General features: G+C 46.0%; 1 protein-coding gene, 2 long non-coding RNA genes and 1 pseudogene across 7 annotated transcripts; 2 read left to right on the top strand and 2 right to left on the bottom strand.

Moving 5' to 3' along the window:
• Window positions 1-25,249: 25,249 nt before the first annotated feature.
• Window positions 25,250-28,065, bottom strand: LOC109784539 (G-type lectin S-receptor-like serine/threonine-protein kinase B120; annotated as a pseudogene).
• A 13,033-nt stretch (window positions 28,066-41,098) lies between these two features.
• Window positions 41,099-46,598, top strand: LOC109738942 (uncharacterized). Of its 5 annotated transcripts, none has more exons than XR_012203489.1 (8): window positions 41,099-41,574; window positions 42,046-42,830; window positions 42,984-43,070; window positions 43,269-43,516; window positions 44,423-44,827; window positions 45,371-45,498; window positions 45,618-45,763; window positions 45,898-46,550. It is a non-coding gene; the product is annotated as an uncharacterized lncRNA (long non-coding RNA). The 5 variants fall into 5 exon arrangements; XR_012203488.1 differs by having other exon boundaries at window positions 43,254-43,516; XR_012203490.1 differs by having other exon boundaries at window positions 42,984-43,516; window positions 45,629-45,763; window positions 45,898-46,598.
• Window positions 46,599-55,413: 8,815 nt separating this feature from the next.
• On the bottom strand, window positions 55,414-61,297 carry LOC109738940 (uncharacterized). Its single transcript, XM_020298031.4, has 4 exons — window positions 57,003-61,297; window positions 56,771-56,899; window positions 55,881-56,177; window positions 55,414-55,734 (listed from the first exon to the last, which is right to left on the bottom strand). Exons 1-4 carry the CDS (start codon window positions 58,824-58,826, stop codon window positions 55,717-55,719), a joined length of 2,268 nt encoding a protein of 755 aa, XP_020153620.2. The 5' UTR covers window positions 58,827-61,297; the 3' UTR covers window positions 55,414-55,716.
• Window positions 61,298-61,638: 341 nt separating this feature from the next.
• LOC120974739 (uncharacterized) lies at window positions 61,639-62,538 on the top strand. The gene is made up of 2 exons (XR_005770084.3): window positions 61,639-61,993; window positions 62,205-62,538. It is a non-coding gene; the product is annotated as an uncharacterized lncRNA (long non-coding RNA).
• Window positions 62,539-72,089: the final 9,551 nt, after the last annotated feature.

Genomic DNA, 72,089 nt, shown 5'->3' with positions numbered 1-72,089 from the left:
TTTCGTTGTCCTACCGGTGATTGATGAATTGCTATGATTGGTTTAATTTGCTTCTGGTTATGTTGCTGTCCTATTGTGCCCTCCGTGTCGCGCAAGCGTGAGGGATTCCCGCTGTAGGGTGTTGCAATATGTTCATGATTCGCTTATAGTGGGTTGCTTGAGTGATAGAAGTATAAACCCGAGTAAGGGGGTTGTGGCGTATGGGATAAAGGGGACTTGATGCTTTAATGCTATGGTTGGGTATTACCTCAATGATCTTTAGTAGTTGCGGATGCTTGCTAGAGTTCCAATCATAAGTTCATATGATCCAAGAAGAGAAAGTATGTTAGCTTATGCCTCTTCCACATAAAACTTGCTATCGGTCTAGTAAAGTAGTCAATTGCTTGGGGACAATTTCACAACTCCTACCACCACTTTTCCACACTCGCTATATTTACTATATTTCTTATTTATCTAAACAGCCCCTAGTTTATATTTACGTGCTCTTTATTATCTTGCAAACCTATCCAACAACACCTACAAAGCACTTCTAGTTTCATACTTGTTCTAGGTAAAGCGAACGTCAAGCGTGCGTAGAGTTGTATTGGTGGTCGATAGAACTTGAGGGAATATTTGTTCTACCTTTAGCTCCTCGTTGGGTTCGACACTCTTACTTATCGAAAGAGGCTACAATTGATCCCCTACACTTGTGGGTTATCACTCCCCTGACCGACCTCCTTCGCCTCTATATACTTGCATGCCCTGAAAACACCGAGGAGCACCACGAAACCCTATTTCCACCGCCGCAACCTTCTGTACCCGTGAGATCCCATCTTGGAGCCTTTTCCGGCGCTCCACCTGAGGGGGAATCGATCACGGAGGGCTTCTACATCATCGCCAAGGCCTCTCCAATGAGTTGTGAGTAGTTTACCACAGACCTTCGGGTCCATAGTTATTAGCTAGATGGCTTCTTCTCTCTCTTTGAATCTCAATACAAAGTACTCCTCGATCTTCTTGGAGATCTATTTGATGTAACTCTTTTTGCGGTGTGTTTCTCGAGATCCGATGAATTGTGGGTTTATGATCAAGTTTATCTATGAGAAATATTTGAATCTCCTCTGAATTCTTTTGTGTATGATTGGTTATCTTTGCAAGTGTCTTCGAATTATCAGTTTTATTTGGCCTACTAGATTGATCTTCCTTGCAATGGGAGAAGTGCTTAGCTTTGGGTTCAATATTGCGGTGTCCTTTCCCAGTGACAACAGGGGCAGCAAGGCACGTATTGTATTGTTGCCATCGAGGATAAAAAGATGGGGTTTATATCATATTGCTTGAGTTTATCCCTCTACATCATGTCATCTTGCCTAATGTGTTACTCTGTTCTTATGAACTTAATACTCTAGATGGATGCTGGATAGCGGTCGATGTGTGGAGTAATAGTAGTATATGATTTCGGTCTACTTGTCGCGGACGTGATGCCTATATACATGATCATGCCTAGATATTCTCATAACTATGCACTTTTCTATCAATTGCTCGATAGTAATTTGTTCACCCACCGTAATACTTATGCTATCTTGAGAGAAGCCACTAGTGAAACCTATGGCCCCCGGGTCTATTCTCCATCATATAAGTTTCCCATCTACTTTATTTTGCAATATTTACTTTCCAATCTATATCATAAAAATACCAAAAAATATTTATCTGATCTTATTATCTCTATCAGATCTCACTTTCGCAAGTGGCCATGAAGGGATTGACAACCCCTTTATCGCGTTGGTTGCGAGGTTCTTGTTTTGTTTGTGTAGGTACGAGGGACTTGCGTGAAGTCTCCTACTGGATTGATACCTTGGTTCTCAAAACTGAGGGAAATACTTACGCTACTTTGCTGCATCACCCTTTCCTCTTCAAGGGAAAACCAACGCAGTGCTCAAGAGGTAGCAAGAAGGATTCTGGCATCGTTGCCGGGGAGGTCTTTGCTCAAGTCAAGACATACTACCATCACAAACTCTTCTCCCTCGCATTACATTATTTGCCATTTGTCTCTCATTTTCCTCTCCCCCACTTCACCCTTGCCATTTTATTCGCCCTCTCTTTCCCGTTCGCCTCTTTTTTGCTTGCTTCTTGTGGTACTTGCTGCCACTATGTCTGAAACTGGGGAGGTTATCGTTGATAAGGACAATAGTAATAATATGGGAAACTTTGATGCTTTTGATGATCCTGCTGAAGAACCCACTATCTTACATACTAAAAAGTTTCGAATCGATAGTGGTAATATTATTGGAAAAGGGGTTGTTCAAGATTTCTTTACTTGTGCATGCACTTTGCCTGCTATGGGTGGATCTATTCTTCATAGAACTAGTAGTCTTGCGGATGCTATATCCTTGCTTATAGTTGAACTTGAAAGACAGTTTATGCATATGCATCCTTGCATACAAAGGATTTTCCTAGAATTTTCCAATATTGAGCATTCTTCTGTTAAGTGTGCAGCTACTATGTTTTTGGCACATGAGTTAAGATTCATAATAAAAGAAGCCAAAGAAATTTTTGCGCACTATAGGGTAGACACTGGCCGTCCTCCCATAGAGGCAATCCTCTTCAATCAAGAGGACATAATGCGTTTACAGTCTCTAGATTATGTTGCTTTTAATGAAAACCTTAGAAAAAAGGTTCCTACCAATGTTCTAGTTGATAGAATTTCCGAACTTAATAATGATTTTGCAATTCGAAACAATGATTTAGGATTTTCTCTTGAGTATAGGCTCATGACTTTCTGCCAAAATAATGCTTATAATGATGAATTGGTTGTGCAATATGAAGGGCCAAAGGAGGAACCCATACCTCTCGAGCTTGATCTTGGGGACTTATGTCCCATTAAATTTAGCCCTTTTGATTAATTTTCCTTGCCACAAAGAAAACTTGCTGCTGAACGTAGGGGATATGAGATGAGTTTTCGTGATTTATCTTATTATTACGGCAATACTTAGATCTATTCTCGCTTTTATGCCTAGCTAGGGGCGTTAAATGATAGCGCTTGTTGGGAGGAAACCCAATTTTATTTTTGTTCCTTGCTTTTTGCTTCTGTTTGGTAATAAATAATTCATCTAGCTTCTGTTTGGATGTGGTTTTATGTTTTAATTAGTGTTTGTGCCAAGTAGAACCTATAGGATAACCTACGGTGATAGTTAATTTGATCTTGCTGAAAAACAGAAACTTTTGCACGCACGAGAATAATTTTAATAAATCACAGAAACGTGATTTTTAGTTGATTATTCTTGCAGTAGATCAATAGACAAATTTCCTAGGACTTCCTATTTTTGTAGGATTTTTAGAGTTCCGGAAGTATTCGAAAGTTACAGATTGCTACAGACTGTTCTGTTTTTGACAGATTCTGTTTTGCGGGTGTTGTTTGCTTATTTTGATGAATCTATGGCTAGTATCGGGGGGTATGAACCATAGAGAAGTTGGAATACAGTAGGTTTAACACCAATATAAATAAAGAATGAGTTCATTACAGTACCTTAAGTGGTGGTTTTTCTTTCTTGAACTAACGGAGCTCATGAGATTTTCTGTTGAGTTTTGTGTTGTGAAGTTTTCAAGTTTTGGGTAAAGATTTGATGGACTATGGAATAAGGAGTGGCAAGAGCCTAAGCTTGGGGATGCCCATGGCACCCCAAGATAATTCAAGGATAACCAAAAGCCTAATCTTGGGGATGCTCCGGAAGGCATCCCCTCTTTCGTCTTCGTCTATCGGTAACTTTACTTGGAGCTATATTTTTATTCACCACATGATATGTGTTTTGCTTGGAGCGTCTTGTATGATATGAGTCTTTGATTTTTATTTACCACAATCATCCTTGCTGTACACACCTTTTGGGAGAGACACAACATGATTTGCAATTTATTAGAATACTCTATGTGCTTCACTTATATCTTTTGAGCTATACAATTTTGCTCTAGTGCTTGACTTATCTCTTTTTAGAGCACAGCGGTGGTTTTATTTTGTAGAAATTATTGATCTCTCATGATTCACTTATATTATTTTGAGAGTCTTTTAGAACAGCATGGTATTTTCTATGGTTATAAAATTGGTCCTAATATGATGGGCATCCAAGTTGGGTATAATAAAAACTATCATAGAAAGTGCACAGGATGCTATGATCAATTTGATACTTGATAATTGTTTTGAGATATGAGGATGGTAATATTAGAGTCATGCTAGTGGGGTAATTGTGAATTTGAGAATACTTGTGCTGAAGTTTGTGATTCCCGTAGCATGCACGTATGGTGAACCGTTATGTGATGAAGTTGGAGCATGATTTATTTATTAATTGTCTTCCTTATGAGTGGCGGTCGAGGACGAGCGATGGTCTTTTCCTATCAATCTATCCCCCTAGGAGCATGAGCGTAGTACTTTGTTTCAATAACTTGTAGATTTTTCCAATAATTATATGAGTTCTTTATGACTAATGTTGAGTCCATGGATTATACGCACTCTAATCCTTCCACCATTGCTAGCCTCTCTTGTGCCGCGCAACTTTCGCCAGTACCATACACCCACCATATACCTTCGTCAAAACAGCCACCATACCTACCTATTATGGCATTTTCATAGCCATTCTGAGATATATTTCCATGCAACTTTCCACCGTTCCATTTATTATGACACACTCCATCATTGTCATATTGCTTTTGCATGATCATGTAGTTGACATCGTATTTGTGGCAAAGCCACCTTGATAATTCTTCCATACATGTCACTCCTGATTCATTGCATATCCCGGGTACACCGCCGAAGGCATCCACATAGAGTCATATTTTGTTCTAAGTATTGAGTTGTAATTCTTGAGTTGTAAGTAAATAAAAGTGTGATGATCTTCATTATTAGAGCATTGTCCCAAGTGAGGAAAGGATGATGGAGACTATGATTCCCCCACAAGTCGGGATGAGACTCCAGACTTTATGAAAAATAGAAGAGGCCAAAGAAGCCCAAATAAAAAAAGAGGCCAAAGAAGCCCACCAAAATAAAAAAATGAGACAAAATGAGAGAAGGGACAATGTTACTATCCTTTTCCACACTTGTGCTTCAAAGTAGCACCATGATCTTCATGATAGAGAGTCTCCTATGTTGTCACTTTCATATACTAGTGGGAATTTTTCATTATAGAACTTGGATTGTATATTCCAATGATGGGCTTCCTCAAAATGCCCTAGGGCTTCGTGAGTAGGCAAGTTGGATGCACACCCACTTAGTTTCTTTTGTTGAGCTTTCATACACTTATAGCTCTAGTGCATCTGTTGCATGGCAATCCCTACTCACTCACATTGATATCTATTAATGGGCATCTCCATAGCCCGTTGATACACCTAGCTGATGTGAGACTATATTCTCCTTTTGGTCTTCTCCACAACCACTATTCTATTCCACATATAGTGCTATGTCCATGGCTCACGCTCATGTATTGCGTGAAAGTTGAAAAAGTTTGAGAATACTAAAGTATGAAACAATTGCTTGGCTTGTCATCGGGGTTGTGCATGATTAAATATTTTGTGTGATGAAGATAGAGCATAGCCAGACTATATGATTTTGTAGGGATAGCTTTCTTTAACCATGTTATTTTGAGAAGACTTGATTACTTTGTTAGTATGCTTGAAGTATTATTACTCTTATGTCAATATGAACTTTTATCTTGAATCATTTGGATCTGAACATTCATGCCACAATAAAGAAAATTACATTGAGAAATATGCTAGGTAGCATTCCACATCAAAAATTCTGTTTTTATCATTCACCTACTCGAGGACGAGCAAGAATTAAGCTTAGGGATGCTTGATACGTCTCCAACGTATCTATAATTTTTGATTGTTCCATGCTATTATATTACCGATTTTAGATGTTTATGGGCTTTACTATACACTTCTATATCATTTTTGGGACTAACCTATTAACCAGAGGCCCAGCCCAAATTGTTGTTTTTTTTGCCTATTTCAGTGTTTCGAAGAAAAGGAATATCAAACGGAGTCCAAACGGAATGAAACCTTCGGGACCGATCTTTTTGGAACAAACGCAAACCAGGAGACTTGGAGTGGACGTCAAGAAGCAGCCGAGGCGGCCACGAGGCAGGAGGGCGTGCCCTAGGGGGGTGGGCACGCCCCCCACCCTCGTGGGCCCCTCGTGGCTCCCCTGACCGACCTCCTTCGCCTATATATATTTGCAAACCCTGAAAACACCGAGGAGCACCACGAAACCCTATTTCCACAGCCGCAACCTTCTGTACCCGTGAGATCCCATCTTGGAGCCTTTTCCGGCGCTCCGCCGGAGGGGGAATCGATCACGAAGGGCTTCTACATCATCACCAAGGCCTCTTCGATGAGTTGTGAGTAGTTTACCACAGACCTTCGGGTCCATAGTTATTAGCTAGATGGCTTCTTCTCTCTTTGAATCTCAATACAAAGTTCTCCTCGATCTTCTTGGAGATCTATTCGATGTAACTTTTTTTGCGGTGTGTTTGTCGAGATCCGATGAATTGTGGGTTTATGATCAAGTTTATCTATGAGAAATATTTGAATCTCCTCTGAATTATTTTGTGTATGATTGGTTATCTTTGCAAGTCTCTTCGAATTATCAGTTTGGTTTGGCCTACTAGATTGATCTTTCTTGCAATGGGAGAAGTGCTTAGCTTTGGGTTCAATCTTGCGGTGTCCTTTCCCAGTGATAGCAGGGGCAGCAAGGCACGTATTGTATTGTTGCCATCGAGGGTAAAAAGATGGGGTTTATATCATATTGCTTGAGCTTATCCCTCTACGTCATGTCATCTTGTCTAATGTGTTACTCTGTTCTTATGAACGTAGTACTCTAGATGCATGCTGGATAGCGATCGATGTGTGGAGTAATAGTAGTAGATGCAGAATCGTTTCAGTCTACTTGTCGCGGACGTGATGCCTATATACATGATCATTCCTAGATATTCTCATAACTATGCACTTTTCTATCAATTTCTCGACAGTAATTTGTTCACCCACCATAATACTTATGCTATCTTGAGAGAAGCCACTAGTGAAACCTATGGCCCCCGGGTCTATTCTCCATCATATAAGTTTCCCATCTACTTTATTTTGCAATCTTTACTTTCCAATCTATATCATAAAAATACAAAAAATATTTATCTTATCTTATTATCTCTATCAAATCTCACTTTTGCAAGTGGCCATGAAGGGATTGACAACCCCTTTATCGCATTGGTTGCGAGGTTCTTGTTTTGTTTGTGTAGGTACGAGGGACTTGCGTGAAGCCTCCTACTAGATAGATACCTTGGTTCTCAGAACTGAGGGAAATACTTACGCTACTTTGTTGCATCCCCCTTTCCTCTTCAAGGGGAAACCAACGCAGTGCTCAAGAGGTAGCAGGGATGGCCTTACCCCTTGTCGGGCTCTCCTGCTCGGCAAGGGAGGCCTCTCTCTTGATAATATCTGGTCCTTTTGCTTCAGTATTTGTTCCTTCTGATCTGCTAGTTGGTTCTTCTAGTCTCTTGGTCTCTTACTCTGGTGCTCCAATCTTGATATTGTGCCTGTGCAGAGTCAGCTCAACAGGCCCTAGGTCTGTTGCACTAATAGAAGCCCCTGGGCCTGCCCCAAACGCGCTGTCGAGTGTCGTCGGGGTAGGGCCTAACAAGTGCACTGGCAGCGCTGTCGAAGAGGTTGGTCTCTTGAGATCTTCTTTGCTTCTTCATTAGTCTTGATTCTGGGCCAGTTTCCGCTTTCCCCGCGCGTCGATCAAGGCCAATGGTGGTGGGGCCGCTCCAGTGACGGCCCGTGAATGTCTTTAACGCACGGGGTAGAAACTGCCAATTCACTCTTCCCACCACGCCCTTATCTTCAGCCACGTACGCCGCATGCACCGTGCGGGGTAGGTAACGGACGCGCGTGGTGTGGGAGAGTATGATGGCGAGGGCCCGTCTTCCTTGAAATGGTGGAGAAGGGCGGTGGTCACCCTCCGTGGATCCAGCCCCCATTCCCCTGTCTGCCTATAAAGGGAAGATCGAGGGAGGAACGGAGACATCCAACAGCATCCTCCTCTTCTTCTGTCTTGCTCTATCTTGAATATTTTGGAAAGGGGAGCCTCGGGATGGCCTCCAGGCTTTAGTTCTGAATCCTTTGCGGTCATGAGGATGCTCGGGCGGCGCGGTGGTAACGCCGGAGGTGGCGACTCTGGCGCACTCATCGTCACGCCGCCGTAGCCTTGATTTCAGTAGGAGGGGATGCGAACGACACCATGCCGAGGCCCGAGGCGAGTGCGGGGTGTGGTAGCCGGTTGCTCCTTGTTCTTTGTCCCATCATGACGCAGAGGAGGAGCCTTGGGAGAGGCCTGCCGTCGGCGAAGGCAGGACCGGCTCCTCCAGGCGTCACCCTCTGTTTGCGTAAGAGGGCTTCTCGTCTCCGTACACATCTTTGGGACGTGCGGTGATTCCCGACGTCAGGGCCCCTGGGGACGACCATGCTCTCTGTGTGAGGAGCCAGAGAACATGGTGCTCGGTGTGCCTGACGATCTGGGGTCTTAGGGTGGTAGTGATGTGGGCGACGGCGGCAACCCACGACGCGTCAAGAACGGGGGCGACCATTCCGACGAGTCGTGTTTGCCGGTGACTTCATAGCCTTCCACCCGTGCCTCTGGCAGCGTCACCATCCGCGCCCATCCTCTGGGTCCTCCTTCTGTGCTGGAGAACGGCACCGTCCTAATCCTAGGGAGGCACTGGACTCCAGTCGTGCCCGCTTTCTGCCTCTCCGACCTCGTCCTGTAAGAGATGGACAAGGGCAAAGGCATCATGGGGCACTTATCTTTTTTCAATCTTAAATCTGTAGGCATTTGCCAAATTTTAATTCAAATAATATAATCCCTCAAGTCCATGTTTGTGTTATGTAATGCTTCTACTTGTATCAGCATGTTAACGAAAAAGATGAACCTTGCCGAGAACTCGTGCATGTATATGTCCATGCAGAGGTGAGATGCCTCTTTAGTGTAACTAAACGAGTTTGCCCCGGCAGGCTATCCTGCCGGCCCTCTTTTTGTTTGCCGGAGAACCTTACCTGTTGGGTTATAGAAAGAAGGACCAGCCCCCCACCAACTTCTCTTCATCAAAGGCAACTACAACCATCCTGACTGAAGCAGCGTTCAGGTCAGGAGTGGGAGCACCTAAGTCTAAAAGGAGCGGCGAGGCTTTCTAATGCACATGTTATAGCTTACAGAACACGGATGGACAAAAGGTGGACTGATCTGTTTGGCTTGCCGGGTTCGCAGTGCCGGGCAATCTTCCCACTCCCTTGTCAAAGCCAAGTCCATAGCGAGAACCTGTAACTTCATGCAGATGAGAATGAATGCAGGATGCAATCCTATCTATATGCATATGCAGATGCTCATGAAATGCTTATGCAGTAATCTCAAATGCTCATGCATGCATGCAATCTAGGTTGGGGGCCCCCCTACATCGCATCTTTATTTTCTCTTGACGGGGTCATCGCCCCAGCTTTGTACAAGGGGTTACATGCAACTGAGGCAAGGCCTGTACAAATGGGTGGCTGCCGGGCCCTGCCCGGCAGCCTCGCGCCTTATGGGTAGAACTTACAAAGATGCTCAATATTCCATGAGTTTTGCAACAGAGTGCCATCTCCGGTCTCCAGACGGACTGTGACAGGTCTGGTGACTCGTACTACCTGGTAAGGGCCTTCCCACTTTGGTGACAGCTTGTGGGTACCCTTGGTGGACTGAACACGCCTATGGACAAGGTCACCTTCCTCAAAACTCCGGGCGTGAACCCTGCGGCTATGATAGTGACGCGGAGCTTGCTGATAGAGTGCAGCACGCGTAGCAGCCTGGAGACGGTTCTCCTCGAGTAGCACAGCATCGTCACGCCGGTGCTGATCTTGCACAATCTCGTCATAAGCAAGTGCTCGAGGCGACCCGTAAATGAGTTTCGTGGGGATAACTGCTTCTGCCCCGTAGACCAAGGAGAAGGGAGTCTGCCCGGTAGCTCGGTTTTGTGTCATTTTGAGGGACCATAGAACTACCAGCAGCTCCTCGATCCACCGCTTGCCGTGCTTCTGCAGCGTATCAAAGGTTCTCGTCTTGAGTCCACGTAGCACTTCAGCGTTCGCCCTCTTAGCTTGTCCATCGTTCCAGGGGTGTGCCACAGAGGCGAATGATATCTTGCATCCGAGGGCATGAACATATTGAATGAAGGCGCGGCTCGTGAACTGGGTGTCGTTGTCGGTGATGATCCTTGCCGGAACTCCAAAACGACAGAGCAGATCTTTCAAGAACTTGATAGCAGACTAAGCAGTCACCTTTCTCACGACAGTCACTTCCGGCCACTTTGTAAACTAATTGTCGATGGCGACGAACAATAATTCAAAGCCCCCGATTACTTGGGGGAAAGGGCTGAGGATATCGAGCCCCCAGACCGAAAATGGCCATGATAGAGATATTGTTTAAAGTGCTTGGGAAGGCAGGTGGATTTTCTTGGAAGGGAACTGGCAGGCTTCACACTTAGTGACTAGCTCGACCGCATCTTGGAGGGCCCTGGGCCAATAGAATCCTTGTCGGAATGCTTTCCCAATTAATGCCCTTGATCCAATGTGGGAGCCGCACATTCCTTTGTGTATCTCAGCCAGCAGTACCTTTCCTTCTGCCCGGCAGACACACTTCAATTTCACACCGTTGGGCCTCGTTCTGTACAAAGTGTTATCGACAAACTGATACATACTGGCCCTCCGGGCTACTCTTTCAGCTTCGTCTTGATCGCCGGGAAGCTCTCCGGTTTGGAGGAAGCGGACAATGTGCCTTGCCCAAGTTGGAGCCCGTGGCTCAGCAACGAGGACTAGCGGCACCTCCTCTGGTGCGGGAGCACTAGCCTCATGTGTGGAGTCCATTTACCTGGCAGGAGGAGGGGGTCCGGCATGCTGCGAGGAGTTGTTTCCGGCAGGGTCTCTGCCGGGAGCGGACGGCTCTACGGGAGAGGCTTTCCGGTGTCCAACTTTCTACTCTTCCGGGCCATTGTTGATGGGGATACGGAGGGCTGAGTAGGATGCAGAACAAAAGTCCCTGCTTCCAGAGGAAGCTTCTGCGCAGCACACTTTGACAGATGATCAGCTCTGTTGTTTTTCGCATGGGGTACGTGCTATGTTCGCAATCCCTCAAAGTGCTCCTCTAATCTTCTCACTTCCTTGACGTATGCCTCCATTAATGGACTTTGATAATATTTGTTAGCTTGCCTCACCACCAATTGTGAGTCTCCTCAAATGATTAGCTTCTTAATTCCCAATTCAGCTGCTATCCTGAGCACGGGAAGGAGCCCTTCATATTCTGATGTATTGTTGGTAGCTTCTTCCCGTGCAAAATGCATCTGGATGACGTACTTCAAGTGCTCCCCGGAGGGGGCAACAAGAAGCACGACAGCCCCCGCACCTTGCATGGAAAAGACACCATCAAAATACATAATCCATTCTTGGGGTGTCTCCTTGCCGGGGACAACTGTCTCTGTCACTTCCTCATCAGGGGTTGGCGTCCCTTCTACGATAAACTCTGCCAACGCCCTGCTCTGGACAGTTGATGTACTCTCAAACCTCAAACCAAAGCTAGATAGCTCCAAAGCCCACTCCACTATTCTGCCAGTAGCCTCTGGGTTTGGGAGTATCCGCTGCAACGAAAAACGAGTAACAACTGTGATCTCATGGGCTTGGAAGTAGTGGCGCAGTTTCCTTGAGGCCATGATGAGGCCAAAGATCAACTTTTGCATGCCAGAGTACCTCGACCTAGCCCCATGTAATAAAGAGCTGACGAAGTACACTGGGCGCTGCACCACTTTCTTCCTCGCCACGTCCTTGGGGTTGCCATCATTGTCGTGCTCGCTGCTGTTCTGATCCTCTTCTGGCCCTGCCGGCCTCTGCTCACTCTCTTTCTCATCTACTTCTCGTTGTGCTACCAAGGCTACACTGACCACTTGGTTTGTTGCCGCCAAGTATAGCAATAACGGCTCCTGAGGCTTGGGTGCAACCAGGGTAGGCACAGAGGACAAGTACGGCTTCAACTCTTGCAAAGCTGCATCTGCTTCTGGGGTCCACTTCATGGGACCTGTCTTCTTCAAAATCTTGAAGAACGGTAGGGCGCACTCGGTGGACTTGGAGATGATTCTGCTTACCGCGGCAACACATCCCGTCAGGCGCCTCACATCTTTGACTGTCCTTGGCGCTTGGATCTGCTCGATGGCCTTGATCTTGTTGGGATTGGCCTCGATTCCCATGCGGGCACAAAGTATCCAAGCAGCTTGCCGGAGGGGACGACAAACACAAATTTCTCTGGATTTAGCTTCAGGTTGATCTTGCGTAGATTTTTGAACGTCTCCTCCAAATCCTGAATGAGAGTTGCTCTGTCCTTGGTTTGACCACAATGTCATCCATATAAGCCTCAAAATATCTATGCAGCTGAGGTTCAAAACCAATCTGGACTGCCCTTGCAAAGGTGGACCCGATATTCTTTAATCCGAACAGCATGCAGACAAAGCAATACGTACCGCATGGAGTGATGAATGATGTCTTCTCCTCGTCCTCCTTTGACATGAAGATCTGGTGGTACCCAGAATAGGCGTCCAGAAATGAGAGCAAATCACAACCTGAGGTGGAATCCACTATCTGATCAATACACGGCTCCCTGATTTGGTCCTTTGGGCAAGCTTTCTTGAGGTTTGCGAAGTCAATGCACAACCTCCATTTCCCGTTTGCCTTCCGGAGTACCACTGGGTTTGCTAGCCAAGTGGGATGTAGCACTCATGTGACCAAACCAGCTGCTTCAAGCTTCTTGATCTCTTCTGCAATAAACTGCTGCCTCTCCAAGGCCTGCTTCCGGACTTTCTGCTTAACAGGTCTGGCATGTGGGCAGACATCAAGGTGGTGCTCGATTACCTCCCTGGGAACACTAGGGATATTAGATGGTTGCCAAGCTAACACATCGATATTCGCCTGTAGGAAGGCAACGAGCGCGCTTTCCTATTTGTTATCGAGGGTGGTGCTGATGGTGAAAGTACCATCAACGCCAGCCAACCCTGCCGAGACCTTTTTCACTTGCGGAGCAGCAACCTTGGATCTCTTGTTGTTGGAACACTCTGGCACGTCGTCAACGGGTGCCATGCACTCAGATGGGGCACGCTTCCTGGACTCTTTGCCAGAGGTCCTACAATCCTGTTTCTTTCTTTTGCTCTCCTTGGTGTGAACCGCTGCTGTCGCTGCCTCAGCCGCGACCCCGTCCCTGTACAACTTGTCCACACAATTGATGGCATCTTTCTCATCCGAGGGGATGGTGAGGACTCCCAGTTGCCCAGGCATCTTCAGGGTATTGTAGGCATTGTGGGATGCCTCCATGAACTTAGCCAAGGCTGGGCGTCCAAGGATCCCATTGTACGGCAGGGGGAGATCAACTACGTCAAACACAATCTTCTCAGTCCTGTAGTTAAGCTCTCCCCCAAATGTTACAGGCAACATAATCTTCCCTTGAGGATGACTCCTGCCGGGGTTGACTCCTTGAAATGTGCCTGTAACCTCTAGCTCTTCCTGTGCTATCTGAAGCTTGCTGATAACTACCGGGGAAATCAGATTCAGTCTGGCCCCGCCGTCCACCAACATCTTTGTGACCTTGAGGTTGCGGATTGTTGGAGAAACCAACAAAGGCAGGCATCCTACCGCAGTGGTGCGGCTAGGATGGTCCTCCTCATCGAACATGATGGGTTATGGGACCATTTGAGCGGCTTCCGGGCCTCCGGCACTGGTTCCACGACATTGACTTCCCGCACCCACCGCTTTAGTTGGCGATGGGAGGTGTGCAAAGATGCACCCCCGTCAACGCACAGGGCGTCCGTGGCCTTCTGAAACGCCTGCTCACTGGTTTCCTCTTCATCCCCTTTATTACTCTCATCATCACAGACTGCTTGCCGGGACAATTTGCTCCATCACCTCGGCCCTTATCGCCAGCAACATTCTGACCCTTTTCCTTATCACGCTTCTCATATCCTGCTCTCTGTCTCTTGAGCAACTGCTCAACCTGATAGCACTCCTGAAGTTCGTGGCCCTTGGTCCGGTGGATCTTGCAGTACAGGCCATGGCCCTTCCCTACCTTCTCGGCAACTGCAGCTTCCCGGAAATCAGCGCACATGGCAACCTCCTTATCGGGGGCCTCAGTCTTGGCGATCTTGCCGGTACTAGGGGTGCCTGACCCCTCAACAGTCAATACAATTTTATCCCTTTGCTTCTTACTGCGCTTCTTAGCCTTCTTCTGACGGGTGGATTCATCATCATCCTCTGAATCAACATCAATGCAATCTTCCTCTCCAGGCAACTTCCTCCCTTCATCCATCCGGGCACACTTATCCACTAGGTTGTATAGCTCCTTCACGGTCTTGGGCAACCGCACGTTCATCTTGGCACGGATTCGGCGGTTGCGCACATTGGACTGGAAGGCAGCTATCACGACTGCTGGATGGATATTGGAAACCCTACGAACTTTACTAAACCTCTGCAAATACTTACAGAGGATTTCTCCTTCCTTCTGCTGGAGGAGCTGTAGATCGCCAGGGCGGCCTGGCTCCTGGTGGCCAATGATGAAAGCGCCGATGAACTCATGGCACAGGTCTGCCCACGACGAAATGGAGTTCTGCGGCAGGTGCATCAACCAAGACCTCACGTTGGACTTGAGGGCCAACGGGAAGTAGTTGGTGAACGCCTTCCTATCTTTGCCCCCGGGAGCCTGAACAGCGATGTGTAGATGCTCAGGAACTCTGCCAGGTTCAGCCTCCCGTTGTACTTCTCAGGTATCTCCGGCTTGAACATGCGAACGGACGGCCAACAGACTTGCCGCAGCTCATGGGTGTAGGTAGGGTAGCCAACCTTGAAGGGCAGGAGCCCGTCAGCTCCAAGAGTGGGCTCATCGATGATGGGGCCGTCGCGCCCATCAGCTCAGAGGAGGTTGCCGCGGCGTTGCTTGACGACGCACACGTCTCCTCTCCGCCTATCTTCCGGGGTTCGCCGTTTTGGCCTGGACGTGCTTGAGGATCGGAAGAGGCCATCGAGGCGTCATCGAGGTCTTGATTTGGTCGCGCCCGCGCCGGCCGCCGTGGCGGGGATTGCACCGTGTGGACAGCCCCCTCCGTGCGGGCAGCGGCATTGGCTGTTGCCGTTGCTTGGGGAGGCCGCGGCGGGGCGGATCGTCGTGAGCCCTCGGCTTCGGCGAAACCGAGCAGACTTTGGATGGTGGCACACCATTCGTCCATCTGCTCAGCCGCTGGTGGAAACCTTAGCAGCAGCTGAGCCCGCGCCATGGCCTCCGAGGTTGTGCTTGGCATGGATGATGATGAAGTCGATCGCGTCGTCGCTCGGCTCCTGGTGGAGCCAGCAACGGTAGCACTACACCCCGGCTGTTGCGGTGCAACCACCTGGGCGGCAGGATGGTGAGGCGGAGGCGCCCGAGGACCATCAGCTCCGTTGGGTGCATCAGCTCGGTCGACTCGCCCTGGGGAGAGCGCACGCGCAGCAGTCGTACCTGCAGCAGGGACGGCTATAGGGCGGTGGCTCGCCCTAGACCGAGCGCCATCGCTGTGGCTGCGCCCGTCAACGGGTGGAGCGTGGCCGTCGAGGTGTTGCTGATGTCACTCTCCTCTGGCATCTTCAGCTCCCACGTCGGCCGCAAGGGGGATGGTGGTGGTGCCGCCTGCTCCGACCACATCCCTTGCAGCGTTTGCTCCCTCGTGCGTCTCCGCGCCCCCTGCAGCGTTGGAGGCCGCGGGTAGCGGAGCCTTCGAGGTAGACGAATGAGCTGAAGGAGCTGATTTCTTCTTGGGCGCCATGGTCGATGGCACCGTCGACGATGCAGATGGCGATGAAGATGACGCGCTGCTTACGTCTTCAGGTTCGCGCAAGGGACCCCCCTACCTGGCGCGCCAAAGATGTCGCGGGAAACCACGACCACCTTCGCGCAAGCGACCCCCCTACCTGACCAGGACGGCCCCTTGCTAGTTCGGTAGGGGGAGTCATGTTGCTCAACGAGCAGACCAACACAAGGCAGCACGGCAGAGATCACACAGGTAGTTTTGCCCAGGTTCGGGCCGCCGCGAGGCATAAAACCCTACTCCTGCTTTGGTGGATTGATGGGAAAAGGTGGTGGTGGTGCGTAGTACACTTGCCCGGCAAGGGTTGCTTCGGGGCAGCAGCGACTACGCGCGTATAGGGGTGTGAGTGGTCTAAACTTCTAACCTCTTGCATCGTTGCCATGGGCCTCCTTTTATAGATCAAGGGTTTACCATAGTGGCAAATTAGTCATTAGACACTGATATGATAGCAAATAGTGATATCATACCTAGCTCTGCAAGCTGACAGCGTGCATTAAATGTGCCGCTTAGTGTCATGTCTTTGGTCGCCCGGCAAGGCCTGCCGGGCTAATTCGCCAGGTTTAGCCTGCTCTCTTGACATGTCACTGGACGGGTGTCATCTGTGGGTTCTCTTCGTAGGAAGTGGCCTCCATGTGGCGAATGGCTGCCACTTAATCATCCTGCGTCTTGACACCGCACTGATTGACGACGTGGGTTGCAGTGGAGTAGTCGATGAGGTGATCTGGCCTTTGTGAGCCCTGGCAGGCCCTGTCGGGGCGTTTGGGTCTTCTTCTTCTGGGGGTGGCCTTGCATCTTGCCGGGCTCGCCTGCTCGGCAAGGGAGGCCTCTCTCTTGATAATATTTGGCCCTTCTGCTTCAGTCTTGGTTCCTTCTGATCTGCTAGTTGGTTCTTCAAGTCTCTTGGTCTCTTGCTCTGGTGCTCCAATCTTGATCTTGTGCCTGTGCACAGTCAGGTCAATAGGCCCTGGATCTGTTGCACCGACATCACCTATGTGCAGTACTGCTATGGGCACCAGCTAAAATATCTACTGCTAAGTTCCACTACCTATAGCGTGGGCTGGAAAAACACGCTACTGATAAAAGTGTACGCATAGAAGAAATAGTAGTAGCACGTTTCTTTCAACAGGCGCTATAGATCGTAATCTCACAGTAACGCTGGGTAGACAACCGGCGTTGCTAAGTTTTATTGATCAGGTGGTGTTGTGTGGCACACTTACTAGTACCATGTCCAAGGAAACCAGCGCTGCTGCTAATGTATACCAGTAGCACTCTTTCTACCCAGCGCTACTACTAACTACTAGTAGCGTGGGGTCATAAACAAACGCTAGTGGTAAACTTCTATACGCATTTTCCTAGTAGTGTTTACTTTATGCAAATTTTATTTTTGTTTGAGTCTCCATCTGCTCTTATAAAGCACCAACTAAGGGGCACTATGATCATACTTGAGCATTGGGTGTAGTTAATATGCGAGTGTGTTTCATGAATGGATCAATGATTGAGCATAATGGGCTAGGGATAACTTGCTTTAGTGTTGATATTTTGAAAGACATGGTTGCTTGTTGATATGCTTGAGTATTGAAATCTTCATGTCAAAACTAGACTATTGCTTTGAATCATATAAAAGCCCAAATGTCCATGCTACAAAGAACAGAATATGTGATGAACATGTTAGGCACCATTCCACATCAAAAATTCTATTTTTATCATTTACCTACTCAAGGACGAGCAAGAATTAAGCTTGGGGATGCTGATACGTCTCCAACGTACCTATAAATTTTTTATTGTTCCATGCTATTATATTATCATTCTTGGATGTTTTACAATCATTTTATAGAAAATTTATATCATTTTATGGGACTACCCTATTGACATAGTGCCCAGTGCCAGTTGTTGTTTTTTGCTTGTTTTTTTACTTCGTAGAAAATCAATACCAAACGGAGTCCAAACGCAGCAAAACTTTTTGGAGAAATTTTTTGGGCCAGAAGACACTGGATGGGCCAAAGAAGTACCAGAGGGGTGCCCCAAGGGGGGCACAATCTACCTGGGCACGCCTAGGGGGGCAGGCGCACCCTGGTGGGTTGTGCCCACCTCGATGGCCTCCCGCGCCGCCTCATTGCTCTATAAATACCCCAATATTCCAAAAACCCTAGGAGAGTCGACGAAAAACAATTCCAGCCACCGCAAGTTCGAGAACCACCAGATCCAATCTAGACACCATCACGGAGGGGTTCATCATCCTCATTGGTGCCTCTCTGATGATGCGTGCGTAGTTCATTGTAGACCTACGGGTCCGTAGTTAGCAGCTAGATGGCTTCCTCTCTCTCTTTTGATTCTCAATACAATGGTCTCTTGGAGATCTATTTGATGTAACTTTTTTGCGGTGTGTTTGTTGGGATCCGATGAACTTTGAGTTTATGATCAGATCTATGTTTTTATCCATGAAAGTTATTTGAGTCTTTCGATCTCTTATATGCATGATTACTTATAGCCTCGTATTTCTTCTTCGAATCTTTGGTTTAGTTAGGCCGACTAGATCGATTTTTCTTGCCATGGGAAGAGGTGCTTTGTGATGGGTTCGATCTTACGGTGCTCGATCCCAATGACAGAAGGGGAAACGACGCATATGTATCGTTGCTCTTAAGGATAACAAGATGGGATCTAATTCCTACGTGAATAGATCTTGTCTACATCATGTCATCATTCTTATTGCATTACTCCGTTTCTCCATGAACCTAATACACTAGATGCATGCTGGATAGCGGTCGATGTGTGGAGTAATAGTAGTAGATGCAGGTAGGAGTCGGTCTACTAATCTTGGACGTGATGCCTATATAATAATCATTGCATGGATATGGTCATGATTATTTGAAGTTCTATCAATTGCCCAATAGTAATTTGTTTACCCATTGTATGCTATTTTTCTCGAGAGAAGACACTAGTAAAATCTATGGCCCCCGGGTCTCTTCTTTATCATATTTGCCTTTGAGATCTATTTTCATTCGCTTTTATTTTCAGATCTATATTTCCAAAAACCCAAAAATACCTTGTTGCACTTTATTTTATTTTGCGTTTATTCGAGATCTATTTATCCAATCTATCATATTTCTCCCATCAACTCGACAATTTCTGGCACCATTACCTGAAAGGGATAGACAACCCCTTTAATACGTCGGGTTGCAAGTATTTGTTCTTTGTGTGCAGGTACTGTTTACATAGTGTTGCGTGGTTCTCCTACTAGTTCGATAACCTTGGTCTCATCACTGAGGGAAATACCTACCGTCGCTGTGCTGCATCATCCCATCCTCTTTGGAGAAATACCGACGTAGTTCAAGCTGCATCAAGAGCCTTCCGAGGTTTCACTAGCGCTACCTTGGGCTGTTTTGCTGACTTCTCAGTCGGGTCTGGCGTTGCAGTGAGTGCGTTTTGGATTCCTGACACTCGACACAACGGCCTTGCCCTGGCTGGTCGCCGGGTCGTGGGTCTGTTTGGATCGACGCTTGGTGCGTGGAGGGGACTCGGCTTCCTCACTCTCCTCTGAGTCATCACTGTTGTCCTCGTTGTCGTCGGCATAGTCAATATCAGCACTGCCACCTTCACTTTCCATTCCTTCAATGAGATGTTCTCCATTTGGCACAGGCAAATACATCACCATGAATGCCTGCAAAGCACAAATATCAGAGTTAGTCGGTCCTCAATGCAGTTGCATATTGAAAACAAAAGTTAGTACACTCGACAAGCTATGCCTCACCTCTCCTGGAGGATGCTCGGCGTCGAATGGCAGAATTCGTTTGGATCCACGCGGGTTGTCACGGGCTCCGGTGATTCTCCTGAGCCACTGTGTCACGGTCTCTTCCTTGACTTCCTCTGGATGGGTCCGAGCAGTGTCGTTTGCACCTGAATACAACCACATGGGATGGTCGTGTGCTTGCAGAGGCTGGATGCATCGACTGAGGAACACCTCCAACAGAACCAAGCCTGTCACCCCACCCCGGATCAACTCAACTACAGCTTCTACCAAGATCCCCAACTCAGTTTTCTCCTCCTCGTCCACAGTAATCAAGCGAGGAGCATTGAGTCTCACCAACGAGAGAGGAGGAAGGCCAGCCGATGAACCAGGGGTCGGAACATCGTTGCAGTAAAACTAGGTCGACTGCCAACCCCTAACCGACTCGGGAAAGGTCATGGAAGGGAAGGCACTTCTAGCCCCCACATAGTTGGATCATGTGGGTCTTCGCACCACTCGAATTCGCTTTCTTAACCGATTAAGAGCGGCATGTGAAGATGTGTTTGAACAACCCCCAGTGGGGGCGACAACCCAAGAAATTTTCACACATTGAGACGAAGGTAGCGAGGTATGATATGGCATTCAGAGGGAGGTGGTGGATTTGCTCATCGAAGAAATTCAGGAAACCACGGAAAAATAGACGAGGGGGCAAGGAAAAACCTCTCTCCACGCGAGTAAGGAGGAGGACTCGTTCTTCAGGGCGTGGTGCAGGCTCGACCTCCCCCTCCGACAGCCTCCAAAAACCGGGGACCAGCAGGCCATCAGCAGTGAGCCCCTCGAGGTCCTCCGCCGTGACCGTCTCGCCCTGGATCCAGCCTGGCGGCACAGTGTGCTGGGAGCTCGGCGCCTTCTTCCTGTTGGTTGCCTTCTTGGCGCGCTCCCGCTTCATCGTCTTATCCTTCGCCATCTTCATGGTGGTCATCAGAGCCGAGCGGGGCAGCGCTGAGGGGCGGAAGAGGGTAAGAGACAAGGTGGAGAGGGGAAAAGAGGAGAGAACTGGTGCACGCCTCGGCAACGTCGTCCTTTAAACCCACACTCCCGAGTCACTGACCTGTGGGCCAGCGAGATCCCAACGCATCCCACAACCGGCGCCTGCTTGATACGTGGCGATAAAGGGGGAGCGAAAATTGAGGAGTCCCTCCCCACTTACCCAACTTACAGTGTTGCAGCCGGCCCGCGCGCTTCTCCAAATTTTTGAATCCCACAAAATCCGGGATATGACAGAGCAATCGATCACACCAGAGATATCCACATTCATTCAGGTCGGATCCAGCACTCTACGACTTGCAGCTTGTCTCACTCGGACACTTAACGAGTCAGAATCGATCGAGGCGATTGACAAAGGATCTAGCAGCACATGTACCTATACACCTTTAAGAAATGTCTCCGAGGCATTAAGGCTGGTCTGAATCATCTTTAGTCCTTTATGACTCGAACCCCGATCCATTCGGGGGCTAATGACGATGACATGTACCTAGGGTAGGGTCCTAGGCCTGACCTACACGACCTACCCAAGGACACTACATATGAGGATCCAAGATTTACATAGTTAGAAAGGAGGCGTCGACTGGAATGACCGCTGCATGCAAGTCACTCGACACAAGATCCACTCGGTTACTCCTCCACCACTCGACCATCCTGATTCACTTGGAGAACCTTATTCCACTCGAAGAATACAAGACCTAGAGCAACTCCCGGATGGCAACGGTCAGGCGATCAGTTCGTCTCTGTAATGATCATTCATTGTAGGGGTTATCAGTTACGCCCCCACCTTTACTATCGCATTGAACCCTTGCGTAACGAAGGTCGATGAGGGGTCAGCGGACTCTATATAAGCCATCCCTCCGCTCCTGCACAAGGACCGCACCCCCTGTAACTCAACACACCATACAACAGAGCTCCCGCAGCACCGAGACGTAGGGTCTTTACCTCTTCCTAGAGGGGCCTGAACTCGTAAATCCGAGTGTACAACTTCGTCCTAGCTAGGCTCTGCCCTCTCCTACGTACCCCTAACCTCTATTGTCAGATCTGTTCCCACGACACCTATCCAGATTGATCACTCTTCTCCCTTTGATTGAGCCCTTGAAGTTGAGAATATGCTCCACCTGCCGGTCCTTTTCCTCTTGCATGCCCATGAGCATGATCATGTCCACTTCTTCGTCCGAATCTGAGGAATCGAAGAACTCATCTTGAATCATTTGATCAAGCTCCATCGGTCCATACTCCTCATCTAATGAAGCATCAGAATTCATCGCTTTCCCTAAAAAACACAAAAAAAACAGGTCGGACAATGTGTCGAACACATAGAGCGCAAGGTGGAGCCAGAGAGTTGTCGGTCGTACCGCAGAGGCGTTTGGGCCGGCGATGACGTCCACGGTGGTGAGGACGGGAGAGAGGACTACTGTGCCGGTGCCGGCGGCACAGAGGCTCGGACGGATGCAGAGCGTGAGCGGCAGCGGAGCTGCGAGTCGGATGTTGTGGAGGAGGAAGAAGGGAGGAGAAAGCAAATGGATCCGGTAGGTCGGGGGTGGATTTGGTGCATTTTCAAGTGGGGTAGGGCTGTCGGGTCCGACGTGGCAAACACGCCGGGCGCCCCCATATCCGCCCCATATTTGGGCTCGATATGAGGGGTGCCAGTCAGTCCGAGCGTTTGAGGCCCGTTTGAGGCCCCTGTCTGGTTCAAATTTTCGTTACCAGTCAGTGACCAGGCCATCCGCCTGTGCGTTTGAGGCGGGTTTGGGGCGGCCGACTGTAGCTCTAAGTCTTTTGACTACAACTTCATTGCCTCCTTGCAGCATTCCTTGCATGATTGAATCATCCTAATTTGTGAAGCAATAAAAGGAAAAAAGTCCATACAAAATTATTTTTAAAAAGGAGATGCAAAACTTTCTCTTACCTTGTAATGGCCAAAACCTCCATTTCCAATTTGTTTAGAGGCAGAGAAATTATCCATTGTAGTGGTAATATCTTCAAAGCTAACAAATGGAAACTCCACATGTTCACCTCCAATTTCATTGGATGGGTTAAGGTATTCGAGCATCGATTCCTTGTGGATTTCCTTCTTCTTCCGTTTTCTTATTGAATATGAGTACTTTGTTTTTAACACTCACAAACTGATGTGGAATTTTGAAAACCTAGGGCAATTTCTATTCTACCTTTGTATTTGAATACCCTAGCAAGGGCTATGCTTTCAAGTATCACCACCCGGCATGGTTTGGAGTACAATCCTTATCAATGTGCTAGTTGTTCGAACTGTAAAATGAATCATATATAAATCGAGCACAACACTTTTTTTGAACAAAAATATTTTACATGAATGATCGGTGGACTGGATAAATGTGTTACCGGTAATCCCTCTAGAGTTACCGAGGTTTAATGTTGCATTATGCTTGCATAGAATAGTTATAGATCTAATATTTACACTTGCACGAAAGTAATTTAATGCAAAAATGTACTTGGCGGTTACTTCTATACCATTAAGTTCATATATTTAGTAGATGCCCCATGATTAAATGTTGGTGTTGATTCTATGTAACAATAAAGCGCCATGATAGCAAAATGTTAGAATCAAGCGGTTCTGGTGCATACCAGGAGAGTTGGCGAGCCGGAGATAAAGGTCTTCGGTCCGGATACAGTGCGGCCCACCAGTCCGGCCCATGTGAGATAGGCCGGCAACCCGAGGTCCCCCTAGTCCAGGACTCCCTTAATAGGTGCTGCCCAATAACGGTGGCCCTGAGCGCACAAAGTGGTCCACCCATCATGGACACTCCAACCAGGTCGCCTGGGTCCGAGCCGCCCAGGAAGATTATATTGGACGGCCCGGAGCGGCCAAAAGAGGCTCCTGCAGCACGCCACTGTGTGACGGATGGCCGGGAATCTCCCTCGGCCACGAGGAGCCCAGGGAAGCAGGTACGCTAGCATCCTTTATAGGATTAATGGGTCGAGGATGTAGTACAAGTCATTCACGTGGATAATAAGGCTTGCATTGCTTCGTACGATGCATCAGTGGACTGGAATCATCCCAATGTTACTTGCTTAGCAGCGCATTACCTCTCAGAATTTGATTTCCTTAGTGCCGCAATGAACGGATTCGTGCCCATCTCTTTAAAGTCCAATGGTGGTAATCAGCTTCAAGATATGATGTAAACTAAAATTTAATAGCAATAGCCAATACATACTTATTGTCCTAAACATATAAAATGGTCGATCGAGTGTTGGCATCGTCCTTAGAACAAGCATTGTGCAAGTTATTTTTGGGAACACTAGCTTTGTCAAAAAATAGGGAGGCATGGGTTGACGCTCAAAAGTGGCGCAATCGTCAAAAGTAGCTTAAGCTATATCAAGATTAATTCAAACTTATGATTGAAAGTCGTCATTGGATGGCCTCTTAGAGAAGATCAAGATGGATATGAAGATGATCCAACCATTGGATGACCCTCTTCGAGAAGATCAAGATGGATATGAAGATGGTCCAAAATGGAGCTCGGACACAAAAGTTATGACAAATCCAGCAAAGTGTATGTTGACACCAGATTATGGCAAGGTAGAAAAACCCAATTAATATGGCATCAAATGGTAAAGTGTTCCACATGGGAAAGTTCGATCATCAAAATGAACGATTTTGATATTTTGATAATCTCAATCCAAGATCATATGCAACTTGTGAAGTCGAAACAAGGTTAGAGACAGAAGTTGAAGAGTCACTTCGGACATACCGAGTGCATTTGACTCGGTGAGACCGAGAGGATGTCAGAAAAATTGTCGCGAAGCATCCGATTCACTCGGAAATTGCGAACCAAAGCACTCGGAAATTGCGAATGGAATACATATGGTTGGCCAGGTTCACCTAGTGAGACCGAACGAAACCACTCAGAGGCTCGGAAAAATTGCCGAAGATTCCTGTCCAAGTTAGGTTAGGGTTGTTGATACTTTGGACGGAATTTTGAGTCTTTTTCTTGTACGGTAAGCACATCCACCTCATAAATAGATGAGAGGTGATGGCTGATTGAAGAACACGCAATCAATAAATTAACCTACTATTTTTACCCTAGTTTTTACATCTCTTCCTCGTTATTTCTCTCTCGCTCTTCGTTCATTCACAGTGTTAGAAAGTAGCGATCCTCGAGGCTTTAGAGGTGAGTGAATTTACCAAGGGCATCCCACCTCCACCGCACGTCCAGGGAGAATCCCTCCCATGAATGTCGGGTTCCGGGTCTACAAAATCACCCGCCAGATTCCTTGTGTACCACGCTTCCGGCTGGGTCTTCTTTGATGTGAGTTGTGGTGCATCACCCCCCCCCCCCCGCCACCCCATTGAGGGTGCACGGTGATGTGTTCGCGTGTGAACACTGGCATGTGTGAAACTGGAGATAACAACGACATCACATAGTGAAGGAAATCTTTGCTTCATATATAACATTCTCAAACAGTTCTCAATTCGCAACCGTTTCCAGTGCATGACAAAAACATACTAAAAAAATTACATTTCACATTGTGTAGATCATAAATTAAAGAACCGCCTATACTCGAGCTTTCGTACGTTATAAAATTTGATCTTAAACATCTAACGACCCTCTAGTGTTGTGATGCTTATGGCATTCATAGAATTTCTCCTGTTTTCCCTTGATTGTTCAGTTTCAAAATCCTGTAAAGCAAAATATGCAGGATGCTTTGGGGTAGGAAGCAATGCACTTTCATTCTATAACATGAATATCACTGTTGACATAGATGTCCTATCATCCGGGTGATTTTGAACGCATAGGAGACAAACATGAATACACCATAGAACTTCTTAAAGTGGACAACTCTCGATAGCCGAAGATTGCACAAGTTCTGTTGCTTTTCCATCTCCCATAATCTCCATGCCTGAGCCAATAGAAAATTACAATCAAGTTACTTTGTTTTGCTTTAGCCATAAAATGTTTGGACCTTTCACTATACTCACATAAGTAGTAAGAATGGCACAGTTCATTACGAGTTGCGGTGAGGTAATCTTCAAGCCACTGACAATCTCCATGAGAACAGTTAACATCAAAGCTATAGGTGTGGATTTTACAGAAAAAGTACCTCCCATCACATATTCAGGCGACATGTAACCACTGTTTAAATAATTCAACAGTAAGAAATGCACAAAATTGAGTTAAATTGGAAAGTAGAAACTATACTTCTTGACAAGTGTTGGTGCATTAGCTACTTACTATGTCCCAACAACCCGGGTAGTATTTTCTTGTTGTTGGTTTCCTCCAAAGATCCTTGCCATACCAAAACCAGATATTTTAGGAGTCATTTCCAAATCCAACAAGATGTTGCTTGATTTCAGATCTCTGTGAATTATAGTTAATCTCGAATCTTGGTGAAGGTAAAGAAGTCCTCCCGCTACCCCTTTAATTATCTTGAAGCGTATGACCCAATCAAGTAAATTTTGTCTTGTAGCATCTTCAAATATGAGTAGTAAAACGAAGTAACTGATTAGTCATCAGGAATATCCTTTAGTTTGGAAATTTGTAATATGTATAGAGGTTATAACACAACAAAAAGAAAGGAGTCCAAGCTCTTGTTAGGTAGGTATTCGTAAATAAGTAACCTCTCATCTCCATGCATGCAGCAACCAAGAAGTCTAACTAGGCTTCTGTGCTGCAATTTCGCTATTAAAACTACTTCATTTTTAAACTCCTCCATCCCTTGCTGAGAACCCACGCTAAGCCTTTTGATAGCAACTTCCTTGAAACCTTCCAGTATCCCCTACATGATTGAATCATTCTGAATCGTGAAATGATGAAAGAAATTATTTTGCACCAATACAGTTGATCATACAAAAGAAAACAGTGCTACTGTGACTACCGACACCACGCTTATTCTTACCTTGTAAACTTTGCCAAAGCCCCCTTTTCCAATTTGTTTGAGTCAGAAAAATTATCTGTTGCCACGAGGATATCTTCAAAGCTAACAAATGGAAACTTTGCATTTTCGTCTCCAATTTCATTGGAAGAGCCCATGTATCCTAGCATCAGTCTCTTTTGGTTTCCCTTGTTGTGTCTCTTGGTTGCTAAAGATCAAAACTTTGTCAATAAAACTAGATAATAAATTTGAAGTTTAAAAACAAGGACCCTCATTTATTCTACGTTTACATTTCCACATCTTGATAAGGGCTATGCATATAAGTATCAGCAGAATTGCTACAATGGGCAGTATAGTCTTTACCAATTTGCTATTCTCTTGAACTGCAAAAGGTATCATGTAACAATTTAATGCATCTTAAGAAAAGAAAAATAGTTCAGCAAGCATTACTTGCTAGAGTATGAAATTTACGTGCACCTGATACCAATACTGATCCATGGACCGAACAACCGGACTACCAATAACCCCTCCAAAGTAATTGCTACGTGCATTACAGATCTATAGATTGTACATATGCTAGACAATTTGAATGCAAACTACACATTAAGCTCAGTGATAGCATAAAGGCTAGAACAAAGGGGTGCATATACCTGGAGAGCCGGCAAGCCGGAGATACAGGTTCTCGCCAGTCATCCTATATTTCATCGCGTCGACAAGATTCCCTGTCCAAACCAAGCACCTTGACTGGTCGGCCATAGTAGCATTATTGGTAAAGTTGGTGTAAGCGTAAGCCGTGCATGAGCAGTTGCTGCTGCACTCGACCCTGCACTCATCAAAGCTTTTATTCGGGACAACTAAAAACTTGTCGGGAACCTTCATCCAAGGTATGGTGACAAAATGACTTTGCTCGCTGCACTTGAGCGCCTTTGTTCTCCTGCATCCTGTTGAAAAGTTAAAACCAACGGGCTCAAACCCATCGAAGCAACGGCATGTCGGGACAGCCCCCGTGTGGCCATAATAGCCAAACGGACCACACGTGGCGTAGACCTCGTAGCTGCTAGCGGGGGGCTCAGAGAGGACTGTCCATGATGAGCGGTTGTTCCAGCTAAGAGTCTTGAGCGCGCCCGTGTACTCAAGGGTAACACGTATGTATGGTGAACCATCAGGGACTGTATATTCGTAATAGAACCGATCACCTATGCTGATGATAGCTTCAAAGACGATGGTGTTCTGGTATATGCTACTGACCACTGACACACCTTTGAGCATACTGATTCGGCAGTAGGGCTTAGCCGCGTGCCAAATGACAAACTGAAGGTTTGAGCTAGGGTCAAGGCTCAGAGAGAAGTCTCCAGCGGATGGGTCATTCGGGCCCTTCCAAGCAACAAGGTACCCGACAACATCGGACTTCTTGCTCAGCAAGATTTTCATACCTGGAAGGGTGGTGTCTGTCGGGTGATCAAAACTTTGCCATATGATCGTGTCATTTGTAAACCAGAGAGTTAGAGAGATAGGTTTAGGGTTTTGCGTCAGGCGATACATCCACCTCACGTCTCACTATATATAGATGGTCAGGTTACATACATGTACACGTATAAATACAATATATGCAAACTAGACCCTATTTTACATGCCCCCTCAATTTGAACTACATACAAGATTCAGATTGGTCCTGAAGCGGTCTAGCATCTGACGGGTAGCGGGTTTAGTAAATACATCCACTAGCTGATCATCTGTTGAGATAAACCTGACCACCAATGCACCTGCTGCTACTCGTTCCCTCAAAAAGTGAAAGTCGATCTCAATGTGTTTGATCCGAGCATGAAACACTGGGTTTGCCATCAGGTAAGTTGCCCCTAAATTGTCGCACCACAAATAGGTGTGCGCTGCTGTGTAAGTCCAAGTTCTGTGAGAACCGAGTCTAACCAAATAGCTTCAGCCGCGCCATTTGCCAATGCCTTGTACTCTGCCTCGGTGCTAGATCTCGAGACTATAGGCTGCTTCTTTGAACTCCAAGATATAAGATTGGGTCCAACAAACACAGCAAATCCACCTGTGGAACGCCTGTCATCAACACAGCCTGTCCAGTCTGCATCGGAGAACATGCTGACTCCAGTAAAACGGGACTTACGAATGCGTAGTCCTGTGTCTAGCGTACCTTTGACATATATCAGGATACGCTTAACTGCTTCCCAATGAAACTGACACACTTTGTTCACAGCAAAGGAGATATCGGGACGGGTGAGTGTCAAATACTGGAGTGCTCCAACTACACTGCGGTACCTGAAAGAGTCATCAGTACTCAGCAATGCACCACTGTGGCATGAGAGGCTCTCGGATGTAGCTAGTGGAGTGGAAGTGGGCTTGCAGTTCTCCATGTTGATGCGATGAAGCAGATCAAGTGCATACTTCTTCTGCGTCAATGTCATGCCCCCTGAATGAAAGGACGCTCCCAATGCAAGGAAGTACTCCAGCCTACCCAAGTCCTTGAGGGGAAAACTCGCATACAAGGACTGCACAAGGCGGTCAACCACAGCAGGTGTAGAACCAGCAATCACAATATCATCAACATACACCAGCATGTATATCTAAATAGCACCATGGGAGAAGATGAACAAAGAAGCATCAGCCTTGGAGGCAATCAAACCAAGCTGTGAGAGACGCTTACTCAGCCGAGCATACAAGGCACGCGGTGACTGTTTGAGCCCGTAGATGGACCACTGGAGTTTGCACACATGGGAGGGATAACGAGCATCCTCAAAACCAGGGGGCTGCTGAATGTAGACATCTTCGGCCAGAAAACCGTGGAGAAAGGCATTACTCACGTCAACCTGTCGAAGGCTCCACCCGCGGGATACTGCAAGAGAGAGAACCAGGCGAACCGTAGCAGGCTTCACCACGGGGCTGAAAGTATCTCCATAATCGATCCCTTGCTATTGAGACAGAACCATCAGGACGATGCTTGGTCTTAAAAATCCACTTGTAGCCTACAACATTAACACCAGGAGGCCGAGGCACCAACACCCATGTGTTAGTATGACGAAGAGCAGCGAATTCCTCGGACATGGCAGCACGCCAAGCTGGTTCACCAAGAGCATCACGATGAGAGGTCGATGCAACAAAGAAAGCACGCTGACGAGTGTCGTACCGAACAGTGCCATCCATGTATGTCTTGGCCTTGCGCGTATGATCACGATGACGCGTGACCATAGTGTGCACGGGAGCTGCATCGCTGATAGATGGTGATGGCGGCGACGGAGACCCGACCAAAGGTGTCACGGCTGAAGTCTCTTCAGCGACAGGCGACATGGGCCGGGGGGACGCGTCGGGCTGGGCCGATCCAGGCGACGTGGGAGAGCCGGGCGGAGACGCGGCTGGCGACCCGATGATGACCGAAGCAGGCGACGCGGGCTGGGCCGAACTAGGCGCGAGGGATGCAGCGGGCGACCGGCCAGGCCCGCGGACGCGACAGCGGGCGAGGCAGACGGGGCCGCTGACGGACCAGCGGGTGAGACAGCCGAGGCAGCCTCGGGAGGCGTGGCATGCATGTCGGGGCCATGCACGTCGATCACATCGGCAGGTGCAGGTGCGGCGGCAGGTTCCTGGGAATAGGGGTGGGCATTCGGTAGAAACCGAAAATTCGGTTTTCACCGTTCGGTTTATTTTGAAATTCGGTTAGCAAAATTAAAAACCGAAATTAGCAAGCAAAAAATGCTAACCGAAAATTCGGTTAACCGATTATTTCGGTTCAGTTTTCGGTTTATACCGAACACTGCTTAGGAGCTGGTGCTTCTACTGTCAGGACTGTACATCCCAGTGTTATATAACCCAGCGTCTTATCGCATTGCGCTTCGCAAGCGATGTGGGACTAAACTCGTATGCCGATGGCCGCTGTGCACTCCACCCAGTCAACATATGCACTAGTTGTTGTGTGGGCCTTGTAGTTAGTGGAGGGGCCAGGCCTATACACCGAGCTCTAGCTAGTAGCTACCGGGCTTAGCATGCATGCATGCATGCATTAGGCCAGAACATAGGACAGAGCTGCGTGGCTGGACACGCAAGATGTGTGCCTCCAAAACAATTAAAATATTTGGCCGCTCGTACGCTGCGTGGCCGGACGCGCGCACGCGGTCGACGGTCACATCGCAGCGTTTGGCGATACGCGGGAGCCTCGTTCGGTTTTCTTCTTCGGTTATCAGTTTAATACCAAACCGACCGATTTAAATTCGGTTATTGAATCTAAAAACCGAATTTAATTGTGGCAGTATAAAAAACTGAAAATTCGGTTTATTCGGTTTCGGTACCGGTTCGGCATTCGGTTGGTCGGTTTTTACGCCCACCCCTACCTGGGAAGACAAAAAAGCAGCATCTGCAGGGAACAAGTCAAATGACAAATATGACAGGTCGTATTTCCGCACATGGACATCCAAAACCGGTTCATTAAATGGAAACATGAGGGCATGCTCAAGAGAAGCAATGTCGACCGAGACACCGGGGGTGGAGTACGGAAAAACTGTCTCGTCGAAAACAACATCACGAGAAATATAGATCCTACCCGAGGTGCGATCAAGACACTTATAACCCTTATGCAGAGGACTATAGCCAAGGAAAATGCACATCTTGGAACGAAACTCCAGCTTGCGAGCTTTGTACTTATGGAGACTAGGCCAGCAAGCACACCCAAAAATCCGCAGAGAGGAATAATTGGGCTGAACATGAAACAAGCGAAACAAGGGCGTGTCCTTATTGAGAACCGGAGTGGGCATACGGTTGATGAGATAACATGCCGTAAGAAAGGCCTCATCCCAAAACCGAAGTGGGAGAGACGAGTGCGCAAGTAAGGCAAGGCCGGTCTCGACCAAATGACGGTGTTTCCGCTCGGCACTACCGTTCTACTGGGATGTATGTGGACACGACACACAGTGGGAGATGCCCGTGCGTTGAAAGTAGCGATGGAGTTTGTGGTATTCACCACCCCAATCAGACTGAACGGCCTTGATTTTGCAATCCAAAAGGTGTTCGACATGAGCCTGAAAATTATAGAAGACTTGCTCAACATCAGACTTGTGTTTAAGCAAATAAATCCAAGTGAAACGCGTGTAGTCATCAACAAAACTAACATAGTGAAGGAAATATGCCCTAGAGGCAATAATAAAGTTATTATTTATTTCCTTATTTCATGATAAATGTTTATTGTTCATGCTAGAATTGTATTAACCGGAAACATACTACATGTGTGAATACATAGACAAACATAGTGTCACTAGTATGCCTCTACTTGACTAGCTCGTTAATCGAAGATGGTTGAGTTTCCTAGCCATGGACATGGGTTGTGATTTGATTAACGGGATCACATCATTAGGAGAATGATGTGATTGACTTGACCCATTCCGTTAGCTTAGCACTCGATCGTTTAGTATGTTGTTGTTGCTTTCTTCATGACTTATACATGTTCCTATGACTATGAGATTATGCAACTCCCGTTTACTGGAGGAACACTTTGTGTGCTACCAAACGTCACAACGTAACTGGGTGATTATAAAGGTGCTCTACAGGTGTCCCTGAAGTTACATGTTGGGTTGGCGTATTTCGAGATTAGGATTTGTCACTCCGATTGTCGGAGAGGTATCTCTGGGCCCACTCGGTAATGCACATCACTATAAGCCTTGCAAGCATTGTAACTAATGAGTTAGTTGCGGGATGATGTATTACGGAACGAGTAAAGAGACTTGCCGGTAACGAGATTGAACTAGGTATTGAGATACCGACGATCGAATCTCGGGCAAGTAACATACCGATGACAAAGGGAACAACGTATGTTGTTATGCGGTCTGACCGATAAAGATCTTCGTAGAATATGTGGGAGCCAATATGAGCATCCAGGTTCCGCTATTGGTTATTGACCGGAGACGTGTCTCGGTCATGTCTACATAGTTCTCGAACCCGTAGGGTCCGCACGCTTAAAGTTACGATGACAGTTATATTATGAGTTTATATGTTTTGATGTACCGAAGGAGTTCGGAGTCCCGGATGAGATCGGGGATATGACGAGGAGTCTCGAAATGGCGGAGACGTAAAGATCGATATATTGGACGACTATATTCGGACTTTGGAAAGGTTCCGAGTGATTCGGGTATTTATCGGAGTACCGGAGAGTTACGGGAATTCGCCGGGGAGTATATGGGCCTTATTGGGCCATACGGGAATAGAGGAGAGAGGCCAAAAGGAAGGAGGCGCGCGGCCCCCCTCTGGTCCGAATTGGACAAGGGGTGCAGCCCCCTTTTCCTTCTTCCTCTCCCCCTCTTTCCTTCTCTCCTACTCCAACAAGGGAAGGAGGAGTCCTACTCCCACCGGGAGTAGGACTCCCCCCTTGGCGCGCCCTCCTCCTAGGCCGGCCGCCTCCCCCCTTGCTCCTTTATATACGGGGGCAGGGGGGCACCCCATAGACACAAGAATTGATCGTTTGATTTTTTAGCCGTGTGCGGTGCCCCCCTCCACCATAGTCCACCTCGATAATATTGTAGCGGTGCTTAGGCGAAGCCCTGCGTCGGTAGAACATCATCATCGTCACCACGCCGTCGTGCTGACGAAACTCTCCCTCAACACTCGGCTGGATCGGAGTTCGAGGGACGTCATCGGGCTGAACGTGTGCTGAACTCGAAGGTGCCGTGCGTTCGGTACTTGATCGGTCGGATCATGAAGACGTACGACTACATCAACCGCGTTGTGCTAACGCTTCCGCTTTCGGTCTACGAGGGTACGTAGACACACTCTCCCCTCTCGTTGCTATGCATCACCATGATCTTGCGTGTGCGTAGGAAATTTTTTGAAATTTCTACGTTCCCCAGCAGTGGCATCCGAGCCAGGTTTTATGCGTAGATGTCATATGCACGACTAGAACACAAGTGAGTTGTGGGCGATATAAGTCATACTGCTTACCAGCATGTCATACTTTGGTTCGGCGGTATTGTGAGATGAAGCGGCCCGGACCGACATTACGCGTACGCTTACGCGAGACTGGTTTCACCGCCACGAGCACTCGTTGCTTAAAGGTGACCGGCGGGTGTCTGTCTCTCTCACTTTAGTTGAACCGAGTGTGGCTACGCCCGGTCCTTGCGAAGGTTAAAACAGCACCAACTTGACAAACTATCGTTGTGGTTTTGATGCGTAGGTAAGAACGGTTCTTGCTAAGCCCAGTAGCAGCCACGTAAAACTTGCAACAACAAAGTAGAGGACGTCTAACTTGTTTTTGCAGGGCATGTTGTGATGTGATATGGTCAAGACGTGATGCTATATGGTTGTCGCTTTATTGTATGCAATGCAATCGCCCTGTAATGCTTTACTTTATCACTAAGCGGTAGCGATAGTCGTAGAAGCATAAGATTGGCGAGACGACAATGATGCTACGATGGAGATCAAGGTGTCGCGCCGGTGACGATGGTGATCATGACGGTGCTTCGGAGATGGAGATCACAAGCACAAGATGATGATGGCCATATCATATCACTTATTGATTGCATGTGATGTTTATCTTTTATGCATCTTATCTTGCTTTGATTGATGGTAGCATTATAAGATGATCTCTCACTAAATTTCAAGATAAAAGTGTTCTCCCTGAGTATGCACCGTTGCCAAAGCTCGTCGTGCCCAGACACCACGTGATGATCGGGTGTGATAAGCTCTACGTCCATCTACAACGGGTGCAAGCCAGTTTTGCACACGCAGAATACTCAGGTTAAACTTGACGAGCCTAGCATATGCAGATATGGCCTCGGAACACTGAGACCGAAAGGTCGAGCGTGAATTATATAGTAGATATGATCAACATAGTGATGTTCACCATTGAAAACTACTCCATTTCACGTGATGATCGGTTATGGTTTAGTTGATTTGGATCGCGTGATCACTTAGATGATTAGAGGGATGTCTATCTAAGTGGGAGTTCTTAAGTAATATGATTAATTGAACTTCAATTTATCATGAACTTGGTCCTGGTAGTATTAGCATATCTATGTTGTAGATCAATAGCTCGCGTTTAGCTCCCCTGTTTTATTTTTGATATGTTCCTAGAGAAAACTGAATTGAAAGATGTTAGTAGCAATGATGCGGATTGGATCCGTGATCTGAGGATTTTCCACATTGCTGCACAGAAGAATTATGTCCTTGATGCACCGCTAGGTGACAGAACTGTTGCAGGAGCAGATGCATACGTTATGAACGTTTGGCAAGCTCAATATGATGACTACTTGATAGTTTAGTGCACCATGCTTAGCGGCTTAGAATCGGGACTTCAAAGACGTTTTGAACGTCATGGACCATATGAGATGTTCCAGGAGTTGAAGTTAATATTTCAAGCAAATACCCGAGTTGAGAGATATGAAGTCTCCAACAAGTTCTATAGCTAAAAGATGGAGGAGAATAGCTCAAGAAGTGAGCATGTGCTCAGATTATCTGAGTACTACAATCGCTTGAATCAAGTGGGAGTTAATCTTCCAGATAAAATAGTGATTGACAGAATTCTCTAAGTCACCATCACCAAGTTAGTAGAACTTTGTGATGAACTATAATATGCAAGGGATAACGGAAACGATTCCCAAGCTCTTCGTGATGCTGAAATCGACGAAGGTAGAAATCAAGAAAAGCATCAAGTGTTGATGGTTGACAAGACCACTAGTTTCAAGAAAAGGGCAAAGGGAAGAAGGGGAACTTCAAGAAGAACGGCAAGCAAGTTGCTGCTCATGTGAAGAAGCCCAAGTCTAGACCTAAGCCTGAGACTAAGTGCTTCTACTGCAAAGGGACTGGTCGCTGGAAGCGGAACTACCCCAAGTATTTGGCGGATAAGAAGGATGGCAAAGTAAACAAAGGTATATTTGATATACATGTTATTGATGTGTACTTTACTAGTGTTTATAGCAACCCCTCAGTATTTGATACTAGTTCAGTTGCTAAGATTAGTAACTCGAAACGGGAGTTGCAGAATAAACAGAGACTAGTTAAGGGTGAAGTGACGATGTATGTTGGAAGTGGTTCCAAGATTGATATGATCATCATCGCACACTCCCTATACTTTCGGGATTAGTGTGGAACCTAAATAAGTGTTATTTGGTGTTTGCGTTGAGCATGAATATGATTTGATCATGTTTATTGCAATACGGCTATTCATTTAAGTTAGAGAACAATTATTGTTCTGTTTACATGAATAAAACCTTTTATGGTCATACACACCAATGAAAATGATTTGTTGGATCTTGATCGTAGTGATACACATATTCATAATATTAAAGCCAAAAGATGCAAAGTTAATAATGATAGTACAAATTATTTGTGGCACTGCCGTTTAGGTCATATTGGTGTAAAGCGTATGAAGAAAATCCATGCTGATGGGCTTTTGGAATCACTTGATTATGAATCATTTGATGCTTGCGAACCATGCCTCATGGGCAAGATGACTAAGACTCCGTTCTTCGGAACAATGGAGCGAGCAACAGACTTGTTGGAACTAATACATACTGATGTATGCAGTCCGATGAGTGTTGAGGCTCACGACGGGTATCATTATTTTCCGACCTTCACAGATGATTTAAGAAGATATGGGTATATCTACTTGATGAAACATAAGTCTGAAACGTTTGAAAATTTCAAAGAATTTCAGAGTGAAGTTGAAAATCATCGTAACAAGAAAATAAAGTTTCTACGATCTAATCGTGGAGGAGAATATTTGAGTTACGAGTTTGGTCTTCATTTGAAACAATGCGGAATAGTTTCGCAACTCACGCCACCCAGAACACCACAGCGTAATGGTGTGTCCGAACATCGTAATCGTACTTTACTAGATATGGTGCGATCTATGATGTCTCTTACTGATTTACCGCTATCGTTTTGGGGTTATGCTCTAGAGACAGCTGCATTCACGTTAAATAGGGCACCATCTAAATCCGTTGAGACGACGCCTTATGAACTATGGTTTGGCAAGAAACCAAAGTTGTCGTTTCTTAAAGTTTGGGGCTGCGATGCTTATGTGAAAAAGCTTCAACCTGATAAGCTCGAACCCAAATCGGAGAAATGTGTCTTCATAGGATACCCAAAAGAGACCGTTGGGTACACCTTCTATCACAGATCCGAAGGCAAGACTTTTGTTGCTAAATTTGGATCCTTTCTAGAGAAGGAGTTTCTCTCGAAAGAAGTGAGTGGGAGGAAAGTAGAACTTGATGAGGTAACTGTACCTGCTCCCTTATTGGAACCCTAATCTAACTCAGAGAGGAATCTTGTGTAACTTTCTGCATCCATTCGGAGCTTCCGAGTGGTTTCGTTCGGTCTCTCCGAGTGAATGCTACCATCCTTTTGTACTTTTCATATTCCGTTTTGATTTTCGAGTAGTTTCGTTCGGTCTCATCAAGTGAATTGGGTGCTTCTTGACAAATTTGCTGACATCCGCTCAGACTCACCGAAACAAATTCATTCGGTATGTCCGAAGTAATTTTGCAGCTTCTGTCCATGACCATGTTTCAGCTCCATAGGTTGCGTACAATATCAGATTGAGAGGATCCAAATATAAAATTCGTCCCTTTCAATGATAGGGAGATTTTTCATGTTGAAACATTTTTCATTTGAGGTGATCTTAATTCGTTTTCTGCCATTACATAATCTGATGTCAACACGAGGTTCTTTGAAATTGTCATAACTTTTGCATCTGAGTTCCGTTTTGAACCATCTTTATATCTACTTTGATCTTCGCCGAAAGGGTCATCCAGTAGTGACTTCCAATCATAGTTTTGAATTTATATTGCTATAACTTCAAGCACGAGTGTGCCACTTTTGAGCGTCAACATAATCCAGTTCCTAGCTAATGCATCAATCAGGACTCACATGTGGTTCACTATGGCACTTAACTAGGGATTACGAAACCTGGTCGTCGTATGTGTCCTGGGCATATGAATATGTGATGCTGAGATTCAACATTGCCTCGTAAGCCATCCTCGATCGCGTTGGTAATGGGCGCACAACTGCCGGACGGGATAACACTGTTAGAGCAAATATAATAAGATACAATCAGCAGGCTATAATGATTAAACTATTATATTTCTTCTGAGTTGGATGAGAGAGAAAAGGAGAGAAGGGAAATGGGTTGTAGATTAACAGCCGGCTGCATCACGGACTCCAAAAAACATTATGAGGTGTAAGGTGGGTCATGCATTTATAAAATAGTATTACTTAGGAACTAGCTAAAACGATCTTATATTATAAAACAAAAGGAATACTATACATGTTAGTTATTAGGTTGACTATATGTAAGGTTGCAATTTCATATAGCCAGTTGTTGGCTATACTATTAACCATGCTATTACTGATATATCTCTTTGCACCACAAGAATAGAGTAGCTGTAATTTTTCGTCCGCAAAAAAATGTTGTTGTAGTTTTTCTTCAGTTAACTGCAGCTTTTCTTCAGTTACCAGTTTGCTTTGTGCACGTGAGAATATAATCACGTTTCGCTGCCCGAGGCGTGCTTAGAGCATCTCCAATAGACGGCCCATATATAAAAATAACCAGCTTTTGAATCTTCTGAGGCAAAAAACAACTCTCCAACCGATGGTCCATATGTAAAAAAAATTACATCTCCACCTCCCGGCTGCCACTTTAAAAAACTCAAAACATGAGAAGTGTCAACATTTTAAAATACTCCAATCAACAAGAGAGTGAACACGATGATAATCACCAGGAGTTAAATAGAGGGCGGAGTAAAATACCTATATCTTACTGCAATGCACGTGCACAATGGTAGATCCTAAAAAAATTATCAAAAAAATGGCAGGTCCTAAAACTCATCCTACGTGTCTTGAGATAGGGAAGCGGTGTGGACAACCTCATCTGCATGGAGGATTTCAACATGTTTTACTGGAATTCCCACTTATGAATCTCTCCACCTTCTAACACAAGGTGAGCTTCTTCACTGCATTGAAAAATGTAGCTAATTTAGAAAAAAAAAATTGAATTTAACAAAGAAAGCTTTCTGAAAAAAAAAAGACAAAAGAGAAGCACCACTTGAATTATTATGTAAATGCTTGTTCATTCATGACAAGAAATCTTCCCTCACTCTGAATGAGTAAATAAAGGTCCATGCTTTGAATACACAAGACAATCGAAATGGTTTTAGATGCAAGGTTCAGAACTTACACACGTAGAGCTCTTAACATCATAAGACAATGCTAACAGTAGAAAAGAAGTGGTTTATATTTAGAGAAGATGTATATGAACAAATGTGTGTAAAGGGCAGGGACATTACATCAATAGCCAGGTATTTTACGATGCCCTAGTTGACAATAACTTTAGTATGTAGCACATTCGGTTTGCATTTTACCGGACCTATTCACATGGAGAAATAACTGAGCATATGTATTTTTCATGTCAGAATATTTGCATTGCATCCTGCTTCTTCAAGAAATGTTGTTTTTACCATAAGGTTAATAATACTCCAACAGTATATATTACACATAGGATATGTAGCTATTGTTGTAACTGCAGCCATGCATTCAGATACTCAGTGTAGCGTCTTGGATAGATTAGCACCAAAATGCACATGTTGTTCATTAGCACAAGAATGACATACACGAACAGCCGAACGACGGATGGACGGCGACTGTAGTTTAGCGATATAGGTGCCCCATCATGGCGGGCAACATCGTATATATGTCCAAATCCAACTGCACTCGGCGGTCAGCGAGCACATGTCCAGCACGGCCTTAAGGTCACAATTTCAGCATGAAGCCATCGCAGGGAAGCATACCCAGATCAATGAACTTACTACACGGCGGGCGAGGAGAGGAGTCTCCGCCTACTGCGGTGCAAGGAGGAATCGTTGGCAATCAAGATGGACTGGAACGCAACCACTGGAGAGGTGCCGCCGCAAGGCTGGCAAGAGGAAAATCGCACTGTATCGGATTGGATGGATAGGGAGGAAAGAAGAAAGATTCCTGTGATCCTAGATGTAAGATAAGATTATGGACCGTGATTGACAATAAAAGATTATTACCAAATAAGAGATTCATGGTAGGGTTAACAAAGGAATGTAAATTATGGTGATTGAATGGTAGTGTGGAAAAAGATATGAAAATTAAGGTGAATGAATCATTACTTTCCTAAAAGGTGGGACAACTTATCTTATAGGAGGGTGTGGACCCAAAAAAACGACGGCTCGGCGAAAAATAATCGGGCATGGGAGGAGGGACGAAGGTAGATGAGTGAAAGGTTTTTTACGGAAGAGGAAACCTTATTTTTTTTAGGTAGTAGAGATAGAGATTAATGTGGAAGAGAAACTGACGAGACGTTATGCCGACGGATATCGGACGCATATCTCAGCCATGAGATTATTATTGTTACATGCTTTTTGGAGTATTTAACAAAAAACTACCACATTACACGTCACCGTTCCACTGAACTACCACATTCAAAAAATTGACCGAAAACTCCAATTTAGTACTTATTTTGTGACAAAAAACTACCACTTTCATAAAATGACCATTTTAGACGATTTAAACACGTTTATGACAGGAGGGGCCCATTTGTCAGGGCTGACGTGGCGGAAATTGTCGAACTCCGTTTATTTTGACTGTCATGTTGACCGTTATGACGGGTGGGGCCCACATATCATTCTTCCTCTTCATCCTCTTTCCCTGTCTGACATTTTAACAAACACTTCATGTGCATCATTCGAGCACGCATGTCAGGTGCGGCCATGGGCGCGGCCGTGAGCGCCACCACGGCTATTGGCCGGGTGCTCCCCTACACCACCATCTGGAGCAGCATCCCATGGTCGGGCAGGGCGTCGCCGCTCCTCCGCCGTCGCATCCAGCCAGCCCGTCGCCGGAGTGGTCCGTCCATGGCAAAGACCTCCTCCTCCGCGCGAAGGAAGCCGGCTCCGGCGCCCTCAGGCTAGTGCTTGCCCGCACCGCCCATGGGCACCTCCTCTCCTATGCTCCGCGCTCTCCTCCTCCTCGTCCTCTTCTCAGCGGCCGCCGTCCACGACGCATCCAGCTCCGGCGCCGCGCCCTGTTCGTTGCTGGACCGGCTGTGTGGCAGCCTGGGCAGCTCCGCGCGCACGACTAGTCTCCTCCTGCCACTCCACGCGTGGCGCGTCGGAGCTCACGGCGGCCAACGCCGCGGCGCTCGCGAAGCTTGCAGACAAGGCCACCGGCGACGCGGTAGGCCGAGCTCCGGCGGGTACGAACACCAGCTGTTCGTTGAAATGCCTAAGAGAGAAAGAGGATGAGGAAGAAGAAGGTAGATGCTGACATGTGGGACCCATCTGTAATAACGGTCAATCTAACTGTCGAAATAAACGGAGTTGACTTTTCCGCCACATCAGCTCTGACATGCGGGTCCCGCATGTCATAAACAGGTTTAAAATCATAAAAACGGTCATCAACTCAATTTGGTAGTTTTTTGTCAATCTCTACTCCTAATGGACGAGTTGGTTGAATAGTACCCCCACTTTCGTCCGGTTTTTTTTTCGACTGGTTTTTTTTCGCTGGTTTTTTTTCGTCACCTCCCCACCCCACCTCACCCCACCCCACGCACGCACCCAAGAAAACCATCCCGCATGAGGAACGCCGTTCCTCTCGATCCCCTTCCGTCGCCGCCGCCGTCCTCTCGATCCCATCTATCGTTGCCGCCGCCGCCGCCTCTGCAAGGCAGGGCGGTTTGAATCCCGCAGCCGCCGAACTCCGGGAGATGCCGTCGCCGCCTCTCCAGGGCAGGGCGGTTTCAGTCCCTGCCGCCGAACTCCGGAAGACGCCGCCGCCACCGAACTCCATGACCCATGGCTGCCACACATCTTCCTCCACGCACGGCCGCACCCCCACCCCTTTTTCTTCCCTCCCTCCGGCCTTCATCTCTACCCGTCCCACTCCTCGGCCTTCAATGGTGATCCGCTGCCTCCCGCTCCTCGTGCTCCGATCTGACAACTGATTCACCGCCGCGCCTCGGATACGTCGCGGCGACTCGGATACAGGCGACCGGCGGTGATCTGAGACCAACGAGTCGGCACCACATCCCTGGTACTTCCCTTCCCCATCCGCCAACCCTCTACCCTCCCCCTCTACAAAGGCCCGTGCGGCCCTGTCCGTCCGACCTCGACGGACACGACCATCCGGGCAGACGCGGCCATCATGGATCACGAGAACGTCGGCGCCACCGGCGCCTTGGATGCATCGCCCGTCACCACCACGATGGCACCTCGCTGCTGCCGCTCGGCATGGATGGCCGCCCCAAGACATGGATAAGCTCTCGTGATCCCCACCCCACCCCTCTCATCCCCTGAATCCGTATCCTCTGCTCGTGCTCTCCTGTTCCTCCTGAAACGACGAGGGGTAGTGCCGGCCGTGGCTCAGCAGGATAGCATAATTAAGCTTGCCCTTTTTCTTTTGTGTTTGAATCAGATTTGCTGGCTCTCAGTTTTACATGCACGTATCAATCTTTCTTCTGTATGCAGGTTACACACCTGATGATTTTTACAACCTCTTCTGCAGATCTTCAGAACACCGAGCGAAATATTGGCTTGGAACGATCTTGGGTTGGCAGGGCGGCCAGACCAGGTGGCAAATGTGGTGCACGAGTCAACCTCACATCATACTGTGGTGTCTAGGATGGGCGTGGTGTAACATGACGCTTTCTAGAAGCATGTTATCGAACATCTCCACAGAATCACGAGCTTGCCTAATTCCCAAAGCATGTTATCATAAGGATGAGTACGGAGGACAACTCTCTCAATTCCCAAAGCACTAATCTTGTCCTAATCGCTCATATATTGAATCACTTTTCGCTGCAAATATGTTTTCTGTTTGATGAGCTAGAAGATGCTTGGAGGCTAAGGACAAAGAGGATCTGACATTCACGTTTTTGGGAGGCAATAAGTACTTTGTGCACTTTGGCTGTGGATATGGGTACACATTCTTGATGTCTCGATGAATTGGAGAACAGATGTAATGGTACGTGCTCTATGTAAGGACATGGGAACAATCCTCCAAATTGAACTACGTGATGGGAGAGTAGGTAGGAAACTTTGTTCGTGTACGGGTTGCTTTTCCTGTATATAGCGGGCGCTGGAAATTTCAGTTGCGATGATAGCAAGGATCAAGGAAAAGAGAACAAGGGTGGGGCTTAAACTTCAGTACGGGTGCTTGTCGTGGTTCTGCTATGCATCTGGCTACATCGGGCATCAGGTCATGTCTTGTGCGCGTAAGTTCAGGTGGTGAACCTGTATGCTGACGACTGCGATGCTTACCACCGAGGAAGTTCGTGCAGCAAGCAGGAAGTAAGACCTGAATTTAACTAGATGACCCACAATATCTAGCAACTCAAACCATTGTCTCACATTAGAGTAATTTTTAATACAGTCATATAGCTATCCATGCTGACATGTTGTATTATTATTTTCATTGGAGGTTAATTAAGTATTTTTTTTCAGGCACCTTGGACAAATTTTGGAAAGAGGAGCACGACTCGGAGGTATGAGCCCCAGCAAGGGCCATCACAGCTGCGCTGACAAGCAAGTGTAAGTTGGTGATGGTGCCACCGTGTCAGAGTTCAGAGACTACCCTTGGAAGCACAAATTGGACAAAGTGCTTTGTGCCACTGGTGTTTCAACACCAGGGATGTGATTTTGCTCTATAGTTTGCAGTACATTAGACAATTTTGTATGCTATTCAGTAATTAATGCTAAAGTTTATTCCTACAGCTTGTACTTGAACAGGTCCCTGTTTACCGATGGCGAAAACTCATCCTTGATCCAGCTTACTTCTGCAAATGTTGACCAACAGACAATTCTCTTCATGCCTTATTCATAACATCAAATTTCTCAACCTGATGGCATCTATCAAGGATCTCTAAAGCCGATGGATTAAACTTGTGTTTTTCTCGTGTGTTCAGTATACATGGTTATCTTCGTAGGCTAATTTCACTTTTGATGAACTGATGATAAAGCGACAATGGAATCAGAAGGTGAGCTAAAAATAATCTTGTTATCTATTGTTGTTGCAAATTTTCCAGTATGCGTGTATCTATATCATAAAAAAGGAAGCAAGTTTATACCATGATTATAATGTCCTACTGATGTGCTTATTGTATCGATGAAACATCTCGAATGTATTTCTTTTTACAAATCTAATTACTTGGATTCTTTTTTTCTTTCGTTTTATATTTAACATTAAAGTTTGCTTTTCTATCTTTTCTGATTCACAAATTACGGTCATGCCAATGGAAATGATGAATACACTTCTATAGTTGGTCGTAAAACCAGTCGAGCATCTGGCCAAACCCATTTGCGATGCAGGCCCAAAAAACTTCATCATTCATTCTGCAAGCTGCCTAAAGAAAAAACAGCACCACTGAAACATACAATATGACTTAAAGGTAGCAATAAAAAACCATCTCTGGTTCATTAATTGGTTCGGATAATCAAATTATTCAATTGAAACATGTGAGAAATTATTATAAAAAGAATCTGGATGCATCATATTAAAAGTGGAATAGGGGCAGCGGCATCGATCCTTCGTAATGACCATCTGCTGGAAGGCGATGCGGTTGGCGAGAATTTGCTTAGCTCTTTCGATGACGCCACACGGGCATTCGTGAATTCCGAGTAAGCCGCGACCCGGTTTGACAGGGTGAGGGATGCGGGAGTGGTTGACAATGAGGTGGCCCTGTCTAAGGGCACCCAGTAGACTGAGAAAGGAACATTGTTTCTATAACACAATGATATTTAGACTTTCAGAGCACCCCCTGCACTACGTGAGATTTAGAAGGTATTCAGATTAGTGTTTGCTGATATCTGTAAATTCCGTTTGTGTGAGTTTTATATTTTTCTATCCCTGTCGACGTAGTAATCCACTGTTCATTGATGTGCAGGTGGTACGGCCGGCGGATGCATCCATGTGCTAATCATCTGGCACCAAGCGGACGGAGCCGTACGAGTTGGGGCCACCAGCTGGCTGACAGCGCACACATGGGCGAGCATGAGCAACATGGAGCTAGGGAGTAAGCTGGGTGGGGAGCGGGCAGACCGTGGACAGAAGAGAACAACACCGGGTTTGTTAATTACTTTATGCATGATCACAGATTTATCTCTTTATTTATGTGGCTTATCAGGCTTGCTGCACGATCACAGATTTATCTCTTTATTTATGTGGGTGGACAGAAACATCCTTTCTAAAGTTTTCTTGGGGCTGTACTGACGAACAACTTATTCAGTGATACCAACCCCTTTGAGCTCCCTCAACCCTTCGACAACACTTATTCAGTTTCTCACCACAAGTGAGTACTATTTGCACCAACATTCGTGTTAATCATTGTACGTGCTGGTAATCAGAGTTTAGATAAATGCTACTAATGTTAGCGCTCGCCCTATATGGACAGAGTGGTGGCCGAACGATATGGTTAAATAATAAACTGACTTGGAAGAAGCAACAGAACTTATTATGGACAAAGAGAGATGCACAATTTTTCTAATCTGTTTATTATTGGTCGTTTCATGCATCGTTTAGGGTAAAAAATTCCTAGAACATGAGTTTGTCCTTGCATAATTATCCATGCTTGATGGCACTACATCGTATTAGCATACTTTAAGTTTGTCCTTGTATTATCATGTATTCAGGGGCAAAAATGCCCAGAACAAAGAAATGATGAATTGTATTGTAGTCATTCTTGTAGTTAAATATTATGTTTAAAATTGATCATCACTTGGGATGTTGCCAACTGCAGGGTCGATGAGACATTGAATTGCCATATTGCTTTTCCCTCTTATTGACATGTTAAGAATATATCTTTAACAATAGAATTTAATATTTGTGCTTTCAGGTAGTAAGAGACATGATCAGATCGCTAACCAGTGATGAAGGCGTTATGTGGTCGTTGACGTCATGCTAAATGTTGGTGTAGTGCCAAATAAGAAGATACGGAACAAAATCCCTAAGCTAGACATTATGGTATAATGAAAATTTGAGGATTCTTGCCTATCATACCCATTTGTAGTCTATATCATACTGCAAAATTCCATGAACATTTGGTCCACAATATATTTTTTGTTATATGGTTCCTGCCAAAGCGTGGATGTAGGTGGATGTGGGCGCTGTGGCCGCCACCAAGGATGTAGGGGTCGCGCCCCAAGCTGCAAGTACGTGGTAGGGCGTCAAAACTGACGAGGACACGGGAGCCGCACTGCAGCATGAGTGTTTTTCATAATTTATTTAGGTATGTGAAGTCTTTTTAATGTTCACATATATGCTGAAATTTTGACATTGAAGAACCAGCAATGAAGTTGTATGTAATTTCTTGCGAGAGCTATACCATTCTTTTTAGTACTAACTAATTCCCATGAGTGCCAGTGGTGAAATTTTCAGGCCTATGAACTGGATGATATTTTCATTGATGGCAATCTTCATCAACCTATCTACGAGGACATTGATATACTAATTGCTGCACAAGTGTTCTCAGCACCGGCTAGCAAGAAGAGAGTATGATTGTTCAATGCTCACTGTTGTAAGCTTGTTTCACGAGGAGCTTCTCAGTGTTGTACATGTAGGGTGTGGATAATATAAATAAAATCTATTTGTTCATTCTTCTACTGTACCTCCGATTCGTCCCCCACGGTTCAGTAGAGTACAGTTATGTGCTAAAGTATTAGGAAGTCATCATCTTCTAAAACATATTGTTACCTACTCAACCCAGTAAGCAAATAAAGAGTGTGGTGAACTTAACACCTTTCTATCTTTATTTTTTGTTTCTCTTATTCATAGCATCTTTTCCCCATTTATAAATCTAACGGTGGTGAACTTAGACTTTGTGTAAGGAGAGCCATTCTGTTTTCTTGAACTTAACAACTCCATATATCCTTATTTATCCAGAAAGCTTTCAGACGATACTCACACCATCTGACTCTTTGAAACATATAAATGTTTTTTCAGATCTATTACAATCCAAGATTTGTTAATTAATCATATTATTTATACTCATAAGTAGTATAAAGTTACCCCAAAATTGTTAATATGATTTTGGATTATATATTATGATGCTGAAAAGGACGTTATTGGTGCCCATTAAAATAACAGTATGAAATAACCCTGCATATATTTGTTGGTTTTTAATTTAAGTCTTTCAACTCAACTGAAATTATTATTTGTACTCCCTCCGTTCCTAAATATAAGTCTTCCTAGAGACTCCAATGTGAACTACATACGGAGCAAAATGAATGAATCTACACTTTAAAATATGTCTATATATATCTGTATGTAGTCCTTATTGAACTTTCAAAAAAGACTTATATTTAGGAACAGAGGGAGTACAACATTTACTAACTTTTATCTCCTATTGGCTATCTGGAACGATTGTGGGTATTAATGAAGAAGTCCTCGTTAGGTGGACTAGCTCAAAATGGAGAAGTATGTTGGTATTTTCGGTTGATTGTTTTAAGCATTTAAGCTCGTAGCAACTTGTAACGTCAATATCTTCGGGATGCCTTGCAATATTTTAGAAAACTATATTTTTTTTCCAGCATGATGTGATCCGGCCTGATCTAGCGTGCTGCCCTGAGACGTCCTGACCCCATTACTTCTCACATATGGCGGTTTTCAGATAGCGTAGACACATGGAGACAATTTGGTGATCCGATTCTCTCTCCCTCCCTCCCTCCCTCCCCCCCCCCCCCCTCTCTCTCTCTTAGTTGCTAATAGAATAATGAACAATCGATAAGACTAATATTATAGACCTCCTCCTCCTCAATCCTACCATGTATTATTCGACTTTTGTGCTAATACAGAAAAAAGTATGTTGTAAACTTGTGAGTCGTGAGCAATATTCTCTGGGCAAGTTTTAACCTGCTTATTCACAATTGATGCTGCATGTCAATCGCCCTTTCACCCTTATTTTTTATTTTAATGTCTTAGTGTATGTATAATTAGGGTTTTTCTCCGGTTGGTATTTGAATAGGAGTTGGTCGCTTCCCTTTACATCATAGTTCATAGTACAACACACACATTTCCTTTTGAGTCTTATGTGAATTTCATTTTGAGCCGATACACCAAATCTGAAGTTACATAATTCTAACAAAACTAAAAATTACTATAAAAATATAAATAAATGCCAATAAATTTTTAATCAACAAATGTTATCAAAGATTGATGTATCTACCTCTCCCAAGATAGCTGGGAGTAGCATGTTCTAGAAGATGTGTTTTGCTGCTGCAGTTTCTAAATGGTAAATTGTATGGTTTCAAGTGCCTAAGTTCATATGCAATAGTTTGCCAGCCAATTGCACATTGCAATTAAGTTTCTGGTTGTAACTTCTTGGAACATTTTTTAAAAGGGAACAAAATCATCCATGTGTTAATTTTAATTAAAGGAGAATAGCAATGCACACGCTTTCACGAGACAATCGATCTTAAGCATAAAAAAACATTCAAGTGTTATTATCATTTGTACTGCAATGCACAATAAAGAGGTCAATATTTGTGTACCACCTTTATTTTGTGCATCAGATATGATAACCCTTTTGTGTATAGGGTAGAGTTACATTTTATTATCGAAATACATTGCAAGCGAAGTACATTACAATTACTTTGGCTATATTTTCTATCTATATGAAATTTACATGCAACCAATACAAATTATGAAAAGCCCGTGGCAACGCACGGGCAGTCTACTAGTAAAATTAGTACTAATCTGTAGTTTTCGATCACTTTTTAAAATGTGGTAGTTCTGTGGAACGGTGATGTAAAATGTGGTAGTTTTTTGTCAAATACTCTGCTTTTTGCGAGATATCTCAGCCGTGAGATGAAAGACGTATCGACGGCAGACGAGCGGTCCGGAGATATCATGGAAAGTGCTTTCCAAAATAAGTTGGTTCAACCGTCCCAGCAAATGCGCCCAGATCCTCTACCGTGCCCGAAGGCACGTCAGAGGTGCCGTGCCTTCTTGCTTTCCACGAAAACAGCGCACTGGGCTGTAGCCTACGAGCAGAACGGCCGAGCTAATGGGCCTGCTATTTTGATTGTTTATTTTCAGCAGCTTAACAACGTTTGGCTCAAAAAAAAAAACAGCTTGGGAACGGGAGGATCACACGTTTGTTTTGATTGTCTAAAAAAAACACGTTCGTTTTGAATAGCAAAGCAAGATTTTTTTTTTCTGCGGGAAACTTCCAACCTATTTTTTTGGAAAGATCAGATCTATTATAAAAAGTTAATAAATTAAATCGAGATGCTATGTCTGTGGTGACTTCGTACAATCTCAAGATGCAAGCTAGCTCAGTCTCTTGGAGGTGCTCATATAGGTTGGATCCTTCCGATATATGCCTCTCTTCAACAGTGGCAGTTGTTGTTCTAATGCGCTGGTCTTATGGAGCCTTAGAGCATCTCCAACAGCCGCCCAACACGCCGCGCGCTAAAAAAGTATTTGCAGCGCGCCGATCGCCTGTTTTGGCTCGGCGAGGACCAAGTTCATGACACAAAAGTTCACACGAACCAAGTTCATGACACAAAAGTTCTCACGAACCAAGTTCATGACACAAAAGTTCACACGAACGAATGGCCCATCAACAATCAAGCCTCGTCTTCGTCTTCATCCTCATCTTCCTCCGATTCATCATCCTCCTCCGAAGCCACCCATGCCGGTGCGGGCGTCCATCGGGTCAATTCGCCGGCGGCGGCGCAGGCGGGGCGAAGGTGGCGCGGCGGAGAGAGTGCGGCGAGAGCGCTCGAGTGTGCGGCGCGCGGAAACGGGCGCACCGAATAAACAACGCGCGATGGTGATTCGGACAGCGTGTTGAACTCTATATGCTCCGCGCGCGCTTATTGCGCGTCCGCTGGAGCCCGGATATCGATTTTGCGCGAGCTAAAAAGCACAAATTTGCGGCGCGGCGCTTATTTAGCGCCGCTGTTGGAGATGCTCTTAGCACAACGACTTCGGCTCGCTCTAATGTTTGTAGTCATTGCTAGGTCTCTACGGACTTGGATGTAATTTTTACTTCTTGTTTTCTTTATACTACCTTGACAGTTGATGAATAAATTAAAAAAATTCTCGCAAAAAATATTCCTTATAAGACAAATGATGAATAGTGTTCGTTCGGTGATTTAGGAATCTCGATGTAATTTTTATTATGTTTGAGAGGATTTATACTTTCGATGAATTTTTATAATAGATCTGATTTTTCCGGAAAAAAAAATTGAATGTTTTCCGCATAAAAAATCTTGCTTTGCTACTCAACTAGCGTGTGATGCTCCCGTTCTCAAGCTGTTTTTTTAGACAAACGTTGTCAAGCTGCTTTTTGTCAAGCTGCTGGAAATAAACAGAAAAAACAATCAAAACAGCAGGCCATTAGTTGGGCCGTTCTGCTCGTAGGCTACAGGCCCAGTGCGCCTGTTTCGCTGGAAGGCAAGAAGGCACGCCACCTCTGACTTGCCTTCGGGCACGGATCTGGTTCCCCAGCAAATCCCCTTCTCCTGCTCAGGAACCCACCCTCGGGCGCCGCGCCGGTAAGGTTCACCGGAATCGCCGGTAAGGTTCACCGGAATCGCCGGTACTGGGCGCCGCCCGCTGTCGCCGCGCCGGTAAGGTTCACCGGCATCGCCGGTACTGGGCGCCGCGATCGACTGGTTGACTCGATCCGATTACGAGCCGGCCGGCCCTAACCGACGCGTCCACCAGTCGAATTCGGAATCCCATCTCGCCCGATCCGTAAGGCAATCGCAACATTGGCTCTGGCTCGCTATATATAGTCGTCTTTGGTTGGATAATTTCCACCTCAAGCGTACGTACGCACGTCCTCCATCTCCAGCCGCTGCATCTTGTTGCCGAGCCCGTCTCTCTCTCTCTCTTAGCCTACTGCTGTGGGCTGTGGCAGATGGAGCCCATGAGGGTGCGGACGAGAATTCCTATCATCTACGAGGTCGTGGAAGATCGGGAGCCGGCCGACGGGCAGCAATTCCTGGAACGAGGTATACGGGATTGGATGCAAGGCCGGTTGCCGTTGATCGATCAAGAACTCGACATGTTACAGACACAACAAGAGGCTCGGCAGCAGAGCCGCTATGAGGAGGAGGAGGAGGAGGAGGGGCCGTTCTGGCCGAGTTTGGTAGTCCCAGCCTCGCGCGACGCCGTCCTGCAGCTGCCGGAGACAGCCGGCGCGCCAGCCGGAGCCCGGCTCCAGCAAACGGAGTGCGCCGTGTGCCTCAAGGATTTCAAGGTGGACGACAAGGTCACGACGATGCCGTGTGACCACTACTTCCACCAAGGTTGCATCTATGAGTGGCTCATGGTCAGCTGCGTCTGCCCCCTCTGCCGTCACGCGCTTCCTGCTGCAACTCCACCGGCGCACCACATGGAGGCGACAAGTCCATCTCCATGACCAATTTTTCTGCTGGTGTCACTCTCCCTGCTTCAAGCCAGGCAGACAAGGAAATTTATCAGCTATTCAGTCCTCAATGTAAACCTAGAACTTGAAGCAGAGCATATCTTTATTGTTTTTGAGAAAAAAAAGAGCGTATCCTGATCTGCTTCTAGAGCAACGTTGTGGCCCCTCTCTCTCTCGCTCTCTGTTTTCCTTTGATGTAAAACTATTCATGTCTCCAGAGAAGAATGTTTAACTTGAACTAGTGCCATGTTTATTTTACCTGCCACCGGTGTTACCCAGATCAGTATATCACTGGCGCTCTATTGTCACTGATGATATTAGGGTCCCTTTTCTTTGACTGTATTCCTTGGTGTTGAGGAGTAAGAGTATTTGCTTTAGTTGTCACTAGCAAGAATGCACATTTGTCAGTGATTCAACTCTCAAGCAAAATACCTTTGACAAGGGTACTTATTCCTGAGAAAAATACAAACTTCTTTTTTTTCCTGGAAAAATAGAAACTGAAACAATGATCTAGAAGAGGTTCAACCATGCCCTTACAATTTTCGCTCCAAACAATAACCGTGGTGTTCAGACTCTGATGGGTGTATTATGGTTTACTGTTATCTCTGATGGTGTTCAGACTCCCCAGAAAATAGGAAACTGATAGGCTGAAGAACTGGAAATCAGGTGGTTGGGCTTGGCAAAGGCCGTCGGCCAGCGGCGGCAGACGGCCTCGAGGGCTGAACCGGATTCGTCCCGTGGATGCTTTGGTGTCTTCGCGACCTATCTATGGCTACCCCAGCGAAGGCGCTGGCTGACCACCGTGATAAGCACCCTCGAACAACTTGATCCAGCTAGGAACCGGAAGCTATGTCCGCGATACGCTGTACATGGATTGCCATCGGTGTTGGCCGGTCCTGGCCGTGGGTTGCTACGTCATGGCGGCTCCACCTATGTGCGGTCTGTGTCTGTGTCTGGTTCGGCGACCTGTTTTCCTGCCAATGGTAGTGGATCAGTCTTGGATGCCGGGGCGGCGGCCATGGATGGTCAGGCTGCACTGGTGGCTAGTTGGCAGGTGGAGTTGTAGCAGTTGTTGGCGGTGTGCTTCAGACATGGAGGCGGCGAGTGTTCCTGGTGAAGTTGTGCTCGGCGGCGGCAGCTTAGCCCTGATCCAGAATGTGGAGGCTTTTGGTTTGCGGTACCTGTTGTGGTTTCCTACTCCTATCCCACGACGTGATGGGTAGGCAAGGTCAAGCCAAAGCAGGGAACCCTGAGGTATGTAACTTTTGAATGTCTGTTTCTTAATTAGGCATGTCTTTATTTTTTAATTATGCATTTATTTATTTCTGAATTATGCATTAATTTCTAACCTTTGATGATGATTGTATCATAATCATCGTCATCGTCGTCATCGATGATGATGATGATGGTATGATCATGATGGTATCATCATCATCATCACTATTGCCGCTTCGACGACGACGATGATGGTATGATTATTATGCAAGTACTGGTTTCCAAATTAACCATGTGTTGGTTTGTTTTCATTACGCATGTACTGATTTGTTTTTTATGCAGCCAACTCAACAACCAAAGAGAAGCAAGAGCAAAGCTTCTAAGCAAGCAGGAGCAAAGCTCCCAGCCAGCACTTAATACAAGTTCCCAACATGCAAGTGGAAGCTCCCAGCCAGCAGGATCACAGTAAGCAGCAATGTATTCCCAGGAAGCATCAAGGTCACAACCAGCACCTAGGCATTCCCAGGAAGCACCATGATCACAACCAGCACCTAAGCCTTCCCAGCAAGCACCAAGATCAAACCAGTTGCAAGCTCACAGCCACCAGCAAGGGCAGAACAAAGACAACAAAGGAAGAAAAATAAGCAAACTACAACAGTATCAATGTCTCAACGTGGGTCATCTTCAGGCCAAGTTCCAAGGGATAACAGATTCCGGTGCTTGTTGTTTGGTGATAGATTCTGATCAGTGAAGAACTGAAGATGATGTCAAACATCAGTGTGAAGATGGTTATTCTGTTGATGTGAACATCAATGTTAAAACCTGGGGTTTTTTTACATGAAAAAAATGGTTGTAGCTTTGTCTTTTGGACATGTAAAATGATGTCAAACATCCAGTGGCTGTAGCTTTGTGAACTGAATGCCAAGTTTCATGTTGTTGTTATGACAAACTAGAAAGGCTCTATGCTGACAATGTTTTGGGTTTGTTGTTTCATGTTGCTGTTATGAACTACAAAGGCTCTGGTGCATCTTATATAATCTTTTATATATGATGGAGGTTGTTCTGAAAGCCAAGTTTCTGTGGTGTATGGCAGAATTTTCCTTTTTGCTGTCAAACTGAAAACACAGATACAAATTCATTTCAGACAGACAAACACTTGCATTTTTCAGCCAATATTCAGAAAAGTTGACTGATACAAAATACCAATTTTTCTCATGCTTCTCACTGGCCTGACATAGTAGCCCTACCAATAAACATAGCAAAAGCAACGGAAAAAAACCACAAATCTTTCTAAACCAACTACAATGTGACTTCATCTTCAACGATTTATTTCTAAAGCTTGGGCCTGGAACTTCTCCTGTAATCTCTGCATTTCAAACTTGTTCATTGCTTCTGAAAGATCATGATCAGAAACTTCTTTTCCCTCTTTCTCCAGTTCATCTCTGAGCCGAAAATTCTCTTCCCTCTGCTCCCAAACTGCATCACGCAAGTTCAGCACCTCCAATCTTGCAAAAACCAAACAGAAATTGCAAAACAGAAAATAGAGAAGGTGAGTCAATCCAACCAAAAAACAGAGAACACTGCAGCAGATCTTACCATCCTCAGCCTGGAAATCCATCGAGGGGTCTTCAATTCGCAGCTGCAATTGAGCAGCGGGTCGGCGAGTCCCTGTGCGGGATCGGAGGACCAAGCTTGCGGCGGGGCAGCGAACACGCCGACGACCAGGACGAACCGAAGCTTCCTGTGATGCATGCCGCCATGAATTCGGGCTGGATTGGCAAGAAAAAAGATGAAGCCCGGGGGTTATGTAGTCCAGATGTGAGACTTCAGGGGGTTATATATACATTTAACTCGATTATTAATATATGTTCAGGCCGGCACAAGCCCTCTGTTGACGCGTCAAAAAAATAAAGCTCGGCGGTGGTTGTAGCTTTTCCTAATACCTGCAAATGCTGTGAATTTTGTATATGGAAATAGCAAGAGTTCAAGACAAGAAGCACCCTTGATGAACAGTCTGTCTTTCACACATCAATCCACTCGTCATCATCTGGAAAATGTGATGGTGGTTTAGTGAAACAACTTCTCACATCATATCATTGCTACTTCGCGTTATGTGAAGCTTTCGGTCATGGTGCGAATAGAAGTAGTTCAGAGTTCATGTTTTGTTTACATTTGACAAGATGAGCAAAATAACCTTTTATTTGGGAAGATGATTGCACTGATCAAGCTCTATTAAACCTTGACAGGCAGCTTCCAGTAGGATTGGAGAAAGCAGCCAAAAAATAGTCTCGCCAAACTTGTCAGATGTTATTTTGCTTGTACTGAATTGTTCAGTGAACATAGCTTGGTAGTTAAATGTTCAGAAGCATTAATTTCTCGAACCGATGATCAATATGAGCCGAATGTTTCTCAGATTTTTCATATATGTATAATCTTAGATCTCTTGTATTTTTCCAATTTTTTCTGAGAATATGAATTTTCAGCCAAAAATAGTTAAAATTGGCAGCTGGAAGTTAAGTACCATGAAACTCTAAAAACAAAAGTGATCTAAATGTTCTAAAACTTTCCCAGATTATCCATGTATGTAATCTTCAATTTCTGGAACTGTTTCAAAATTTTCTGAAAACATTAAACTTCCAGTCAAAATTAGCTTCTAAAAGTTCAGAAGAATGGATCTGTCAAACCAACGGTCAAAATGACCTAACTCTCCCAGATTACTGCTATATGTAATACTAAATTTGAAGAAAATTTTCAAAAAAATCTGAGAAAAGTTGGAATTCTCGGTCAAACATGATTCATCCATGTTCATATTTCAGTTCAAAAAATGACCCAGCTGTACCATGCTCGTTCAGTTTAAATTCAGTGGGACTAAGGCACAGCCTGTAAAGAAATCCCAAGTTCCCATTTCTCCCCCAATAAATGTGACTACTGTCAAAAGAAACCAAAAGAGACTCCTCCAGTTACTGAACTGCAAATTAACAGATCACAGATTCAAACAAATCACAGAGTATATGTTCTCAATATACACTACATATTGCATACACCACATTTACTGACTAAAATTTCATCATCAAACAAAAAGAAGAAAAAAAACAGTAACACAGCACATGCATTTTCTGCCTCCAGCGAACATACTCTATCAATACTGAAAAAAATCAGCTGCATGGTGTGACGAGAAAGACGGCGAGGAGTAGCACGCCGTGCCATGGTCGGTCCGCCATGTAACACATGCTAGTATGACCAACACATCAATGGAAACCTATTTACTCATATGGTACAAAGTATGAGAAAAGAGATTTGGCAGCTCACAGTCGCAGCAGATCTTCAATATATCTAAATTTTACAAGAGGAAAATGGATGTTTCCCCCTAAAAAATAGGAAAATGGATACTGAGCTAAACATGTCTGAACAATGAGCAACATTAACAAGGACGCGTATCACGGCACAGTATATATCAACTGCAGTGCACTATTTCAGCGAAATCAAAAGACATCTATCAGAGCAGATCAGATGTCCGCCACTCCGTGCGTCCATCATTCCCATGTATATGTCAGGTCTATCTTTGCATGTATTTCCCTTCAAATTCATCATTGGCCACGATCTTCCTGCAACACAGGGATGGAGAAGCATAAACAGGTAAGCATTTCAGCATAATCCAAAACATTGCAGAAAAAAATCTTTGCTGCCTAATCCAAAACCTGAAGAAATACTACTACTGCAACAAACAGAGGAAGAGGGTGTGCAGTATTACTTTTTGGAAAATAATTCTGCATTCAGCTGAGGCATGCGGAGCCGAGCTGATTTCTTCCAATGAATCAGATATTGTTCTTGGGCAGCTACTCTTGTGTGGTACCAAGATCACGCGGTGTAACGATTTGGCACCTTTAATTATTGCACATATAAGATCTGACTCGGCATCCCCTCCTTGGGAGGAATCCAGCTCCAACAACCGAAGAGAGTGCTTCACACAGTGTGCATTCTTTAAACCAGTAAATGTATGATCAGAGGCCATCTCGGACAATTCACCCAATCCGACTCTATCCAATCGCTGTTAAAAAATATATAACAATCAGTATAAACGGAACCAAACAAATGTTGAAATAGAAGGAAGATACCATCTATATAGAACATACTATTATCGGAACAGACACTACATTTCCAGGCATGGTGCTGTTGATGGCATGACGCGTTCATGTGCATCGTCCTATATTCTTTGCTCTCAAAACAAAAGTAGATGCCTCGACAAAGGGCAAGGCAAAAGGCTCCTTTACAGATCTTGCACTATGATGTGTTTCAGCATTACACAGCAATACCAGAAAGTCTACTAAAGAAGTTGAGATCCATGAATTTGACCGAAATAAAATTCAGAAATACCAACTCTACTAGACAAGATATTAAAGGAAGGATATATTTCGATCTATTAAGTAGCACAATGTGGCGCTTAACGGGAGGAAGGGTTCGATACAATAGTTCAAGTAATTTTATTTATAACATGATAAGCAGTAGTGGGTTCAAGTAGTACTGAAAACTTTCAAGGATTACAAACTCATACTGTTTTGCCCAATCATCTCTACACACCCATTTTTAATCCACTCCCCTTTCAACAAAACAGTGGTAACGTACTAGAAATCAAAGAATTACCTCCACTGTAAGAGTTGTCAGCACAGCAGCAGTTTCCACTATCTGTGATAGTCTACATCTGTGTCCCTTGTCTGAGAAATTGATGCCAATGTGAATGAGTCGGAGACTTTTGAATATACTATTGATACCCTGCAGCAGTACAAGGAATAAATAGGAACCTTAGATACACACTTGCCCTGGAGTACTATATTCTACAATACTGAATGCAAATTCAGTACAGAAATCGACATACCTCAGCCAATTGATGTTGTGTCAACTGAATCCAGTGAAGTTCTTGCAGAGCCAAGACACCGTCAACCTTAAGTTGCACTTTTGATTTTGTAGCTGATACTGATGTAGATAGGACAAGGAGCTGTGGAGCATACTCAACAATGACTTGGGACGCCTTGCTACAAACGATTTGCAGAACCTTTAAGCTGTTGGATCTTATTGCAATGTCCACAACAGAAAACCCAATATGAAGTTCCTGTAGCACATTGCAGTGGTTGTTCACAATCTCATAAAGGCAGTATCTATCGAAGCTGCAGCACATCAACTTCAGAACTTTCAAACTGCACATGCGAGAGGAACTTCCCATAGCAGGGATGATACTAAAGAATCCAATTGTGAGGCTCTGGACAGAATGCATATCAACCAATGGGAACACTGTTTTAGTGGAACAAGCAATGTTTATCATGGTTAGGTCGTCTATACTCCTGCTGCGGAGGGTACTCATCAATGCTGTTAACTGATCATCTGACCATGTGGATGAGTCCAATCGGAAGTACTTTATTGTACCCAAGTGATTGCTAAGCACCGCTGCGAATTCCGCTGTGAAGTTAGGGTGCTCATCTCTACTTCTCCTAGAAGGTCGGGTTCCCCCCCTTGTCCTTAAGAATTCCATGGGACTAATAAACTCCTTGTCATGCAACACTAAGGGCTTTGACTTCCAGATTTGATACCAAAAGGACAATAGTGGCATACCATAGATAAAGAGGTCTTGATACTGGTTGTAAATATTGTGTGCAGCCACACCATCGTCGCCCACCATGGTGCTTCCCGGGACTGTCGCCAATAACAATGAATCAAGCAAATGTTCCTTCCTTGCTGGCCTTGCCTTATCTTCATCCTGGCTCCCATCAGCTGTACTCCAGGGTGCCGTGCAAAGGTGTTCCATCAGTTGTCCCGTGAGGTTATCAGCAGGTTTCTTTTCGTCACTGGTCGAGGCCGTGGCCCTGCTCGTCCATGTCGCCTCCACGGGCTTCTCTTCACATGACACGGTGGTCTGCATGGCCTTCTTGTTTCTTTCCAGTGCCATACTCCTTGACAACCTAGTAGCTACTGCTGCCTTCTTCATTGACGGGGTTCTGGCCCTCGTCCATGTCGCCTCCACGGGATTCTCTTTACATGAAACGGTGGTCTCCACGGCCGCCTGCCTTGAGAACGGAGTAGCTGCCCCTGCCTCTGCCTTCCTCCATGACGAGCTCGCGGTCTCGGCCTCCATCATCACGGTCCGACTATGGGACGCTGCCTCGCAGCTTTCTTCCACCGATGGCTTCGCCTTTGACCTTGGGGCAACCTGGGACCTCATCTGCGGCGAAGTCGGAGCCGCCACCTCCATCCCCAAGGTCCGACCATGGAAAGCGGCCTCGCAGCGGCAGCTTTCCTCCACCGGTAGCTTCGCCTTTAATCTTGGGGCGAGGGCGACCTCCTCAGAGGTCATCTGCGGCGAAATCGCGGCCGCCGCCTCCATCTCCACGGCCCGATCACGCGAAGCTGCTGCTGCCTCGCAGCTTTCTTCCACCCGTGGGTTCGCCTTTGATCTTGGCGCAACCTCCGCGGAGCTCAATTGCGGCGAAATTGCGGCAGCGGCCTCCATCTCCACGGCCTGATAATGCGAAGCTGCCTCGCAGCTTGCTTCCACCCGAAGCTTCGCCTTCGATCTTGGGGCCACGGAACTCATCTCCGGCGAAGTCGCCGCCTCCGGTGCCCCTTCGTCGGCCACCGTTATGGCGGCGCTGGGCGCAGCGCCCAGTGTGGCTAAGACGAAGCGGAGAATTTCGGGCGTGCGCTCCATCGCCGCTCACCGGCGAGGTTAGGTTTAGAGTTGTGGCGAGGTCGATAACCGCCGACGGTTATTACTTTTGTTGATTGATGATGAACCGGCAGGAGGGAGGTATATATAGGTTTCGGGACCGCAGTTCCCCAGCACTTCCCCGGGCAACTCCAACGTTGTACATGTAACCCGCGCCAATCGTACGAACTGGCTCTGTCCATACCCTTGTTGCCATCAATATGGAACAGCAAAGATCCGCGGATGCGTCGGCGCGTCCGAGTCCGAGTAACCGCAAACCGTAACCAAACCGATGGAGGGTGGTTTAAGGTGTCCGGAATTTGGTCATGTAGGCGCTCGACATCCCCAAAACCCCGTCCGGAACCGCAGATTTCTCACTCCGTCCTTGCTGTATCTGCCACTCTACTACCCTCCAAGACTGCCGCCACCGTTGTACAATCCCGACAGCCCGCCCAGGCCTTGCTGGAGCTCCACTCGGGTGCCATGCCGGCTTTGCCTCCGCTGCGGACACCCATTGTCCTTTGCCGCCCACCCCTGCAGATGCCAATCACAATAGACGCAATGCCCGGCGAATGTTTGTCCAAATTCTTGACATTGTTTTCCTCACGGTTCGGACGTCAACTTCTACAGCAAGATCTTTGATTCGTCCTCATCCGATGAGGATAAATATGAGGATGAAAAGGCGATGGTGTGGGGCATGTCATCGGTTTCAAGGGATCAATCAATGAACGTCGAGTGTTGAACCGGAACATGGAACGAGGGCATTTAATTCTGATGGACAACTACTTTGTCACTGATGCCCTTTTCACGGACTATTTTTGTTGTCGGTTTCAGACATGGAAAAATATGTTTGTCCGCCTTTACAACGGTGTCCGGGCCTTTGACGGCTACTTCATCTTGAAGAAGGATGTCGTTGGAAGAATTGAATTCTCTGGTCACCAGAAGTGAATGGCTGCATTGTGGATTTTTGTCATGTCCGCCTAGGCATGCATCTTTTAACTATGATACCACGGCAGAATGTTGATGAGATGCAATGACATGACATACAAAGATGATACGCAAGAACGATCCAATGCAATTACTAGACAATTTAAGTGAATTGTGATTTGCAACTAAATTGCAGTTCAACCAAACTCCTTGTTTAAGGAAAGGGGTTCGATCTTCCTTGTTTAGCTACTCAAACCAATTTAAATGTTGTTAACCTGGATGAGCATGGCATACGATGATTATAAATATGAGCTAGGATCAAGTTAAACAAATTAAACGGAGAAGGAAACATTATATAAATCAATTTCATGATTCTCCATATTAAAAGAAATGTGGTTAATCTTGTTTAAGCTCAAAAAATAATTTTAAATATTGTTAACGTGCATGAGGATGACATATTTGAAATGTATGCAATTTATTGACCAGTTGATATATAGTACTAGTATGATATAGGTCCATACATCGCCACGGGGAACACATTTTGTTGGCACGGCGACGTTTCGGGGATTCAGGTAGCCGTTAGTGACATGGCATGCCCTGCAGCTAGCAAAGTATATAGTAGGGTGCATGTGGAACAGGCATCTTATTCATCATTCACGGCGGTTGTCTCGGAGGTTATACCTTTGACGCGTGCGGGATGCTGTTCGGCGTGTGGCGGCGGTAGTGGTACAAAGGGAGGGTCGTCTTGGTGGTCGTCGAAGGCAGGGGAGCGTCGTCGGTCTTGGAGGGTCATCCAGCCTGTGCATCGCAGAGCCGGTCTTCAGGGTCGTGCAGGATCCTCGGCGGTCATCGGCGACGAGGTACTTGGTGATGGTCCCGAAGGTGGTCGATGGCGGTGTTGCTTGTGGTCTCGGGCAGGAGGCGAGCGTGCAGTGCAGGAGGTGGGGGCGGGCTGCAAAGGACTTGCAGCAGGGGTCGTCGGCGATGTTGGCAGAGGCAACCGGCGGCGTGCAGCAGGGAAACCAATGTGGAGCGAGTCGGCCGGCAGCTCGAGTTCTGCTCGGGTCGGCGGACGCGTGCATGCGCGCTTGCGAGCTCGGGCAGGGGAGGGCCGGGCGTCGGGCCAGAGCGGAAGGAGGCGAGGGAGAGCAGGAGCGCTGGAGGGGAGGCGGCGGCGGAAAGCAAGGCGGCTGGGGCATTGGCCATGCGGCGGGCGAGCTCGCTCGGGATGAGGGGGAGAGAAACCGGAGGAGGGAATGGCCAGGCGGCAGAGCCTTCGGGCGGCACAGAGGTGAGCGGGCGACGGCGCGCCTAAGCCAGGAGGCGGAGCTCCATCGATAGCCGGCAGTGGCTGCACGGCGCGGCGGCAGCTCGTGCTGCGGGCGCAGGTGGAGAGGAGAGCAGATGGAGGCGCCGAGGTCGGGTGGTCGGGCGCGGGCGCATGTCGATGTCGCCGCGTGCGCGTGCGGGCGTCGGCCCTCTCCCTGGAGTGGGGATTTGCCGATTTGGGCAAGGTGGCGGCGCTGTCGGGAGCAGGGAGAGAGTGCGAGGGTGCGTGGGGTTGGGCTGTGAAGTAAATAGGTTAAGGGCTTAGTGGGCTAGGGTTGCCAGATGGGCTGCTGGCTGGCTCCTGCGGCTGAAGTGGGCCTTGATAACTGCCCAACGTTTCATTTATAAGCAACATTTCCCAAATTTACTCAAAGGAAAAAAAAGCAACATTTCCGAACGACCTTGATTCCCTTCGGTGCGGCCAGGGGCGGATCTGGGCCCCAGGCCCCCAGGGCCCAGGCCCGGGGCGTGGTTTTTTTTTGTTATTACCTAGCCATGTTTTCTAAATGGGCCCGGGGCTTACCCAAAAACACAGCCAGGGCCCAGGCTATTGATCTTCACACTCGCGCGCAGGGCACACGACGCAGCCCAGCTCGCCCCCGACGCGCAGACGTCACGCCCCGACTCCCCGTCCCCTGCTCGCCTGCGCCCTCCGCCGCTCGTGACGGCCGCCGATGAATCCGCCGCTCGCCCGTGCCCTCCGGCCTACGCTGCTCGTGACGACCGCTGGTGACTCCGCCGCTCATCCGCCTGGCCTGCTCCGCTGCTCGCGCCGTCGCCCGTCCCGCCGTCCGGCCGTCCCTTGCTCGCCTGCTGCCCTACTCCGCCGCTCGCGCAGCCCAGCTCGCCGTCTCGCCCGATCTGCTGGCTCCTGCTCTCCGCCACGCGCAGGACTGCTCTCTGCTGCCGGATGTGTAAGTGGCTGGGCACACCTAGACTATAACTTGCTGTTTTCTGAACATTTTTTATCTGCTAGACTGCTGTAATGTTTGGATTTGCTACTACTGTACTACAGTACTGCTTATGGTTCATTGCTGCTGTCAAACATTCAATTTCACTTGAGTTGTATTCGAATGTGAATGTTGTTGTTGCCACTGTTAATATCAATTTCATTTCATTTTGTAGAAATAAAAGATGACGAGATATTTTTCATTGTGGCCGCAACAGAAGTGTCTACACCCGGAGTTTTAGCAGGGATTCAAGGGGCCAAGAGGACTGAAGCAACTCCAGAAAATGAAACAACTGCAGAAATGGGACCACCGCCTTCAATCTCAACTCGAGAAAGCAACTAATGAAGCAAGCCATTGATTTGGTACTCTTTTTACTTCACATACTGTTCGTAGTTTTTGTTATCTTTTTTGTTGTATTTTTAAGCATTGAGTTTATAAATTCTAAATTTGTGGTGTAATTGAGCCATATTTGAGGTAGCTAAAGTTTGATGGACGTTAAGTTTTTCTCTCGCGACAAATTTTTTTTTGGGCCCTGGGCTTGCTCCAATCCTAGATCCGCCACTGGGTGCGGCGGTTCTGCGAGCTACTCCTTTGCTTCTTTTTTCAAATGATAAGTGTCACACGTGTGGCATGAAGCAATCCGGCCTTGACTTTTTTTCCCCAAAAAAATCTGAAACTTGGCATCCAAACAGAAAGTCGTCATGCTTGATAACTAAAGTTGCCATCACACTAGAACAACAACCGTCGTCGTTGAAGAGAACGAAGCTTAGATCGAAAGGATCCAACCTGTAGATACACGAATACACACGAACAAATATTGGATCCACGTGCATCCACTGAAGACAAAAGTCGATCGAATCTCGTGAGATCCACCGGAGACAAACCTGTAAGTGCATCTAGTGCCACCCCTAGTTGGTTTTGGAGTATTGACGACAAACCTGGTTGAGGGACTAATGTGTTTGTCAGAATTGCAGGATAACACAGGTAGTAGTCCCTCATTGATTCGGCTTACCTACCGGAGATGACCCCTAAAAATGTGTGAAGACATTGAAGACAATGATGGTCTGTGATGCTATTCACGGTGAAGTCTATGACACGAGAAGACATCACATGAAGACTATGGAGTGCGAAGACTTAGTTGTTTCGTTGTTTCCTTTTCTTCTTTGTTGAGTCATAAGAACCACCCCACTGTTAAGTGGGGTCCAAGTGAACAAAGTCAGAGTGACTAAAGTGATGCTCAACCAAATCCTATGTCTTCGAGCGAAGACAATGAATGCAAATCTTATCTAGAGTCGGATGAGCCAGCTTTACTTGTAGCCCAAGTCAAGCTGTCGCGTGTGTTTGAAATCTGACCGTTGGAACACGTGTCAGTTCCTTAGTGACCCAGGGTCATTTCGGACAAATCAGATCGGGTTGCCCAGTGGCTATAAATAGCCCACCCCCTACACCATAAATTGGTGGCTGCTCAGAGTTAGTGCACGGCTTTTGTCGTTTGAGAGCAACCCACCTCCGAAGCATTTGAGAGAGAATCCTTGCGAGGGCAAAGACCAAACCACTCAGAGCCCAAAGAGTGTTTGGCATCACTGAAGTCTTTCTGTCCGCGTGATCTGAAGACTTGTTACACTTGAGGAATGTGAATCCTCCAGCCGGTTAGGCGTCGCGTTCTGAGCATCCAAGAGTCATTGTGGATTGCCGGTGAACGAAGTCTGTGAAGGTTTGAAAGTCTACCTTGAAGACTTACCAGGGTGATTGGGCGGGGACTAAGTGTCCTTAGCTCAAGGGGAATAAGGTGAAGACGCGGTCTTCTGAGTTAAATCAGCCTCCCTAACCAGACGTACAGTTGTCACAGCAACTGGAACTGGTCGAAAAAATAACTGTCCTCACCAAGCTACTGGTTCTATCTCTCACTTCTCTTTACTTACAGTTTGTCTTCGTGAAGTCATTGCCTGCTTGCATTATCTGTTTGACTTCACTGTGTGACTACTTGTTTTGATTGGCTTCATACTATCTTCCATCCTGATCCTTACTACATAGCTGCTAATAGTCTTCGTGCTTTCACTTCATTGAATACTTGACTATGGCTTGCCTAGTGTAGTCTACCTTCCGCTGCATACGAATAGGGTCATTTCTATTGTTTGTCTTTGAAACTCCCATGTTTTGAAGACTTTCAAAAAAATCGCCTATTCACCCCCCTCTAGTCGATATCCAGCTCTTTCAAAACCTCCACATGCCCTCCGGCGATGCTAGAAGCACCACCGGGACCTCATCTTTAGAGAGCTGTTGCCGCCTCGTCTCTGTGAGCACGACACAAACCCTAAGAAAAAATAGGAAATCATAAAAAACGAAGCCCTCCCGTCGGCAAGAGTTGAGATCCACCACGCCTCATGGCCCTAAGGCCACAGGAGACAAAGTAGACTGGCGCCGACGCCAGTGGAAGGCAGGACGAACCCTAGGGGCGGCTGGGTCTGAGCACTCTCGTGCTCTCATTCCTAGTAATCCTATTTTAGCAGTATGAATTCATTTTCAATCGAATTTAAGTGTGCATCTGTGCATACTAGCTTAATGCATCATTAAATATGTGTCGAACATGACGACATGTGATTTCCATTCGTATAGCGATAGATATTGATTTTCCTCTTCATGAGTCATTGTCTCTAATTAACTCCCTTCTCATTGCAAAATGATAAAGAGATGTTTCTCTTGGTCCCTCCTCTAGCATTGTCCTCACTTCAAAAGTCCGGCATCTCACCTTACTATCCCTTGGGTGCCTTCTTAAATGATTAACAAAAAATGTTTTCATTAGGTGTAAATTGTTCCATTTTATTTATCACTAGCAAAAGGGCCCGTGCGTTGCAAAAGGAGAAAAAAACTCATAATCTCCAATGGCCATGACCAGATTTTGCTACATAACCGAGATGCACTATCACTCTCATTTTTCTAAAATCATGAAAAATATTTGAAAATCATGAATATTTTTTAAACTGGTGAACATATATGAAATCATGAATATTTTTTAAATTCTTGAACATTTATACAGAGTGCGAACATTTTCTAAAATCATGAACATTTTTTCAATTCATGAACATTTTATACTATTTGGAAAATAAAAAAATTGTGAACATTTAAAAAAACTTGAAGGGGCGAAGATTTCTAGAATCGACGAACATTTTTTGGAAATTGCTGGAAAACAATTTTTGTAATTCGCAAACATTTTTTAATTTTACCAAACATTTTTTAAAATGCATGATCATTTTCTGAATCATTGAACATTTTATGAATCAATAAACTATTTGGCAAGTCACGAACAGTTTTTTAATTTTTAGGATATTTTTCAATTAGTGAACATTTTTTGAATTGGCAAAATTTTGTTCAATCTTATTAGTATTTTTTTAATACACGGACTTTAAAAAAAAATTCATGATCATTTTTTTATTTCCCAAACATTTGTTTTCAAAATTACTAACATTTTTTGAATATCCAAACATTTTTTTGAAATCCTGAACATTTTCTGAATCCATGAGCATTTTATTTCTAAATTTGCATTTCTTTTAATTTTCAGAACTTTTTTTAATACCCAAATTATTTAAAGTGGAAAAAAATAAAGATGGAAAAGGAAAACGAAACAAAAAATTTAAAAATAGGCCGCTCGGACATGGGCCAGCCCAAACAGGCGCGTTGTGTCTCTCCGAGCGCACACATAGCTCATTATAGAAGGTTTCTACTATATGGGCCGGCCCATGCTGAAATTCCCCTGTGTGAAATATTTTTTATCACTTATAGATGGTGTTGGTGGGTAATATTTTGTAACTTTGAGGACAATTTCAATGGCATACCGCCAGAAGCAATATCCGCTTATTATTAGTTAGAGATTAGAGATGAACAATATTTTCAGAATAAAAATAATGTCAAAATTTCATCTTTTTTGAAACAGGCAAAATATTTTCCTCATTCATTAATTAAGCAGAGAATAGAATTTAGTGTGTTTTACAACACGGATAGTGCTACAACATCTAGAGCAACAAAGAATCACTACTCCCGCGACATTTTTTGACCCAATTTTCTAGCCCCCGTGTGACGGTGTTTTAGACTAGGGGATACCAACCTAGTTGGCCCACTGTCCACGGGCCGAACTTATGGGCCGCCATTCTTGCAATGAGGGACTTCGGAAGCCTCATACCTCGAGGTACTCCAAGGAAAGCTTTGGCCGCCGCCATGTGTAACCCTAGGCACCCCCCTTTGGCGTGTATATAAGCTGAGGGGTTTAGTCCGTAGAGGGGAGGAATCATAATCACATTCACCTAGCTAGCTCTAGGGTTAGGACACAACTTATGATCTTGAGGTAGATCAAACTTGTACTTGATACACAATCATAAATACAATCAAAGAAGGACGTAGGTATTACCTCTTCGAGAGGGCTCAAACCTGGGTAAATAATATCTCCTTCGTCCCTTGTTACCCATCGATCTGAGATCCACAGCTGGGATCTCCTACCCCGAGGTCTACAGTTTTAGTACCAACACTATGTAACCTAAAGCTTGGCCTCCTTCTTGACATTGGTGAGAGGACCGTCGGTGGGGCACTCTTTTGGCGAAACATCCATGCATTCCTCTTGTTCCAAATAGCCTAGGCAACGAGCATGGTGAGCGAGCACGCCGCGTCTTCCACAAATCTTTGATGGATCTCAAGAGGTGCCATGAGGAAGTATCAACATTCACAAGCTGGAGCCATTCTTTGATCAATCCACATGGTCGGATAAAGAAGCGGCATTTGTAGAACAGGTGATCCACGGACTCTTGTTCCCGTTCTCAAAGAGGGCAAACGCTACAGTTTGGCCATCCTCGCTTCTTCAATATATTGGTCGTCCAAACCTTGTTTTGAATCGCCAGCCAAGTGAAGAACTTGACCTTGGGCAGCGCCCAAGCCTTCAACACAATGTGCTCCATTGGAGATAGAGTGGTACCATGGAATTGCGCTTTGTATGCTGATGCCTACTACACAACTTATTCTTGTAGACTCGTGTTGGGCCTCCAAGCGCAGAGTTTTGTAGGACAGTAGCAATTTTCTCTCAAGTGGATGACCTAAGGTTTATCAATCTGTGGGAGGCGTAGGATGATGATGGTCTCTCTCAAGCAACCCTCCAATCAAATACAAGAAACATCTTGTGTCCCCAACACACCAATTACAATGGCAAATTATATACGTGCACTAGTTCGGAGAAGAGATGGTGATACAAGTGTAGTTTGGATAGTAGATATAGGTTTTTGTAATCTGAAAATAAAAAAACAACAAGGTAGCAAGTAACAAAATGGAGCACAAACGGTATTGCAATGCTTGAAAACAAGACCTAGGGTTCACATATACTTTCACTAGTGCAATCTCTCAACAGTGCTAACTTAATTAAATCATATAACAATCCCTCAACGTGCGATAAAGAATCACTCCAAAGTTCTTATCTAGCGAAGAACATAAGATGAAATTGTTGTACGGTACGAAACCACCTCAAAGTTATCTTTTCCGACCAATCTAATGAGACATTCTTATAAGTGTGACAAAGAACCGTAGAGTTTGTACTAAAATAACATCATGTGATACACATCAACCAACCCTAATGTCACCTAGATACTCCAATATCACCACAAGTATCCGTGAGTCGATTATTCGATAGGCATCAAACAACTTTAGATTAATAATTGTTCGATGAGATTTTTGCCCTACGAATAGTATGAAAATAAGGAGGGAGGATAATGCAAAAATAAAAGTTGTCTAAATGATGACGTGAACCAATAATATTTAGTTGTACACATGGAGCAAGAAGCATCTATATGTGTACGCGCCTATATTGCATGCACGTTAAAAAAACAGATTTTTTGCATGCGCGTGGCAAGCTTGGCCTGGACTTTTTTTTGAGCATTAGTACAGACACAAGCGCTCATATACACGCACACCCTACCTCTATGGGTACTCGGCCGGCGGCAAGCTTCCGTGTGTACGTATAGTATTACTTTCCCATTAAAAAAATGTATAGTAGTATTACTTAAGAAAAAACTGAACCACGTACAAACTCTAGTTTGAATGCATGCATGTGTTCTACGATTATTATTTTTTCTTTGGGTTAATTATAACCAGGTACATGAATTATGGGCACGTCTTGCTCTCCTGAAGAATAGAACGTTTGACGCTGGTCGACCCATATGCTGTCGCACAATTTCTCGATGTTTCGATGAGAATTTCTTGACTTTCCATATATAGAAAGAGATAGACTATAAATGACATCTCTTATGTCAATAAGACCAAAGGGATGGATATTAAATGATAGGAAGTGCTAGGACTAGGTAGTATAAGGCATATTTTGCAGGCTTGCAAGCCAAGAAGACCAATCAGAGACAATCTGAATTAATATGGAAACGTTGGACAAGACAAGGAAGCCTTGAGTTAAGAAAATCTTAGCTGGGAAGGCTTGTGACGGCGCACGTCGGGCGTCGCCCTATGCCCGATGCCCTAGCTGAGCTCACACCTATAAATAAAGAGCATCCAGGCGACAACGGGGGAAGCAGGAGACCTAACGTATCCATCGATCCAGCCCCACGAACAAAGAGCTCACGCACGGGAGAACCCATGCAGAGGATTTAGAGGGAGGTGCTGGCTCAGCGGCCGCGTCCGACTGACGCGCCATGGTGCCGAGCACGTTGCCTGCATTGCCGTGGTAGCAACTGCATGCATGCATCTATGATACGTATGATACTTGTTTTTAAGCAGGTTCACCGCGACCGATTGCACGGAGGTGATAGACAAAGGGTTTTGGGGTTATGGGCTTCGACACCTGAGAGGGTCGGCCACGATAACATATATAACGAGGGGGTACCTCATCGGGTACAGATACATTGTACATAGATTACAATACGTACAAGTCTACAAGTCTAACACCCTCCCTCAATCTTAACCGTGATCTGAAGAATTCAGAAGATTAAGATTGCGACGACATCCCTCAAACTGAGGTAGTGGCAACGGCTTTGTGAAGATGTCAGCGAGTTGATCCTTTGATGGGATGAACTTGATCTGAAGTAACTTCTGTGAAACTCGTTCTCTGACAAAGTGATAGTCAACTTTGATGTGTTTCGTTCGGGCATGAAATACCGGATTTGAAGAAAGGTACGTAGCGCCGATGTTGTCACACCAAAGAACAGGTGGATGATGCTGAGAGACTCTCAATTCTCGAAGCAAGGACTGAACCTAGATAAGTTCAGCGGTGGCATTGGCGACTGCTTTGTATTCAGCTTCAGTACTACTACGAGACACTGTAGCTTGTTTACGAGCACTCTAGGCGATCAAATTAGGACCATAGAACACTGCATATCCCCCCGTGGATCGCCTGTCATCTGGGCTACCAGCCCAATCTGCATCAGAAAACGCCGAGAGGCCACCGGAAGGAGCAGACCGAAGATGCAGGCCCAGAGCAGCAGTCAAGCGAACATAGCGCAGAATGCGCTTCACAGCAGTCCAGTGAGTATCCTGAGGAGCATGAAGAAACTGGCACACGCTGTTCACCGCATAAGATATATCAGGACGAGTAATCGTCAAATACTGTAAGCCGCCAACAATGCTGCGATACTTGGTAGCCTCATCCGAAGGAAGAAGGGTACCATCAAGTGCAGAGAGTCTATCAGAAGCTGTCATGGGAGTGGTAGCAGGCTTACACTGAAGCATACCAGCACGACGAAGCAAATCCAGAGAGTACTTCTGCTGAGTGAGAGTCAGACCGGCATCAGAATGAGAGACCTCCAAGCCAAGGAAATAATGAAGCCGGCCAAGATCTGTAATGGCAAAATCACCACTCAAAGCAGAAACAAGACGATCCGCAGCAAAAGCCGACGAGCTGATCAATATGATGTCATCGACATACACCAACAGGTACATAGTGACCGTAGGGCGCTGTAGCATGAACAAGGACGTATCAGCTGTCGAAGGAACAAATCCATGTGCACGGAGAGCAGAAGCTAGACGCGCATGCCAAGCACGTGGCGCCTGTTTAAGACCATAAAGAGCCTTTACCAAGCGACACAAATGCTGCGGACGAGCAGGATCAACAAAACCAGGCGGCTGACGCATATAGACCTCTTCATCAAGAACACCATACAGAAAAGCATTCTGAACATCGAGCTGTCGAAGAGACCATCCACGAGTAACCGCAAGAGACAAGAGCAGACGAATAGTCGTAGGCTTGATCACAGGACTGAAGGTATCATCATAATCAAGACCTTTACGTTGTTTGAACCCACGAGCAACAAGCCGAGCCTTATACCGTTCAATAGAGCCATCAACATGTCGCTTAACTTTGAATACCCACTTAGAATCAATAATATTGACACCACTGTGCGGAGGAACAAGACACCACGTACCATTTTTTAGCAATGCCTGATACTCTTGTTCCATTGCAGAGCGCCAGTGAGGAATACCCAGAGCTGCTTGATAATGACGGGGTTCAGCAGAAGGATCAGTTTCAGAATGAGCTATACAGGCCGCGAGCCAGGCAATCGTGCCATCGGTGCGTTGGAGCGGTCGAAAAATACCACTCTTGTTGCGAGTGTGTGGACGCTGAGCAACCGGAGCGGTTGGCGCGACCGAAGTCACAGGAACCGTCGATGGAGAGGCCCGCATCTCCTGAGAAGAAGACATGACGGGTGATGGTGACCGTGACGATGACGGGCTGCCAGGAGGCGAGTCCGTAGGCGCGGGCGTCGCCGGACCGGGCGATGTAGGCGAGACTGGCCCGGTCACGGGTGAGGCCAAGCCAGGCGACGCGGGGAGGTCCAGCTCCAGCCGAGCCGGGGCCGAGTGCGTAGCGGGCGTGAGCACACCCGACCCTGCATGGCCCATGCAAGGGGAAGAGGGCGCGGGATCAACGTGATCCGTCGAGCGCGAACCCGCTGCTACCGGAGCCGGATCCAAGCGCATGGCGGGCGCAGGTGCAGGAGACCCTGCATGCCCCATGCAGGAGGCCGCAGCGGCAGGATCGACGTGATCCGTCGAAGAATCCGTCGGAGCAGCGGAGGAATCCTCCAGGAGAACAAGCCGAGCACCTCTACCAGTTCCTGCACCATGGTTAGACAACAAAAGAGGCGAGTGTGCAGCATCTACAAATTGATCAGGCAATAAAGGAGATGAATGCACGGGTTCATTAGGTGTGGTGATAGGAGTTGGAAGATTAGAAAAAGGAAAAACATGCTCATCAAAGACAACATCACGCGAAATATACACACGATTTGTTGGAACGTGAAGGCATTTATAACCTTTGTGCAACGGACTGTACCCAAGGAAGACACATTTTTTAGAACGGAACTCAAGCTTGCGATTATCGTAAGGACGGAGATGCGGCCAACACGCACAATCGAAGACTTTGAGAAAAGTATAGTCAGGAGTCTCATGAAGCAAGAGTTCAAGCGGAGTTTTCATGCCAAGGAGTCGCGACGGAAGTCTGTTTATGAGAAAACAGGCAGTAGTGAAAGCATCACTCCAAAAACGAAAAGGAAGGGAGGCATGGGCTAGTAAGGTTAAACCGGTCTCAACAAGATGACGATGCTTACGTTCAGCTGAACCATTCTGCTGATGTGTATGAGGACAAGACACATGATGCGAAATCCCAAGTTTCTCGAAGAAGGTATTTAGATTGCGGTACTCACCCCCCCAATCCGATTGTACATGAATAATTTTGTGTTGTAGGAGACGCTCAACATGTGCTTGGAATTTAAGAAAAACATCAAACACATCAGACTTATGTTTAAGAAGATAAATCCAGGTAAAGCGACTATAAGCATCAATAAAACTGACATAGTACTCATGACCACTAACAGACATCTGAGCAGGACCCCAAACATCTGAAAACACAAGCTCAAGAGGAGTTTTGACTACATGACTAGAAACAGAAAAAGGTAACTGATGACTCTTTCCCTGCTGACAAGCGTCACAAACTGAGACATCTTTATTACTAGACACTAACGGTAACTCATGACAGTGAAGAATATGGCGAACAATGGGTGTAGCCGGATGGTCAAGACGAGAGTGC

Source organism: Aegilops tauschii, chromosome 2 (genome assembly GCF_002575655.3).
Source record: "Aegilops tauschii subsp. strangulata cultivar AL8/78 chromosome 2, Aet v6.0, whole genome shotgun sequence".
Classification (NCBI taxonomy): Eukaryota; Viridiplantae; Streptophyta; class Magnoliopsida; order Poales; family Poaceae; genus Aegilops; species Aegilops tauschii.
This window is presented reverse-complemented; position numbering and strand designations above follow the sequence as displayed.

What these genes read in the sequence shown, in the direction of transcription:
- LOC109738940 (XM_020298031.4), bottom strand. Translation starts at nt 58,826, where the DNA reads ATGGAGCGCACGCCCGAAATTCTCCGCTTCGTCTTAGCCACACTGGGC. An exon ending in CACAACATCAATTGGCTGAG is followed by an intron (nt 56,900 to 57,002) that starts GTATGTCGATTT and finishes GTACTGCTGCAG; the next exon opens with GGTATCAATAGTATATTCAA. An exon ending in TGACAACTCTTACAGTGGAG is followed by an intron (nt 56,178 to 56,770) that starts GTAATTCTTTGA and finishes ATTTTTTAACAG; the next exon opens with CGATTGGATAGAGTCGGATT.